At 40.4% G+C, this 52,890-nt stretch overlaps 3 protein-coding genes across 7 annotated transcripts; 2 read left to right on the forward strand and 1 right to left on the reverse strand.

The window, feature by feature from the left end:
- The first annotated feature begins 2,723 nt into the window (after positions 1-2,723).
- On the forward strand, positions 2,724-15,493 carry mapk14a (mitogen-activated protein kinase 14a). 2 transcript variants are annotated; one of them, XM_027288605.1, is made up of 12 exons: positions 2,724-3,182; positions 5,730-5,859; positions 6,014-6,072; positions 8,931-9,042; positions 9,516-9,545; positions 9,869-9,916; positions 10,022-10,136; positions 10,234-10,305; positions 11,034-11,113; positions 13,093-13,171; positions 13,968-14,141; positions 14,271-15,493. In XM_027288605.1, exons 1-12 carry the CDS (start codon positions 3,064-3,066, stop codon positions 14,333-14,335), a joined length of 1,083 nt encoding a protein of 360 aa, XP_027144406.1. In that variant the 5' UTR covers positions 2,724-3,063; the 3' UTR covers positions 14,336-15,493. The 2 variants fall into 2 exon arrangements, with proteins under 2 accessions (XP_027144406.1, XP_027144405.1); XM_027288604.1 differs by lacking the exon at positions 11,034-11,113 and adding an exon at positions 11,547-11,626 and having other exon boundaries at positions 2,725-3,182.
- Positions 15,494-16,828: 1,335 nt separating this feature from the next.
- Positions 16,829-28,837, forward strand: srpk1a (SRSF protein kinase 1a). 3 transcript variants are annotated; one of them, XM_027288631.1, is made up of 17 exons: positions 16,829-16,978; positions 17,593-17,647; positions 20,764-20,891; positions 21,114-21,222; positions 21,384-21,471; positions 21,768-21,855; positions 22,311-22,417; positions 22,821-22,986; positions 23,070-23,095; positions 23,199-23,424; positions 23,552-23,917; positions 24,105-24,205; positions 24,410-24,517; positions 24,667-24,736; positions 25,788-25,880; positions 27,053-27,145; positions 27,413-28,837. In XM_027288631.1, the coding sequence occupies exons 1-17, from the start codon at positions 16,966-16,968 to the stop codon at positions 27,595-27,597; spliced, it is 2,022 nt and encodes a 673-aa protein (XP_027144432.1). In that variant the 5' UTR covers positions 16,829-16,965; the 3' UTR covers positions 27,598-28,837. The 3 variants fall into 3 exon arrangements, with proteins under 3 accessions (XP_027144432.1, XP_010738818.3, XP_010738826.3); XM_010740516.3 differs by lacking the exon at positions 27,053-27,145 and having other exon boundaries at positions 16,830-16,978; XM_010740524.3 differs by lacking the exon at positions 25,788-25,880 and having other exon boundaries at positions 16,830-16,978.
- Positions 28,838-28,932: 95 nt separating this feature from the next.
- On the reverse strand, positions 28,933-31,975 carry lhfpl5b (LHFPL tetraspan subfamily member 5b). 2 transcript variants are annotated; one of them, XM_027288632.1, is made up of 3 exons: positions 31,468-31,975; positions 29,099-29,335; positions 28,933-29,012 (listed from the first exon to the last, which is right to left on the reverse strand). In XM_027288632.1, exons 1-3 carry the CDS (start codon positions 31,874-31,876, stop codon positions 29,005-29,007), a joined length of 654 nt encoding a protein of 217 aa, XP_027144433.1. In that variant the 5' UTR covers positions 31,877-31,975; the 3' UTR covers positions 28,933-29,004. The 2 variants fall into 2 exon arrangements, with proteins under 2 accessions (XP_027144433.1, XP_019114781.1); XM_019259236.2 differs by having other exon boundaries at positions 28,972-29,335.
- Between the last annotated feature and the right edge of the window lie 20,915 nt (positions 31,976-52,890).

A 52,890-nucleotide genomic window follows, 5' to 3' on the forward strand; every position in this document is an offset into this window, starting at 1 on the left:
TTGCTTTTAGATAATTGACCAGGCTCTTGATATAATGAACAGCCGCCAATCCCCATGCCAAAGGGTTAAAGCTCCCCTGGTTCTTGACTTGGGCAGAGAGAGTGTTGAGTTTCTTGGGAGAGGCAGGGGAATACTGATGAGTTTGGTGATGAAAGATTGCCACCCCCCTTCACCGATCAAAGAGGGGTGGTTTTTTAGGAAATACTGAAGCTTTTGTTTGCATAAAGAGTTCATAATTTTATGACATCAAGTTCATATGATGTTCGTTCTAGGCTGCCGGACAAATAATTCAATGTAATTTTGATCAATACCTCTATTGATATAGAGAGAATATTGAAGGGATGGGACTAGGGTTGCCTTAATTTGATCTTGATTATTATGGATATATTGCCCAGTCCTATTCTGTTCTCTTGTTCCATATGCTGCATCATAAGTTTATATTGATGCTTTTTCTCTGTTTCAAGTTTTTGCAGTCTCTGTTTTGTTTCTGTCTGCTTCCACCTTCGTGTTTTCATTTCTTACGTGGTGTTATAATGGTTACGTATATGCAAGGTTGTTCTCAAGCTTTCCCCATTTCTGTTAAATACTGTTTCTCGTTGCTTTAACATCATAAACTGAACAAAATCCCATAGTGCTATCTTGATGTTTTGGTTTGCCATGATTATACTGACAAGACATTTCCTTTTAAAGGTACTATTCTTCATGGGATTCATTCATCAACATGACCACCCTGATGTCATGATTCCGAAACAGCTTCAACGTCAGCGGTATGTCTGCACCTACCGCTTTTAGCCAGGATCACTTGGAGCTCCTATTTAATTCCATCGGGCACAGGTGGGATTTCAGAATTTTTTTTGCTTCGTGTTTGTTTCTATGTAGTATTATCTGGTGTAACTGCCTATGTAAATACAGTGTTTTCTATGTGTTTTTTAGGGGGCTGGACTTAACCCAATCCCTCAGCCAGCCAGTTTTCAGGCCATCTTCCGGACATCTGATTGTGCGGTGTTCGTTGTTGTGTCTCAAGCACATCAGGAAATGTGGCCGCAACAGATGAGACCATGGCCCTGTCTGCTTTTGAGTGTCCTCTCTCAGCAGCAGAAGAAAATGAAAGCTTCCATCCCCCTTTTGCCAACATTCCTGTCTTTCGTGTGTGACCATAGCTATCTACCAACCCCGCTTTGGTGGTGTCTTGTGGACAATGCACTGGTGTAATCTCAGGGTTTGTTGTTCGGCAAATTTTAACAAAGCGTCATGTGATTGTGTGCCGTGGTAGTTGGTTGACTATGCTGTTACCCACATCCTTTGACAGAGCTACCCCTTGCCACACTAAAAAAAAGGAGGGGCTGATGATTCCTTCTGAGGGCGCTGTAAAGGTCTGCGCAGCGTCAGCTGAGCGTTTATTCGCCCGTCCAGTCGGGCACAAAGCTGTTCAAAGTGGCTTGATCTGTCAGTTTTTTGTCCGGCTGAGATTGGGTTTCTGAGGATGTTGTTTTTTTCTGGGGGGGCCAATTCAAAGAAACACAGTTGGAAGGGATTGAACAACCACCATTTTGTGCTGAGTCATTATTTGTGTATGTCTTCCACTAAACTGGAGGGCTTGCCCACATTGCCAAACTGAACACCCTTGAGTTGCCAGAGTGGCAAACACACGGAAAAGGGTGTGCAAAAGGGTTCTTTTCCAAGGGTTTTAACTTTCGCACACCCACACACAACACGCTGCTATATCTATATCTATGCTATCTATATAATTATCGTATCTATCTATTATATAATATATATATATATATGCAGGTAGATGTAGATTATACATCATACCTATCTATATAAACATGGATTGTTAAAGTTGCAGTATGCATGCTTGAGAACGTTTTATTGACATCTCAGCAAAAGTCATCAACTTCTAAAAGTTACTGATGAACGCCGTGTGTTTAATCACTGCTTCTATAATGAAACTAACCACTTCATTTTATTTTAGATTAGATTCAACTTTATTCTTCATTGCCACAAGTAACACATCATAGACAATTAAAAAAATGCAGTTAGCATCTAACCAGAAGGCAGAGTGTGTACACATGACGGATCTATATAATATAGTGTGTGTATCTTAATTATATGTGTGTGTATACATATATACTATGTGTGTTATATATGTGTGTTGTTTGTATAATATATGTGGTGTGTGTATTATGTATGTATGTGTGTGTGTGTGTGTGTGTGTATACTATATGTATGTATATATGTTCATGTGTAATGTACACCTTAGTGCTCTTTATTCAGAAACCCTCATGTCACATCTACATTTCAGGATCTTCTTATTATAGACACATATTAAATGTTAAATATAAATATTTCAATATTTATCATCACAGTTATAGTGTTACACACATTAGTGGCTGTAAACACAAAAATACATACGTTGGTTTGGTGCTTACATAAGGAGTAAACATTTATAATCATCACTTTAAAAGTTACATACGTTGTTTTTGGTGCCTGTTTGTTTCCCAGATATATTAGTATGTGTGTGAATGGGTGTATAAGAGACATTAACTTGAAGAACTTTGTAGAAAGGCGCTTTATGAAGTTCAGTCCATTTCCTTGTATTAGTTTACGGGCAGCTCTGCCTTATCCAATATGGCGGCGACGTCGACGTACGATTCAGCGCTCAATGCGGCGTCTATGTATATATGTCTACGGTTATAAGGTTATAAGGTTTCAGTTTGTGTCGCTCGGCTGTCTCGTTCCTGTTCTCGCGAGACTTCATGACGTGTTGCAAGCGGGGTGAAATCTCGGGAGCTGCGAGCGAGCGCAGGGAGGAACAAACAGCTTCAAGACTTTAACAACGTGCATTAAGCTGACGGACTTTTTTTTTTTTTTAAACAACATTTCGCAAGGAGGCAGCCCTTCGAGATTATCTAAAGCTCAGGACGACAAATATTTAATCTAGCTTCCCCCTTTTCGTAACTTTTCTTGGGGGGAGAAAGTTGAACGCAGGCTGCACGGAGCTCGGAGGACCCACCTCGGAGCAGAAAGTCAAGTCGGTGGTCGGCTGTTGGTTCTGCAGGAATGTCGCAGAAAGAGAGACCCAAGTTTTACCGACAGGACGTCAACAAGACGATATGGGAAGTCCCGGAGAGGTATCAGAACCTGTCCCCGGTCGGCTCCGGCGCATACGGATCCGTGAGGTAAACTTTTACTTGAGGCGCTCGCTGACTTGTGAGAGTTTAGCCCAGTCACCTAACTTAACCTCCATTCATTTAGACGAGGCCTGCGCTGCACAGGCTAAAGTTAGGTTAGCTCGTCCTGATTGTGGGCTAGCAAGGTGGAGCCACGATGTGCCTTTCAAACAAGAAAACATGTTGCCTTGTTTGACTTATCTCGTTGTATCCGCCCGTAAAACTTAAAATAAACATATTTATGTAACTTTTATGTTCACACAGCAGGAAACGGTGCATAAAGGGCATGCTGCAGATACAGGAGCTAACTCACAAATCAGGTTTTCTAATTACTCGCACATTGTAGCTGCTGATCGTGTTTCCAGAGGTTACTTTAGTGTGTTTGGAAAAAGAGATTTAATTCACATTATGGATGCTCAGTGCCACCAAACACGTGATATAATCCAACTAGATTAGGTTAACAGAAATCGTTTGATTGTCTTCTACTGTCTCAGAGTAAAATAAATCTTAGTATTTATGAGAAGATGGCTTAGAGGTTACAGGGTTCACTCAAAAGGAATAGTTTAATAAATCAAAACGTATTCATTAACTCCATTAGCAAGGACACACATGGTCTTGTGTGTGAGTGATATATGATAATGAATTGCCTATAATTAAAAAATAGAGATATTTATGGAGTGTTTTTAATGATTAAAAGTTGCAGCCTTAATAAAGAGTTGCATGATTCAACTGTAAATGTCTGGTCATAAAAAATATCAATGTTCCTTCAATAAATCTTAATGAATACATCTTGATGCCTCCTCGTCTTATAGGTTCAGAAACACATTTGCAGGGGCTCATGTATCTTTATTTATTTTCTTTAAGACTTGACTTTCCCGGTAAGGTGGATTTCCTTAATGCTGCTTCGTGGCACAAACATAAGCTCTCTCAGAATTGACCTTCTGCTTTGGTCTGGTGGTGATGATGCTATCTAGGACACAACATTGTCGGCGGTACACTTTGTTTAGTGGGCAGATGTTTGTTTTGCAAATGGAAGTGGACAGCTGTGCTGTTGCTGGGCAATAGGATTATCTGTTGCTGGTCAGATTATGGTCCGCTCACCAGTGCACTGACAGTGATTGTTTTTTGTTTGTTTTTATTCAGACTGTACACTGCCTTATATTGTCAGTACTTACATAATGAACTCTATCCGATGAATCTCTGACCAGTTTATTTATACTGAAACCGCACAGATTTAATTGGTAGTCCAGCTGAACTACATTGTACAATGGAGACGGCACATACCTGAATGTACAGTATACTGAACATTAATAACAATTTAGTTCAATCAGAAATGGACTCATTCATCAGCATTATTTATAAATGGATTGATAAATGGACTGTATTTATATGGAGCTTTACATTTGGTGTCTTATAACACACACGTCGATGGCAACAAGGGACCATGCGAGCCACTGGCGTAACCATTGGGAGCAATATCAGTGTCAACATGTGGACAGAAGGAGCCTGGGATCAAATAGCTAACCCTGTGGTTAATGGATGACCCACTACATTATCTATATTTACTTATTAAAGTGGGAAAAGTTTGGATCAAAGCAGCTAATGTTGGTGTTGCTTCATGTTTTATTCAAATATAATTGCCAGAACCTTTAGGAAGTATATTTTTTTCTACTTTGCTCACTGATATTAACTGATATTTTTGAGCACTCTGCACCAACTTTCTGTCTTTCTCTCTTTTTCCTCCATGTTTATAATTTCATTGTGTGCATGTTTTAAAAGCTTAACACATTTGCACAAAAAGACACTTGTATTTGATGATATGGATGTAAAATATTGGCTATTCCAGCTTCAACAACTTGTGATATTGAGAGCTGCAGTTATTAGTCGATAAATTGATTAATTGCCAACAAGTTTGATAATCATTTAATGTCCAAAGACAAATGTCCAAATTCTCTGTTTTCAGCATTTTCTGGTTTCTCTAGTCATCTGTGACAGTAAACTGTATATATTATCTGGAAGTAAACAAAACAAGTCACCACTTTCTGACATCTTATCGACCGCAACTAAAAGATTACTTGAGAAAATAATTGACAGATTAATCGCTAATAAAAAATAATCGTTATTTACAGCTGTAATCTCAGCGGTTTCTCAGTTCCACAGGTAGCAGTATACTGACTGTGACTACAGTTAGGTGAGCTGAGCAGGAGAAGTGTTTGAGTTGGACACAATCCCCCTTTTAGAGTGCAGGCTGCAGGGCTGCTCCCAATCTGCTGAGAGATGACATTTTTTGCTGATGTTGCCCCTTTTTCTCGGCCAGGCAGCTCTTTCTGGACCTAATTTGGTTTTGAGTGCAAACTTGGCCTATTTTGAACTGAAACACTTTTTCCTCATCTGCCTTGAAATGACAAGCTTTCTGTGGTCTCAAGTTCATTTCTAGTTCAAAGTTTTCCATAGATTTTCAGCCTTTTGTAGGTTTTTATTCTTTAAAAACTTCACCCTGATTAAAAAGTTATTGTGTCATTTGAACTTACATGATTGTTCACTCCGTTTTAACAGCTCTGCATATGATATGAAGACTGGTTTGAAGGTAGCTGTGAAGAAGCTCTCGCGGCCATTTCAGTCCATCATCCATGCCAAGAGAACGTACAGAGAGCTGCGATTGCTTAAGCACATGAATCATGAAAATGTGAGTCAACTTGTTTCTCTTCCTTTTGCTCTGTGTGATGGTGCACGGCCACAAAGAACAAAGTTGTATGTGTCTTCTTATGTAATGCCTCATATGATTGCTGCAGTTTAATCAGTTTTTTATTCACAGCTCATTGATATTTTATTTTTTGCAGGTGATTGGCCTCCTAGATGTCTTCACCCCTGCTACTTCTCTGAAGGAATTCACTGATGTGTGAGTTGGATGTGCTTTTGTTTTAAAATAAATACTTTTACCCCAAGTTCCCCTCTTGCCTTTTGGCTTGTGATCACCTCAGCAACATGTGTGGACAATTGGAAAAAACTGTTTAACAAACTGCAGCCTTTAGTTTCTCAGAAGTAGACAATGCTAGCTGTGGCTGGGAAACACCTGGAGATGAGCCAGCTGACTAAACACACTGGAACATTTCTTAGACTGTCTGCTGTGTTAGTTATTCACTCTGTGGCTGGGAGTTATTTCACCAGCAGCTTCCTTCCTTTGCTCTCTGATTTCTGGCTTTGTGAAACATCTCTAGCCTAGCTGGAAAACAGGTAGTTATTGTTTGTTGATGTTGAAAGTTGTTAGAAATGGGAAGTGGAGCAGTTAGACAGTGAGTCAGTTGTCAGACGTATTGGCTCCCCCATCATGTGTGGAATGTCTCTTTTCTGCACACACTGAGCGGCTTGTATCAAGATCAAATCATGACGGAGAGTCCCGACAGAAAAATGTGTCTCAGTTGAATACTTGGAGTCGCTTCCTCCCTCTATTTTGAAGTCATTTCTAATACACCCCTGTATGGAAAGTTATTCCTCCAGATTTGACTCGTCCAAACCATTTTGGAGCAGGCGGAAACACCCAGGGATCCATCTCATGTCTGAGGCCTTGGTCAGCAGCATTGGCAGGATTATTTCTAATACCTAACATACATGTCATTTTGTGTGGGAGGAAGGCCACACAATTATGGGGAGAATATAACTCCCAAGACCGGAACCTATCGTGGGAAACTGCAGTGACTGCTTGAGCTTAGTTACTTTAGAATTTTAAAACAATTTCCTGATGCAAATCAACTTTGTTCACGAGAAAGTTGTTTGATTGTGCGAGTGTTCAGGGATGTATTTGCATTACAGGTTTTTCCGCACACACAAATGAATGTTTGCCATTTGCAGTGTGACGTAGTAGTTCCTCTGTTTTTCTTCTTCTCTGAAATTCATTCCTCGTGATGCACATGCATGTAAGGAAAATCCAAGTAATGCATACAGTCTCAGCCAGAATTTAAATGCCTAAAAGTGTGAGGCGGTCGACTTCTGCAAGAACACTCTGCATCCATGCTATACTATATGCGAGCTCCCTGACTGCTCTGACTGGGTTGTGTTTCAGGTGCTTTCACGCCTGTATTAAGAGCTGTCTGCTGTCAGAAGATTCAGACATTGACAGCTGGGACTAATGCACTGTAGTGTGCTGCAGTTTGCCTTTTTTCCTCAGTCATCTCCCAGAATAGCCTCTCTCTCTCTCTCTCTCTTTCTCTCTCTCGTGCAGTGTCTCTAATGACCTTTTCATATTTGACATTAAAATGGACTGTAGGAAGAGCTGATATCTTTGTTAATTTGTCTTTTTCTTTAAGACTAACACTGATTTTACACATTAAATTCTGTTTACCGTTTTCTGTCATGAGGAGAGTACTACTACATGTGTGGAAAATGTGGCTCCAGAGGGAGCTGTGTGAAATCTGATAACTGGCCTTAAGTGATGTCTCCTGAAAGATCTGGGGGTATGGAGTCACTTCAGGGTAGTAGCACATGGCTACCTTAGCAACAACTAGCATAATGCACTCAAATGTTTGACCTGAACATTGGGCAGTTGTGGGTAATGTAAAGCAGCAGGCTTTAATAATGAAGAACACTGGAATAAAAAGATATCATCTCTGGCTCTGTAGCATTGATTAGTTTTCAGATGTTCATCGTTAGTGCTACAGGAGTAGAAGTTAGAAACAAACTTTAACTTCTTCCTTCCACTTTGAGCAGTGTTTACAGTTGAAATGGAGAACAATCCTCCCAGATTAACATAATATTATGCAGGACTGGAGGCAATTCAAGGTCACAGATGTATGATGTTTGTGAGACTGGGCTCCAGAGAGAGAGAGAGAAAGGAAGAATGGAAAAAGAAATAGCTGGAGAGGGAATAGGTGGGTGGAGCGGAAAGAGAAACTGGTGCTATGAAGTTTATCTAACGCCGTGTTGAAGAATAAATGCTGAGTCAATGGTTGTCGCAAGGAAATGTCTCTTTATCTGCACATCTGCTGGTACATTGTAAATGTTCTGAATGCAGTATGACACCCAGGAAGAATCTCATAAATGCAGGTGCTGTAAGTGTGGTTCCCCTCTTGGCTCTAAAAATACAGACTGAGTCTGAGTCACAACGCGGTGGTAAAACTCCAGCCATGCTCCTGTTTCTATAGGAGAGAGGAAAACAGAGGTCACTATTTATATCCCTTTTTTTTTCTAAGGCGGGTGAACTTTGGAGAGTCTCTGTGTCCCTGTGTGCTGCTGAGAACAAGTTCAAGCATAACCAGGTGCTATTTTAAGGCCCAGCTCTCTGTGCTGTCTGTGAATAGAATAGTATTCATGAAATGGGTATTTGTTGAGCAGCAGACTGTCGAAGCAGCACATGGCTCTGTGTGTTTTGGCTTTCAAACTGCCACTGTAGCATCCTGCTCTCGCCTACTTCCATAAGTGCTGTTTGGGCATTTGACACAGCTCTGGGATTAGTTTTGAATTATCCACCGATGCAGTCCCATTAAGCCCATTTATCTGGGTTTGTTGTTAAATTACGTTCCATTTGTGAAGGGCTTGGCCTCTCTGTGCCTCTGGAGAGAAGTGAGAGTGAAAAGAAGTAGCAGCTAAACCGGTTTAAGCTCACAGCCATATGGGAAATTAGTTTCAGACTGCAAACAACTCTAGAAAAATGTGTTGGAAGTGCAAATATGTTCATTTGTATCCATCTGTCTTTTTATGAAAAGAGAAAACATTGACGTGTCTTCTGATATTTGAACTGTGACAATCTTTTATGATTGGCAGGTATCTCGTGACTCACCTAATGGGGGCAGATCTCAACAACATAGTGAAATGTCAGAAACTCACAGACGACCACGTGCAGTTCCTCATATACCAGATCCTCAGAGGGTTAAAGGTGAGTTTGTTTTAAAGGAGTAGTACGACTGTTTGTTCATCTGAGTTGTTTTCTTGCAAAGAGTGAGATGAGGAGGGTTAACACCACTTTCATATCTGCTTAACATAACAACAGACTGAAGACTGGTTGCCTGGCAACCTCACAGTGACGATAAGAGAAATAATTCTGCACATACTCTCCTGTAAAACAACAACTTCTAGTTTTTTCACGTTGGGTTTTGTGCAGATTAAACAAACATGATATAATGTGTTAGTTACTGAGCATTAGAGCTGCTGCTAGCCTGATTTTGTGTTCTGTTTCTAGTCTTTATGCTAAGCTAAGCTAACTGACCCCTGCCCATATTGAAAAGACAGATACGATCTTCTCATGTAACTTGCAAGGAAGCGATGAAGCACATTTCCCAAAATGTTAGATGATCCTCTTTAAACTGCTGATGTTATTTAACGCTCATGTTCTCCTCCATCTCTTTCCAGTATATCCACTCAGCAGACATCATTCATAGAGTAAGTGCCCACTTTGATCTGACAAATGTGACTTTGACCCTGTTTGGATTAAAAGCTTGTCAGGGTTTATGACATCTTCCACTTTGCAGAGTTGTGCCTTGTGAAAGGAAGCAAAGTCATAAACAGGACCTTTACTTTTGCATAGTGATAATGATGGTAATGCTTTTTATTTTAACGTTAACAAAGAAGGTATAGATTTGTTTCCACTCGGGAAAAGTAGGAATATTATACCAGAACACCAGAAGATTACAGACTGTTGGTCCAAAATGATGCTCATTACCTTAACTGAAGTTTACTCTTTATTCACAATTTCCTCCCTTCAGGATTTGAAACCTAGTAATCTGGCGGTAAATGAAGACTGTGAGCTGAAGGTCAGTGAACTGCTGCTCTCATTTAAAACTCCATGTCCACAAATGTGAATATTTTGTAAACAACTCTGCTTTTTTTTTTTTTTTTTGTACTTCAATTGCTCTCAGATTTTGGACTTTGGTTTGGCACGGCACACTGATGACGAGATGACCGGCTACGTGGCCACCCGCTGGTACCGTGCCCCAGAGATCATGTTGAACTGGATGCACTACAATATGACAGGTAGATCCCGTGATCTTCCCCAGTCACTTTCTGCACCAAAAACCTCATGATAAACAGAATTATTCTTTATATTTTGTCCTGCTTCTCTTTGTTTCAGTGGATATTTGGTCAGTGGGGTGTATAATGGCAGAACTGCTAACTGGAAGAACTCTGTTTCCTGGTACTGATCGTATCCTTTTCTTTTGAAAGTACAGTACGTACAGAGCTGGTGAGACTTTGACACACTATTTTGCATAACAAATCAAATAGGTTAAACCCACACGGACATGGTTGGGGAAATGATTTATGTTTTTGTTTTGTTTTGTACAGCACAGTAGTAGTAGCTGATCTGCAACGCTTCTTTTCTATTCCCTCCCATGAAAATCTGTTTTTCTGCTTCTTTGTTTCAACTTGACGCTGCCTGAGGCGTTTTCTTTTTATATTAAAAATGTAACACAGGTAGTACTTCCCTCTGGCTTGACATACCCATTGCTGTAATGTTTCCACTGGCGTGCTTTAACTCTTCCTACGCAGTCATTATGCATTGTTGGCTTAGGTCCACTTTCTGCCTGCACCGCTGCCAGTCTTTGTATGGGCCTATCAATCTGCAGGGTTTGTGCTCAAGATTTTGTTTATCTTTCTCTCCCCCTGCAAGTGTTTTCAGACTAGGAGCCAAGCTTGTAAATGAAGTGTACAACAGAGCCACCCACTTCCCTCCTTTTTTGCCAGCTTACGTTTCATCCACTCTGCCTTCTTTTCTCTGCAGACTTTTGTGTCTCGTGTGAAATATGAAGCAAATATAGTGATATTTAATATGACAGATGGTTTTTAAGTTTCAAAACAAGGCTGAAGACTAACAGTCAGATTACAAGTTCTCCCTTGTCCAGCATCTGGTCTTCCTTTACCGTGTGCCGGTAGACATTGATCAGTTGAAGCTAATCATGCTGCTCGTCGGAACACCAGGGCCCGAGCTCTTGATGAAAATATCTTCAGACTCTGTGAGTTCACAAAGTTACGCAAGGTTTTTTCTCTAACCAGTTTTCTGCTCCAAACCTGTAACTTTGCTGTGCAATAACTTGGTGTATCTCCTACCTGACTGACAGCATGTTTTCCCAAGCTTCAGCTTTGTGGGTTTGAAACTTGCTTTCTGCCTCTTAATTGTGTGAATTTGGTTTTGTTTGTCACAATGTGATTATGACACAGGGGACTGAGCTCTGACTTTCACTCATTGATCGTAATGCAAAGTATCATGTTGTGTCTTTCCTCTATATCTGCCAAAAAAGTGTCACATTTTGCTTCAAAGCTTGAAGTTTGCTTTTCAGCGTAACAGTGTAGTGCATCTAGAGTTTAGCTGCACAGTGTTAGACTGAGAAACAGCTTCTTAACCAACTCTGCTCTGTCGCTATACTCCCCTTGACACAAGCTTCATAGATATAAACCAGCTTCAGCAGATAATGCGTCTGACAGGAACGCCCCCAGCATCTCTAATAAGCAGGATGCCCAGCCATGAGGTGAGCAGGATCCACAGTTGCTTTCTTTAGATCAGACTGCAAACCAGGGCGGGAGGACAGTCAGATCTGCTGTAACTACTTTTCTTTGCTTTTAAAGTAACACAGCTCTTGGCTTAGTATCCTGTATTTACCCTCTGTGTTACCCCCAAAATGACAATATCCACATATAGCGGTAATAGTCTATGCCAAGAATGAACTATGTTATTCTATATTTAACTGTCTTAAGTTGATAAGGCACTGAAGGTGTTAACGGCCACACTACTGAGAGTGCTGGGCTCTGTTGACTCAAACTACTTTGGTCATGTGGGTTGTAAGGATCAGCACGGCCTCTAGGGACCACCAGATTTTAGTTTTCCATTTAAGTCGTTGTACGTGTGCGGTGTCTGAAATGCTTGCTGCATGGAATTGAACTTGTGCGGTAAAGGCATTTCTGTGCTTATCATTTCACACAGATAGTATTAAAACACCTCTACAACAACAAAACATGCCTGCTTAAACATAGGCTAGAGGTTGGTGATTAAAGTAGTTACTAACAGCATTTTCTGTGTGAAAGATGCTTCATTCTGTGTTTTTCTTTCTGTTTTTTGTTGCACATTTCTTGCTTCTCTCAACATGTTTTTATGTGTTTGGTTGTGTCGTGTTTTGTGTGTTACATATATTTCATTCCACGTGATGCAACCCAAGCTTTCCTCCTTTGTGAGGGACACCAATAACAACATTTTTGGAGTTGAGTCCCTCACAAAAGATCACATTCTACAGGATCTTTTTGACTCATCAGTTGCTGCATCAGTTTATTCAGTTTTCATCTCTTTTTGGCTTTCAAGGAAAAACATCTTTGCATTTATTGCATAGTTATTACTGCAATACAAATCCTGATAAATTGTATATTAAGTAATATTTGCAGCTGACCGCTTCAAAACAACACAGTGTTCTTCCTTGCAGCTCCAGGGCTATATATGCGATATATGTTTGCTGCAAACTACACATAGTCATCAACAGCAGCGGCGTGTGTGTTTTTGACACACTTTAGGCAGTTAAAATCTCTGTGGTAACAGACAAACAGACCTAAAAACCTACCTGAAAGGTCACCTGTCTCAGCAATTTCTCTAAAACTGGGGTTGTTTTGTTATAAAAAAAAATTTAAATGGTTGAAAATCTGTAGGCAATATGTAAGAAAGGCAAACAGTGAGCCTTTTGTACACTGCAGGGCTTGAGCTTGTAATGCCAACATAAAACGTTTTACACTCTTTGTAGTATTTATATAGATTAAGGATTATGTGATCCATACAGTCACTTCTGTAGATATAAATAATAAGTGAGCAGTAAAAATTGAACACGTGGCTACATTGAACAGAGTCAGTGGTATGCAAATTGATGCAAGCTTTATGAAAAAGGCAATAGTAGTGTGAGCTACATGTTGCTGCATGTGGGAGCTGATGTTTGATGTACTGTATCTATTTTTCCAGGCCAGGAACTACATTAGCTCCTTGCCACAAATGCCCAAGAGGAACTTTGCTGATGTGTTCATTGGTGCCAACCCACAAGGTAATACCAGAGAAATAGAAACAGGCCTTTCTCAACATCAGTTGTATTGTGTTGTAGTGCAATCCTTGCTAATTTGAATAAGTTATGTATTTCAAAATTCACATCAATGGTTTTAGGATTTCTTTGTGAGGAACGATGGATTGAAATTGAAACTTTGGCCTAAACTCTACATGAGATTTATGTTTTTCCTCATTCCTTCAATAGTGGCTACTTTTAACATAGATAAAAACAGCATAGACAGACAGACACAGATACTAAATGGTCATAGTTTTAGCCCTAAAAAAATAAAAGATTAAAACTTTTATTTAATTGATGTCCACAGTGACAAGGGAATATACTGTAATAACAGTTACTCCCGCAAATAACCCTTCAATTTTGAAAGTGTTTTCCAGTCCAGAAAAGTTCAAGTGACCCTCGATCATAATCTAACCACACAGTGGGGCTCTAATTGGGCTCTAAAGACTTTGGGAACTCGTTTGGACCCTCAGCAGTCGACTCAGTAGTTAGACTGAAAAGGTTTAAAATGTGTTTTCTCTTTCTAGCCTTTCAGTTGTGAGTCAGGTTGAACCAACGTTCAACCTACAAAACATAATTCTTGTTGCAAAACCCTTCATACAAAGTCACACGTATTTGTACAGAGGACTTTCTGCAACCTAAAAGCATAAAAGACAAAAATATATAAGCAAAATATAGAGCAGTCCTCTCAGCCATCTGACCGCACTGAATCAACCTTTTGTAGCAGGCGATTCCAAACTTTTGAACTGAATTGGTAATCCATGTTGATATATGTTTTAAGCTGTGGACCTTCTGGAGAAAATGCTGGTTTTGGACACAGACAAGAGGATAACAGCAGCCGAGGCACTGGCTCACCCTTACTTCGCTCAGTACCATGACCCGGACGACGAGCCCGAGGCCGGGCCATACGACCAGAGCTTTGAGAGCCGCGAGTTGGAGATCGAAGAGTGGAAACGTACGGCATTATTCTCCACAGAAACTCTTATATGAAAGAATATGTAGAAAAATATATAGACTCATTTGGGTATTAAATTATGTTATATAAACCTTGATATACATTTGAACATTTTCTCATTTCTTGCAGGATTAACCTACGAGGAGATGTGTAGTTTTGAGCCACCTATGTTTGACGAAGATGACATGGAGTAATCAGACGTGCTACCCGCATTGACCCCAGCCGCTGACAATTTGAAACAACCTTGAACACGTGTATTAGTGTTAAATGAACTCTCAGACACACTTGTATCAGAGTGCCTTCCAACCTTCGTCAGTCTTTATTAACCAAGAAAACATTGTCTTGATGATTAGCTCTTGTAAGGAGATCATTACCAGCACAGGAGAAATGAAGAGTTTGACTAGTTATCATTATTCTTATTTATGAACCACTAATGTTGATGGTCCGCCGCTGGGAAATGTCACTTCTTGCCAATAGCTGAAATAGTTTTATATTCAGATTTTTTAAAATTTAGACTTGGACGACTCATCACTGTGACACTGAGATGCTGAAATGTCTGGACCTATAGCTGTGCTATTTTGTGTTTTAAAAATTTTCTATCTAGTAACTTAAGAATAAGCTTTTCTTGTCTATCAATTGAAAAAAGGATTATGCTAACCTACCACTTACCCTGCCAAGCTGTCACATATAGCACTGGGTCCCATGTATTTTGTAAGATTCTTTTGGATTCATATATCTTCATGATTGTTCCTATATTTAAAAATGAGATCACTTTGAAGGTTTCATGTCTGTGCCGGTAGATTTTATGTTTTTAGGTATTTGACAATTTGAGAATGTGCCTATTCTGTGTAGTCACTGACTTTTTGTAGTGCTCACCAACCGAACTTCACACATTTTAATGTTTGTTTTGATAGTTTAGGCGCTCTGTGAGACTCTTGTGGCTACACAGAAAAATCTGAGCCTCAACAAGGCACCTAAACAGGAAAAAAAAAAAGAAACTCATACATACATGCTCTGCTCAAAAATATGTAAATATCTGTGCCATATTTTTTTAAATCTGACTTTTTGTCGTTATGTTATGAAACAATCACTTTTAGTATGTGCATAGTTAAAGACTTTGTGTGCGTTTGCGAGAGTGTGTTGTTGGTTTACTGGTTTTAAGTGTCATGCTAAAACCTTTAATAGAAATACTGCTTAAATGTGTAAAAGAGGGATTTCAGATGTATTTATACTTTGTGGAGGTGGTATTTATAAACAACAATCGATTGATCCCTTTAACTATTTTCAGTCCCGCAGAGTAACTACTATCTTCAGTCCTTTGTTTAACAAAATAAAGACTTATTTTTAAGAGACATGTGTCTTTTTCATCATGATATTTTATTTCCCATACTGTTTTTTTCAGCTGTGCCAATCCTGTGATTTCATGAGAGAATTAATGATGTGGTTGATAAACAGAAAATACTGAGTCATGAACATGAACATTATCCTGGTTTCAGGATAAGTGACTTTACTTTTGAGTCTTGAGTGCAATGCAAATTATTTTGTAGGAGGAGGGATGACTGCTGCATATTTGTCTGTGGTTCAGCAGCACTTTTTTTTTCCATATACACAATTTGTAATTTATACACTGCCCTGTTTTATTGATCAGAGTCTGTTATAATGACAGAGATTACAGAGCACAAAGGCCAAAGTTATGTTTTTATAGCCATTTAAAATTCCTGTACCCACTGTAGTTTGTGTTGAGTTTGTCTATTAAATGTAAAATGTCTTTCTCAACAAATATTATGGTTACAACTTTTACATTTGCATTTAGTCATTTAGCAGACGCTTTATACAAAAAAAGGGAATCACAGTAAAGTGCGACTCAGACATGTTAGTGCAGCTATGTGCTGTGACAGTTCTAGAGGGGCTAGATTTAGCTTGTCCAACTTTTTATTAAAGTTTGTGACCTTTGCCAAAATGTTTATGGGTTTATTTTAAAAGAATTATTAGACAAAAATCTGATAAAATATTTATTCACATCAGCCTCAAGAGTCCAATGTCACTCAGGCTGTAATATGATCATGTTGGTATTGATAGAGGCTTTTAGAGAATTGTGTTGCCCCATGCATACTCCCTTTTCTATGCATACCGTGGTCAGTTTCAAACTCTTTGATAACCATCCGACAGCCTCATGTGATGTCTTTGCAAGTTTTAAAATTTAACATACGGAGAGGAGGATGTTAGCAAAGCTGACATCCATCATAAACAACTCCTCTCACCTCCTGCATGAGACTGTGGGAGCCTTAAACAGCTCCTTCATCAACAGACTGAGTGCTACCACACCACCACATCTCTTAATTACCAGCCTGGTCCAATTGTCACATATAATCATTAATAATCCATCCATTCCTGATGGAGCAAAATAAATAGTACAATAATAGAAAGGCAATAGATAGTCTTAGGCAGTATCCTAGTAGTACTTTTTTGTGTGTACTCAAACATTTTATTCACCTCCCTCTCCATTATGCAGATCATTTGAGGCTGTGCAGCTACCTGCCTGACTCACTTTAAGTCAACATACTGTAGAAAAATAAACAAAAGGTTAAAAAAAAAGAAAAGACATTTGGATCAGTACTTTTACGTACACGACTTATTTAAAACAGGCTGCTCATTGTCTCTGCGGCCGTAAAAAAAAGAAAAAAAGAAAACATGGTGTGACTCCCAGGTGGAGGCATCGCTGGGAAAGCTCCCCTTGAGCAAAAACGAGCCCAGCGCGCATGCGTGGAACATTCGATCACTGGCGGTGCTGTAAGCTAACGGCTAGGCTACGAATCCAGCCGACATGGAGAGAAAAGGTAAATGTTCACACCGACACGCCGCACATTATGCCGCTTATGTTAGGCCGTGTGTGTGTGTCGACACTGCAGTTGACTGCAGTCCCCGCCGCGGTCACAGACGTGACGTTTAGCCGAGCTGCACATACATTGAGATGGTGGTTTTAATTGAACGCGTCTGTCACGCACTGTTGAGCTACGTTAGCTCCTCTCAGACGTTAGCCTTTAGCTTCAATGGGGCATGTCGGGATTATGTAGCTGCGTTCAGCTGTCTTAGCCTTTCTTTAAACAGCCGAGCCAAAGCACGGACAGCGTTAACATCAGCTAGATAACGTATTAACCGAGCAGCTACTCGTTAATGTGTCTGAAATCACTTGAGTGTCGTTACAGTCTTTTTTAAAAAAACGGTTGTCTAGGTGGTAGCTCGAGCGTTAGGTCTCCGTATCAAACGGACAGATGCGCTGCAGTTGTGATTCAGATATTTATCACATGATATAAATCACCACTGTAGGTAGGGTGAGGTATCCTTCCTCTCAGACAGTGTCATCCTTTTTTTATTGTCTCGAGTGTCAGACAACAAACGAGCACCCAGACAATGGCAAAATAATTCACTGCTCACTCCTTTCTTCTGACAGTTCTGGCACTCCAGGCGAGGAAGAAGAGGGCGAAAGCGAAGAAGACCAGCAAAAAGTGAGTTTCACGTTTACACATCAAGCACGCATTGTGTCAGTGGTACCCAGTGGTAGAGGTGGGTTGTTTGTTGCAGTCGTACACATGTGCTGTCTGTACGTTCAGATGTGAGCATGACATAAGGTCCTTGACTGCATGCCATGCGTTTATTTTAGTCTGTGCATGATCCAAAGATAAAGAAGACTTAAATAATCATGGGCTTGTACACTCTGAGTTTCCATAGCTTTTTGCATGTGGTTCGAGTAAGGTCAGCAGCATTATTCATTTGGTCAGACACTTTAATAGTATGTAAGTTGTAAGCTATCTGTTTAGAATGTGCAGCATGCAGTGCCTAAAATAAACTACCCCGACGGCCATCGCCTACTATCAGAATAGTTTATGAATGGCTGCATAAGGAGAATGCAACATTAAGGGATCAAAAATAGACCATGCAAGCGTTGACCCCAAATACTGATTGTTTTCCTGCACCTAACAATCCACTAATCATGCCATCAGTGGCATCCTCCAGTGTGTTACATAACCGCCTGTGCTATATTTAAAACCAGAGATGAAGAAGCCCACATCAGCCCACCGAAGCATGGTGTTTCACTGAAAACAGCACCATTGCAGATACTCACCTCTCCTGCGACTGCGTTGTCTTCATGGCTGAAACTGGCATGTCCATTTTATGCATATGAATCGTGTGACGCCATAAAACTAAATATAACCGGTACCGTTGCATGCCACAGTCATCCTTGCATGCTGAGCACCATATGTATAGAAGATCGGTAACAATCTCAGTCATCCCGAGTACGTAACTGAGGCTCTGAATCAGTGGTGAGGAGCAGAAAACAACAATTTGAGTATCAGACACACAGTTTTCTTCACGCCTAACATGAGAAGCACAAGCAAAACGTACGAGCACTTGCACAAAATCAGAGCAGCCATGTTTTTATTTTTATTTATTTTCATGACTATGAGGCTAATGAGAGTTGTGTCTGGCTCCACAGTTAAGTAATGATAATCCTGTGATTCATCTCTGTCTTCATTCGTCAATAGTGAATGCAGAGTCGTGACTCAGTGTATGAGAATTGAGACGATTAATTATTAGTATCAATGCTGAGTGCTTCCTACAATTGTGTGACAACAATTGCAGCAATTCAAGAGCGGTGAATGCGTTTCAAAGGGACCAATGTCATTAGGAAGATGAACTGTAGTTGAAATGAGTCCGTAATTAATTGCAGCTGTTTGTCCTGTCATTCGTGCATAAACATGCAGTAAAGCCTCTCCGCTTCAAATAACCGTGTCAAGCATGAATAAGTAGGTTGCAGATTATGTGGAAACCAGCGGCCTTTTTGTGACACGCTACAGACCAGTTTAGGAATTTATTTCAAAGTGATCGTAGCTCTCTTCGCTCCCATGGTGACGAGCAGCCTTAATCTCCTCAGCGGAGAAAGTAACATCAGGCTGTTTGGCTTTTAAATGGATATAAGCAGCCCACAGATTACAGGATGACACACACACACACACACACACACACACACACACACACACACACACATACATATATATATACTCACTCAGAGAAGTGCACATGCCAATGTGGTTGTTATTACTATATAAAATGACTTAATATGTTCTGTGATTTGAACTGTCCTGGGCTAAAGAGCCTGATCCACTTCAGATCCATACATAACCTGTCAGAAATGCCTCGTTGTGCTTTAATTTCACATCTAAAGATTCATATGATGAACCTCAAATGACCAAGCTTCAAATTAAAGATCGATATCACTCAAAATTTGAATAAAGCTGGTAAATCCTCTTATGAAGGATATTATTCTATTTGTACAATTATCCATAAACTGTCATTCCCTTACTTCGTGTGCTCAATGCCAAAAGTGAAATGTGTGCAGTCACTACCGCGTTACATTTTTAAATTAATTAAATTTTTGTCTGTAGCAGTCCACAAATCCTTGGGCCATATCTTTTCTTTTATGTTGCTTTCTGTTCATTCTTCTATGACTTGCTTTAGATGTACTTTGTCTCTTCCCTCTGGCAGTCTGGCATAATGACAAAATAATTGAGCTTTGTAATTGCGCGACACGAGTAGCACGCAGGCTTCTTCATCTTTTTTGTTAATTAAGATGCATTAATGCCGCTGCAGATTTCTTGACCCTGATCCTTGTAATTTATTACAGAGTATCTACCAACACAGAGTACTGATGTGCTGCTTCAGCAATGATTTACATTTTCCTAAATTAAACAGCTGCATGCTTAACGTATAACTGACTGTGTTAAAATTAATAAAGCCATTCTTGCTCAGTCCAGAGAAGCTGTGCATTAAGAAAGTATAACTTGCAGCACAGATTTCTTGTGTGAGAGTGTGAGATCTGTAGAAGGAGTCTCAGTGTGGATCTGTTGTGGCAGGAAGGTTTGGCCAAGAGTTTGACAGCCTCTCTTCATCACAAGCACGAACAAAATCTAGAGGTTTAATTAGTAGCACTGTACAGGTGTGGCCCACCTGAAACCTGTTTTTATAATTTGAGGTGTATTTGGTTTAATTACTCACTGTAAGTGTCTAAGCTCCTGTTTATCTGTTTCTCTTATTTGTTTATAGCAGATGTATGTCAATTAAAAATGGGCGTGATTGACTTTAACAGCACATTTGCAGGCTACCTCTGCACATCTCCACTATTTGTCTGAGCTAATGTCATTCAAATTATTACGGTAACATTCTGAATGTTAATATGAACTATGATTAAAATAAAAATTTGTCTTACGTTCAATTGGTTCGACTAGGACAGATACCTGCAATGTAATCACAATGTGATTCAGATTAGCCTGTCACAGGCTTAAAAGTCTGGCCAGTGTGGTTATCCTGTGAGAATAATGCCAACTGCTGCTCTATTGTTTTATCTTGGGAAGAGTTACCTGTAATGCATTAATTTATAAGGGTGGAGGGAATTGAAGGTTAACTGTTCAACATCTCTGCAGGAGAGGTAGAAATGTTTTATTGCTTCATGAAACCAATAAGAATGCATCTCAGTAATCAAAAGAGAGGTTATTGGTAAGAAAGATGTCAGACTTTGTTCCTTATGATGTCCATGATGATCGGTGTGCTTGTGTTTGGCCATCAGGCAGCCGGTCAATCCCAGAGCTCGACAGCAGCCCCAACAAGAAGTGTCGCCTCAGGAACCCGAGGAACCTGAGGAGATTCTCGGCTCTGACGATGAAGAGCAGGAGGACCCTAATGACTACTGCAAGGGTGAGTCCTGTGTTACTAATTTTGTGCACATTTGTGCACCCAGTTATTGTGAACAACCAGATTAAAGTGTTTGTATGGTTTGCACTAAACAAACTTCCCCAGTCAAAGAGTTCTGTGAATTTATCGCTTTAATTTAAATTAAGGTGTTTATATGACATTTACATTAACCAGAGTATTGTATGGCTGACTGTGTTTACATTGGTTCTTTTTCTTCTTATCTAGGTGGATACCACCATGTGAAAGTAGGTGACCTTTACAACGGAAAATACCATGTAATCCGGAAACTGGGCTGGGGACACTTCTCCACCGTGTGGCTGGCCTGGGACATCCAGTACGAGAAAAAAAAACTTAACTGCATATTCTTTTACTGCACTGTTTTTGTTTTTGAGGCCTGAAGTTGGATTCACTAGCAGCTGGTAACTGTGAGTCTGTTGTGGTAGGACCTTGTACGATGCTTCCTGTTAGCGAACGTTACTTGCTCTGTGGTTGCAGGGTGAAGAGGTTTGTTGCAATGAAGGTGGTGAAGAGTGCGGAGCACTACACAGAGACAGCAGTGGATGAGATCAAACTCCTCAGATCTGTAAGTAGCTGAGTGATTCGGAATGACGTAACAAAGTAAATGTACACAAACATGTCCTGATGACATGCAAACACATCGATCACAGACAGTGCACATCCTACCGGGACAACGTGACCTTGCTAACAGTGTAACCATTACAGACTTTACATAGTGACTACACGTACTGCGTGACAGGTTGCATGCCTTTGTGTTCGAGCAGTATTACATGACAACAAATCCTGTGTTGGCCTAGTCTAACATTAGTAACTGTAAATCTTGACTCATTTGGTCGCACTGTTCCTTTTCTTTGTACCCAGGTAAGAAACTCGGACCCCGATGATCCCAACCGGGAGATGGTAGTCCAGCTGCTAGACGACTTCAAGATCTCTGGTGTTAACGGGACTCGTATCCTTTACAGCCAAATATTCCTAATACCCCCTGGACTTTTATGAGACTCCGATTTGATCTGTGTGATTGCGTCCTGCTGTAAAGCCCGAAGCTTGTCAGGTCTTCGAAAATACTTTGTCATAGAAAGGGTAATTCTTTCCCCTAGTGTCAAATTTAGCTGGAAAAAAGTAGGCAACTAACAAAGTAAACAACAGGTGATGGGTGTACTAAATGGAACCTTCTGTGTCCACGTATCACGACACTTTGGCTGAGTAAGATCTCCTGAATGCCACAGGGATTGCTGTAGCTGTAATATGAAACTCCCTAACAACACGCTAGTGTTTGCACTCCTATGACCTGCCCTCTTTTTAGTATAAATAAGCTTACTCCCTGTGTAGGTAAATGACAGTTTTCTTGTAACTGTTTTTCAGTCTGGCTTTACTTGTTAATATCTTAACTGCTGTGGTCTTCAGATGTGTGCATGGTGTTCGAGGTGTTGGGACATCACTTATTAAAGTGGATAATAAAGTCCAATTACCAAGGGCTGCCCCTGCCGTGTGTGAAGAGCATCGTAAGACAGGTAACATAAGACCCTCAGTGTAAAACCTTTTGTTTGCTGGTGACTCGTGATCAAAGTTCAGTCGGAGCTTCCACTAACAAGTTAACAAAAGCAGGTAGCCTCCGGGCTGTGTGACAGGTAGAAACCAGTTAGGTCAACAGTAAGCAAGAAAAACATGGTTTCATGAGACTACATGACAGAGTGTGTTTTTTAACTCAGGGGACAAATAACTGACAGGTCTGTGATAAATTATACACCGACATGAAGTACTAACTGTTTATTTATGCTTGGATAATTGTTTTTAATTCAGATATCTTTACTAAAAAAAATCAATCTTTTATTCCATATACTTCAACTATGTATCAAAGTATTTATTTCAGTTCAAACAGACACTTTATAATCAGTACATATATTAATTTCCCAGGTACTCCAAGGTCTGGACTACCTCCACACGAAGTGTCAAATCATCCACACAGACATCAAGCCGGAGAATATTCTGATGAGTGTTGATGAGCCTTACGTCCGGAAGCTCGCAGCTGAAGCCACTGAGTGGCAGAGGGCTGGGGCACCTCCCCCCTCCGGTTCAGCAAGTATGAGGCACACACACATTTATGTGTACATTCATGAACACAGTTTGGTAATTATTTGTACTCATGTGATGTTCTCTTTTCAGTAAGCACAGCACCTGCTCCAAAACAGGTACAACCCTTTTAATATTAAATTGTTTACACAGGACACCAGCCTTAAAGTCGTCCCACAAATATGCAACTGAGAGCTGTTTTATTTCTTCTGTTCTCATCAGGCAGTAAAAATGTCCAAGAACAAGAAAAAGAAGTTAAAAAAGAAGCAGAAGCGTCAGGCGGAGCTGCTGGAAAAGTGCATCCTCGACCTGGAAGAGATGGAAAAGACCACAGACCCACGAGAGGAAGAAGACGATGAGGATGAGGACCCACAATCTCCAAAGGGACGGGCCTGTGCTCCTCTCAGACAGGTGTCTCTGCGGGAGCTAGAACCTGAAGAAATAGAGGGTAAGGAGCCAGCATCACATGAGGAGTATGTGCTTCTTACATTTTTTATTGTTGTGGGTTTGACAGTAATAAAACACCTAGTGTGAGTCATTTAAAAAGAATGTCTGTCTTTTCCGGACACTTTCAGAGAGCAGTTTAAATGCAGATCTCATGAGGGTGGGACCAGAAGGGCTGTCAGAGGTGAACTGTAATGGCCATGTGGAGGCGGACCAGAGGCAGTCGCAGTGGAGGGAAGAAGACCAACACAATGGCAACTCAGAGCCCACAGAGAAATGTGTCAGTCAGGAGGAACAACACAAGGAATCCCCTGTTCACCCCATCTGCAACGGCATGGATTCTGAGACTGAAGGCAGGGGTGCTCACAGCAGTGGAGTCACTGAGAGACACCTTCCTGCCGGGCTGGAGGAGGGAGAGCTGGAGCAAAGCATTTTGCAGGAGGAGGGAGAGGACGGGTCTGACTGTCAATATACAGCCGAGGAAAGACTGAGAAATGGTCAGTCAACTGAAGTCAGAACATCTACGAAGTGCAAAGAGGTTTTGTGGGAGCTGTTTGCTCTGTCTGGGCCTCTTTGGAAGTTTAATAAAGGCTCAGCCATGTGGACTACAAATTGATTAGGCTCTTCTTCTTTTATTAAATGTTTAGACCATTCATAACTTTCTCTTCCTCTGCTCTGATATAGGCAAGCTAACAGCAGGATCCCTGCTAGTTAACCCTCTTGAGCCAATCAATGCGGACCAGATCAAGGTCAAGATTGCAGACTTGGGAAATGCCTGCTGGGTGGTGAGTAGCCGACTAATGACATGAGGGATTTTGTGATTAGGTGTCATCAAGCGACAAAAATAGAAATACTTTAATCTTCCAGCTCTTTGTTTAATTTCTTCTATTGATCCAAGTTCTGAGATGAAATGGAGTCTTCACATATTTATAATTCCAGAGTAAATGTATCCCATTTTTTTAAGGGTTTATTTCTTTCCCCTCTCTCAGCACAAGCACTTTACAGAAGACATCCAGACACGGCAGTACCGGTCCTTAGAGGTGCTCATTGGTTCTGGATACAGCACACCGGCAGATATTTGGAGCACAGCTTGCATGGTGAGAAACTATCGCACTGTATCAGAACCTAAGAAAAAAACTCAAGAAGCCCTCAGTATGAGAGTGTAGCAAGCAGTGGGAGGGAGTAAATATGTCCCTCCACAGTGTCTCTTCCTGTGTTTATGATGATGATTGTGTTTTCTCTGCAGGCCTTTGAGCTTGCCACAGGGGACTACTTGTTTGAACCGCATTCTGGGGAAGATTATTCCAGGGATGAAGGTATTGCTGGGACTTCTTCCTCTTGTTCATTTTCTGTTTTATCCAGCTATAAATAGACAGAATTAACCGAAGTGCTGTATTTAGTAGTATTTTTGATATGTATGCTAACTTTTAACAATTTTGCTACTGTGAAAACTTTCATGATGTGTTTCTTCTTTCTTCCCTCATTGGTGTTTTATTGTTATTGTGAAGTATCATAAGAGTTTCACAGTAAGCATGGCAAATTGCCACTTTCACTTTGCCATTTGCATAAGTTGCAGGGCACTTTGCTTATGTTTTCACAGAGTTAACACTTAAATGAGGTACTCCATTACACTGATTTCAAATCTCTGGTTTAGACGAACTATAGATGTGAATCATGTGATGACGAGTACCAACATTCCTGTGTTTATTTCCTCTCTAACACCTCAAAACACATTTTTGTCGCACTGGATAAGGGGCCATCTCTTTTTTTCTTGCTCCTCTTTTCTTCATCTCCCTCACACTTGCGCTCCACATCTCCCTGTGCTCCTGCTTATGCTTTCTGTATGTTCGAGTTGGCTTGCTGCGTCGCTTCACATTTCTGCGCTGACATGATTTTGTTGCGGCATGTCAGGTATGTGCCGAGATTCAGCCTTCAGTTTATTGGCACATGCCCTGCAGGTGTGAATCAGCTTTTTCACCTCCAGTACATGTACTTGTGAGGCGTTGCTCAGTATTCTCCAACTACTTTCTCTGTTGTGTGACTGTCCTTTATTACTCATATTTACTAATCACTCATCCTTCATCACTTTGTTGGAAATGCTTGCAGCCCTATTTTCAGTCTCCATGGTTTGTTTTCCTAAATGAAAGTGAATGAATATTTTTAATAGCTTTTGATGTGAAGAAATAATATAGGCTGGCCATACTTGTCTGTCTTGTCATACGAGGCTGTCATCATCCATTGTTCCTAATACATTGTTCCACGACTGTTTGCCATCTCTCTCCCATCTCCACCTCCTCCTCTCTCCAAACTCCTGTACCCTCTGACTTTCTATCCTCCCTCTACTCTTCTGATGTGCCTCATTTCCAGACCATCTTGCTCTCATGATTGAGTTGCTTGGTAAAATCCCTCGTCACTATGCTCTGAGTGGGAAATACTCACAGGAATACTTCACCAAAAGAGGTACGCCACAACGCTGTCTGTGGCTCGCTCTGGGAGCAGTGGTGGATGGGAGGTAAAGGAGGAAGGTTACTTTCAGCACACTCAGGTCTACCAAAGTGGTTGTTGTTCATGCCAGTGGGCTAAAAGATGAATACAGACTGACAAACGTATGTATTTTTGAACAAAGCCATCAGACGTGGATTCAAGTGTCAGTAGTTCTGCCAAAGATTGCTTGGCAGAGGTACATTCAGTACCTCCTCAGAAGAAGACAGATGACTTGGCTCAAGTCTTGATACTGTATCGATCTCTGTAGGGAAAATCCTCACAACTTTGTGTACAGTCACTCACAGCAGTGCTCTGATTTAACTTTATTTTATTTTTCTTGATTTAATAGAATTAAAGAAAAGCCACCAGAGAAAATGAACTTTTGTAAAATGTAAATAAGTGTGTGAAGTTTGAGAATCTCTGGAGCTGGGAGGCATTCAGTGTTCAAGAGCACTTCTGCAGCAAGGCCAGCCTGCTGCCATTCTTTATGAGTGCTGATAACTTAATCTTTGTAATACTTTACAAAGGAAGGCAGAAAGCAGCCTTAATGTTCACACCCAATAATATTTCTGTGAAAAAGAGAACAAAGTTGTTGTATAAACGGCTTCAGGTATCAACAACAGGTGTATAAACATGAATACTTCTGATTTAAATATATCTGTGTGCCAAATATCAGTGATTTTAAGTTGAATTTAATAGTTGTAGGTTTTGAACTGTGATCACTACTTCACTTAATGTGAGATTGTAGTATATGAACAGACATATGAGTAAAGGGCTGATTGCAGAGCCTCTTCATAGGCAGCCTTAGTTCTTGTATGAATAACCATTTTGCTAGTATCACCATCCAGTGTGATTGGCTGAAATGGCAAATCTGAATATGATTCTTGACGTAGAGCTATAAAAAGTTTAAGAACCTTACAGCTCTCATCATGTCTGATGGCCTTGTTTGATCTAACAGGAGGTCTGTGCTTGCCAACCTCAACAATCCAACCCAATTGTTGTGTGCTGTCAGGCCGACCCCTCTATTCCTCAACCCTCCACCCACACACCCAGAGTGGGCCTGTGACTGGGACACTGTCTGATGAATCTGTTGTTTGTCTTGTCTGTCTTCCTCTCCCCCTCTCCTCTTGCAATTGTCTGCTGCGTAGACCATATAGCGCTGATCATTGAGCTGCTGGGGAGTGTCCCACGCAAACTCATAATGACCGGCAAATATTCCAAGGATTTTTTCACCAAGAAAGGTAAAAAAAGTGTTGGAGGATTTCTGTCTGTTAAGATTTTTCCTAGAGCTGCTGCTGATAGAAACTTTTCATTAACAATAACATTAGATATTACTATTTTAAAGAAATACCAGTTTTGGGAATACATAGACAGTTTTTTTCTGTGCATATTTGAATATGTTTCCACAGACACTTAACTACCCCATTGTTTATATTTACACATGAGAAATTGCTTTACTGTATTTCTGCGTGACTCTCTGACACTGTGCTCTGTCTGGTCGTCTGCAGGTGATTTGAAACACATCACCAAGCTGAAGCCGTGGGGCCTGCTGGAGGTGCTGATTGACAAGTACGAGTGGCCCCGAGAAGAAGCCGAGTGCTTCGCCGACTTCCTGATTCCCATGCTGGAGCTGATCCCGGAGAAGAGAGCCACGGCCGCAGAGTGCTTGCGCCACCCCTGGCTCTCCCTCTAGTGGAGACCTCCTTCCATTGCACCTCCCTTCCCTCCCACTCTCTACAGAGACTGCAACAGATCACTTTCCAATTTGGGCATATCAGATGAATATTTATTTCTCTCTATTTTTTTTTTCTTTCTTTCATTGTTTTGGATTTCTCATGTTCTTGTTCTCAAGCTAATGCTTCTGTGTATGTTTGCTTTGTATTTGTTGGTTCTTCTCTCGGTGCGACGATGTCGGGAATCCAGTGGATTATATTACTTTGTGGTCATGTTGGCTCCAACTGCTGTGCTCCGTTCACCCACCCGTTTAAGCAAACCTGTTCTTGTACTGCTAGTGACTCATCCTTGTTTGTTACACTCCTGCACTAAAACCCAAACAAGTCAAGGATATGTAGCCTTTATTGGTCATTTTTGTCCCCTTTAAAAAGGACTTGCTATCACTTCTTTTCTCGTACATTTTCATTAGTGCTGTGTTGTTGTTGTTTGTTTTGTTTTTTTGTTTTTTTTTAAGAATTATTTTATTCTTATTACACATGTAAGGTATATTTTATATTTGTAAAGTAGGGGTAGGAAGTTGCACACTGGGCTGACATTTACACTGACTGTGGTAATAGCATTTCTCTAGACAGACTAGTTTCTTACTGAGACAACCACTGTCTGATAACGTAGGTCATATTATTTAGCCATAACAAATCTGTTGTCACCTGGTATTTAGTGTGGTTAGTTAATTACAATAAATGAGATCGTTCATTCTCATGGGAGGCTGGTATTCTCATACACCTATTACAATTCAGGAATATCGTGTTTTAAAGGTTTCAACAAGACAACACGTTAAGAAGCCCAATTTAAAGGAAAAAAAGAAAATAAACTGTATATATCTGTACCAAAGAGTTTGCCTTTATGTATATTACAGTTATGTACAGTTTTTAATAAATCTTATATCTTAGCTAAAATTATTTAGCTGGGTAGCTGTGTTTTAATAAAGTGTATGGAAGATGAGTTCGAGCTCAGTTGTATGTATGGCCAACTGTTCAATAATGTCAATGTTTCTACCATAGGAATGGTGACATCTGATGTTATGTAACGGTGTCCCCAAAATGATCAAAGTAAACCCATGTGTCTGTTGAGGCCTCGGAAAAACAAAACAAAACAAAAACAAAATTTATATTAGTGTCCGATTCAAGATCATAAGACTTCATGTGAGCTGTCCGATTACAAAACACCATACAATAAAACAGATGTTCATACAACACAAATTGACTGTGTCAAGGTTGTCGGTCTGAGTTTATTATGTGTTTGACATGAATATTAAAAACTCTGCGTGTGGTTTGTAAAGCAGAAAAGAGGACAGCTGAATTTCAATTAACCAAAAATCTGACTGACAGCAGGAGAAAACGTCATTCTGGTTCTGAAGGTCTGTTCATCAGTTATCTGTAAAAGAATAAAGGATATGTTTTATTACATTTCCCTGTTTTGGTCAATACCCACAGCCTTCACCTGTTAGCATTAACTCTTACCTGCTCCCTCCACCTCAAAGTCATCCGGCAGCAGTTTGTCCTGCCGATTCCCGAGGGTGAAGGACAGAAGTGACAGGAGAAGGGCATCGAGAATACTGATGATTGCCAGGATGTACGCCCAGCGCACCGTGCAGTTCCCCAGGCTGTACTTATCTGTCCTCTCGCCACACATCCTCTTCACCTCCGGAGAGTCCCAGCCGTCTGGGTAGATCATGCAGCCCATCACCAGCAATGCAGCTGCGGGGGAAGAAGAACACTGAAATGCTGGAGCCTTGCAATAAATACCCCCTGTGTGCTCTTACTTTGAAAAATAATTATTTGTGAGATTCTTCAGAGCCTCTAGTGAAAGATACAACATGATGTTCCCCATAAAGTGCCAAAGGTTTAATTTATTTATGGTGCAGCAGGGCACGAGATGCTCAGTGGTGCTGTTTGCATGATGTACTGTTATGAAAGTTCTTAAATGTTAAATGCTCTTCATCTGGTAAAATTTCCTCTGGGTTTTTCACACAGCTACTCTACAAAACTAGTTTAAATCAGAAATGTGTATAATTTTAAGGAATGGTTAAGTAGTACTGAGTGGTGAAAAGTAACTAAGTAGATTTACTCAACTTTAGTAAATTTACTTTTTACTCTACTACACTTCCTTCCTTGAAAGATAAAGTTACTTGTTACTTCTAAAACAAAACATACGGTTAGATATTAAACCAGTGGTTCCCAACTTGTGACCTCATAATCTCTGGTTGGGACCCTTTGTCATGTCTCAGATGTCCACAAATTGTCAGCAGTTCAATCAAAGAAAAATATAAAGAAGTATGTTTTCTCTCCTGTTAACCATCTCATGACCTCTCACATTTATTTGGTGACCCTTTAGAGGGGTCCTACCTCTAGCTTTGAAACCGATACCTGTATCAATTAAGATCAATTAACTCCATCTTTACAAGCTGCAGCAGTAAAGTCCTGTCTACATATTGTAATGCCAGTTTCAAAGATCTAATCACATAGGCTAATATATAATAATACTTTTGACATATTTTTTTTAACTGAAATTACTTAATAGTAATACTTGTAATGAAGTATTTTTACATTATTGTACTTTGTACTTAAGTAAAGGATCTGAGTACTTCTTCTACCACTATTATTATAAAGACCTTTATCATATGACTAATTTCCTTGGCCCTGGAATGACTCAGGTGCAAGTTTACATCAGTTAACAACACAGCAACACCTGATCGTGTTACACGTAACCAATCCACCATCAGAGGTGTCAGACTCTGGGCTGAAACTGGATCCCCTATTGGCTTCCACTGTGAAGAACAACACATCCAGAACAAACACAGCCCACGCCTGAAACCAGAGAGGTGAGAAGGCGGTTTGTGACAGGACGAGTTTATCACCAGAGACAGTTCATAAGAGAGACACGGGTCTTCAGAACACAGCTTCATTTCAGAATTTTGATATGCAGGTGCCGAACCTTGGTACACACTTGAAAGGTGACTGAATGTAACAACGTGGTCTTTATTTGATTTATAACTAGACACTGATACTAAGGAACTACAAGATTAAAATACATGGTGGAGTCTGCTTAGTATTTCTCCACAGGCTGTGACCTTTGACCTTAAAATGAATAACAATAAACTCTCACAGCAAATGTCAACTACCACGGCACTTTTACATCATGCCTCAATATCAGTGTGAGGATACTCAAGGGTTTACTATTGGTGTAATGCAAGTGACATCTAGACTCATAGTAAATAATCTGTATCATATTATACTGTATATCTTGCAGCTTCACTCAGATGTAGGTTTCGTTTCAGTTCTCCATCAGACTGCAAAATAAGGTGTCACCAAAATGTAAATAATACAAAATGCATTACATTCATACATACATACATTAAAGGCCATCAGTTGTGGACAAAGTTTAAAATACTCCATTACAAGTAAATATTCTACATTCAAAAAGTATGTGCAGTACTTGCATACTGTACTTTAAATATCAAAATCCAAAGTACATATTATGCAGAATGGACGTAGTGTTATATTATTATTATATAATAATAATGCACTAACATTGAAGCAGTTTTTTAATGTAACTGGTGGTGCATGAGATCTTTTTAACTACTTTTTTATGCTATTGGATACTTTAATCATTATCTATGCATCATATTAATACATTATTATGATATTTGTGTGTAAAATCTTAATCTGAACAATAACTATAACTTTCAAATAAATGTAATGGAGAAACAAATACAGTATTAACCTGTGAGATGTGGTTGAGTGAAAGTATAAAGTAACTTGTGCTTGAATAAAGTACTATAAAGTACAGTACTACAGTAAATGGACTGAAGAACCACAGTCCTCCTCACCTGAGGCCAGCTGCATCCACGCACAGATCTTGTAGACGTTCCCCGCATTACAGAAGTAGAACAAGCTGAAACAGACCATAGTGGCCACGATCAGCAACATGGAGGTCCCCACGAAGAACATGGCTGTCCTGAAGGCAGGTGAGGGGATGGATCCGAAGTCCAGCACGCTGCCCTTGCAGACGAGCTCCGAGGTGAGCGCGTTGCCGATGCAGTAGTGGAAGAGGCCGAAGTAACCGGCCTGCGGGGTGTTGACACTGTCCCCGATCCAGAAGGGCTGGATGAAGACCACCATGGTGATGATGACAAAGCAGATGGTGAACACGGCCCACATGACGCCAATGGCTCGCGAGTTTCTCACATAGTTGGTGTGGTAGATTTTTGCAGCCTCCTGAGCTGGAAGCAGATTCATTTTTGTGAAGAGTGAAAACAACTTTTGGAAAACACTGCCAGCTTCTCTCGGATATTCTCCAACTTCTCTAACTAAACAAACTCCCCACTTTGTCCAGAGTCTTTAACCGCACTACAACACACACAAATCCACTCACACACACACACATACACACAACATACACCTGTTGCGGCTGCTTTGCTTTGAAAGACCAGGATCAGGATTCAGCACTCCGGACAGCACCCTCTCCTCTCTAATTAATGACGTTCCTCTGACGTCAGTCATTGACAGCTGTCTGATAATGTGAAGACACACTGACACGCCCTTACTACACAAACTAATTACTTTGTTTAGGACAAGTGATGTCTCTCTATCTCTTTTTTAAATATCATAATTTAAATATAATATATAGTATACATAAGTAGTATTTAGAATCAAAACACCTACATTTTATTAGAAGATTAAAGGTCAAGTGTGTAACATTTAAGGGGCTCTATTAGTAGAAATAGAATATAATAATCATAACTATGTTTTTATTAGTGTATAATCACCTGAAAATTAGAGTTGTTATGTTGTTACCATACAATGAACCTTTTATATCTACATCTTTGTCAAAAACAGTTTCTTACTTTTGGTTAAACCTAATTGATAACCAAGAAAACAACATACATTTATCATAAATATAAAGTATTTTAGGGGTTTACAATAGGGGTTTTTATATTATATTATATATAATGTATTATATGCACACTGCAGCTTTACTCCCTCTTCTTTCCAATATTTCTAAATGTCATATTGTGATATGTCATATTTAGTGAGCTTCTGCCCGACAGTTTGCTGAGCTTTATGGTGGATAAACAAGAAGCTTAAAACAAAGGGATGCTGATATCAAATTTAATATTGCTCCAGCTGAATCTTCTTATTGGAGTGCTGCTTATCTGAAAACTTACTGGCAGTGACAAGAACACAATAATGATTTTTGATAAATAAAAATAAAAACGGACTTGGACGGATTATGGCTTTTGATTGTTGTTGCTGGGAATTCAGCTGCATCCCGGTGCTCTGAACAACAGTGACATCTGAGCTTCAAATCAAACAGCACACTTGTGTTTGCCAAAAGCAGCTAGTCTGGGATGCTTGATACCAAAACAGCAACCTTTTAATGCTGGTCCAGCTTTTTTCTACTCTCTCAGTCACTGATGTTTTTTCCATTTTAACCCCTGGGCTGATAAGTTACCACATTCAACTGCAGAATAAAACAGTGCACATGTTTTCTATTTTTTCTGTCATATTCAGTTTGGGATGGCAAATATGTTTCGAGGCTGATGGGCAGCCGGACAGAGCATGCCACCATCTGTATACCCTTCATCCTCCAGTTGGTGTTCATAACAAGGAGTCTGAGGGCTTCCTACATGACACTATGCCATGTGTAGAGAAAAGTATTCAGGGATGAGTGGTTGCCCTGCATCCCCAGGGAATCCCTGATGACTCCCTACAGCTCAAGAAGGACAGTCAGCTGCCGGTGGGGGGTAGCAGAGAGGAAAACATCACCTCTGCTTGAGAGGGATGAGATAGAGAGGTGCCATCACAGTTTAGATGAAAAAGACTAATCAGTCTGTGATGGAAAAATGAGAGGGGAGCTGCTTTTGAGTGCTGCTCTAATGAGGCCTAATCCTTGATACATTTGACAACCTCTGAAGGGTCTGGCTGAGATTTCATCAAGCCTGCTGTTTCCTCAGAGATGCATTGAAGTGTGGCAGAAACATCTTGGTGTAAAACATTTTATTGAAGACAGATATGCACACACACACACATACCTTACACTTTTAGGAGGATTAAGCTTTTTATTTGTTTTCTGACACAGCACCTTGTTCCAATCTTGTCTTTAAAGTCAAAAATAATGAATGAGGGAATTAGTGAAATCTAAAATCAACTTATGTTGCATTCAGAACCCCTGGTTAGGAATTAAAAAATAAATTCATGACCATCTGTTTATGACCCAGAGCGGTGCTGCTGTGTTATGGCTCCCTCATGAAAATGAAATGTGATGTCTATCTTAAGGGTTGATGGGCTGGATAAACTGCAGATGTTAAAACATGGGTGGGTAATAAAACTTTTTAAAACCTGTTTAGATTTTATAACCTTCCCCCAGTCACATGCAGAATCTGACATTAGCAGAAGGATAAAGGTATTTAACTGTGTTTGCATTTTCTCATCTTATTACAAACTAAAGAATGCTCACAGCTTTGATTCCAAAGGGGCCACCATCTCCTGAATTTAAATAGGATTTCTTTTTGCCTTTTCTCAGGAGGAACGAGACATTGTTTGCTTTCTCTTCTCAGTCATCCCACCGTCTGTCACACGGCTACCTTTTTAGCTCTTTTTATGCTCTGAAGAGAGCCGAAGACAACTGTCTTCTTGTTATTTTCTTTTAAAGGAATTTGTCTTTGTGCCACAGAGGGATCCAGCAAATGTCAAAAAGAAATTGAAGTTGATGGTACACCATGTAAAAAAGACTTCCCCTGTCAGCAGGCCTAGGCTTGCTCTTGTGTCAGTTAGTTTTAGGTTATTTAATTAACTATTTAATTTGTGAATAAACACAATTTAAACTATATAACAATCAGAATGTTACATAACAGCATTTTGGCTGTACACATAAAAGCCCCTAGATAAAAGGAAGGAGCCTTAATTATCACAAACTGGCTGGACCTGAGGCTTTGGGCACCCCTGAGGGCCCTGAGGGGTCTTAGACAGTTGCTTTGCTTAGTTGAGAATCCATCCATCACTCATCCAGGCTTACCCAAAGGTGGATTTTTTGGAACCCACTGACAGAAAACTGTCAGTAAACCAACCCAGACTCCTCGGAAAGTCTGTTCAGACACGTTATCTGACACTTTTATCTGGCATTTTTTATTAAAAACTAAATAATAGAGATATGACAGGAAATGAAGGGAGAACGCGAGGTGGGGAGACATGCATCAAATTTTACCAGCTGAACTTGAAGCAGAGTTGTTGCTCATTGTCTTAGATCCCCAAGCCATGTGAAAATGAGGTAATTAAATGTATTTAATGTCTTGAGAGTGAACTAGAAATGATTAACTGATGCTAAAATAAGAAACCTTTAATTGCATTGCATCATGGACAGCCTCAGTATCTACTACCTAAGACATGCTGTATGAGAGCCACAGAGCTATTAACACATAAAGTGTTCAGCATATATTTGTGTACTTTCCGTCAGATGAGTGATTTTTCAAGCAAACCTGATATCTAAGCTCCTCTGCCTCGTCGTTCTCAGACCTCGGGGAGTCAGGTTTGTTTATCTGTTTGTTCAATAATTCTTGTGCCTCACTGCAGTTCAGAGAGGCTGCTAAAATGATTTGCCGGTTTGGTTTCCTGTGCAGTGATTTCACAAGCTAGAGAGGCAAGCAAGAGAAACGTGAAGGGGGGTACAAGTAAGTGAACGTTTTCCACCTGGGTTTTTTCGACAGCACACGAATAAAGTGATGGATAAACACACAGATGAACAAATGTGGGTTGCTGTACCTGCCTTTAGGATGGTAGTAAATAGATGGGCAACAAGGTGAAATGCTCCTGCTTCAAGATTAATGTACAAGGTGTTGGAAATTCTTACATGTTGTCTAAATCGTTGAATTTAACTGTCATTTTATTTTAAAAGTGACACAACTTTGCATCCTAGTTGTTATCTTGGCAACAACAACTCTCTCTGGGGTTCATATTTTAAAAAATTCAGTATAATCCACAAATATTTACACTATAGTCCAACTGACACTCATAACATATATCACATATCCGAAAGTGATACCACAGGGTGGATGGATAGACAGTCAAATTGCAGCACTCCTTAAAGCAACATTTCTACCATAAATTAGTTTAAAATCATGTTGATGCTACACCGACATGGTGTCATTCGTACACCTGTTCTCACACTATGTTACTTTGTGCTCCATTAAGTACATAATTACAGCACTCACACCACCAAATATTTGACTGATTTTGGTGAAACTGGATCATATTTCATGGAGAAAATGTTTTCCTCTGATGTCCTTTAGCTGCTCGCATCAACTCTCAGGGATTTACGTGAGTTAGCTAATGGCCAGTAACGTAAACTACTGCAAAATATAGCTGCTGTTAGCTAATGTTAGCTCAGTTTGTTAGCCAGGCTGAGTGAGCTTAGAGCACAGGGGGAGTGTCAGTGTTTATACCACAGGTGTTTTGGACCACCGGGAAGAGGAAGTGTTGTTGTGCTAGAACCAGAGCTGGGCAAGTGGGTAATTTAACTGGGCTGAGCAGCTTCTATAAACATAACATCAGAGGCAAAAAGAACAAAGGTGACATTGACGTTGCGTAAAAGGAGAGAGTGACCGAACAAGAAGTTACTGGACAAGAGTAAATCTTGGACTAACTTTTAGTCAAGAGCTTTGTAAAATAAAAGGCTGACAGACAGATGCCAATCTATATTTCTCGCTGTTGTACTAGTCTTATGCTATTGCACTTGCTTGAATTTTGGGTGTTAGCAAAGTTGTCAGTTCACTAGTTTTTGATTTCCTTGAGGGAGTCATCCCAAAGGGATCAATAAAGCGCAGTCTAAGTCTCTTAAAGTTTTCACCGAGCTGAGACAAACCACTGCAGATTGTCATTGCTATAGGAATTAATGTGTATGAATGGATTCAGTCACAAGCCATTAAACCTCCCCTGGTCCTTTGTAAATGGGCAAGTTCTTCTTCCTTGGTTCATCATATTTCTCTCCATAATCCAATATGAGGTGTGTGAGCTGTTGTAAAATGGCCTATGGCACTTGTAATAACCTTGGCAGCTTTATTACATTTATGGCCAACTTTCATCAAATGAGCGACATGCTTATTCCTTGATGTGATTAAGGCCTGCCGCTGAGACAGAGAGCGGAGTACATCATAATGTTTTCTGCGAATGTGACAGATAATTTATCATCATCATATGTTATCTTTGCTGTATTGTTGTTAAATGTTATGTGACTCATCCTCCTTCCCACCAAAGTGCCTGTCTTTTTAAAATATGTCTGTTTTCAGGCTGGGATTCAAACAAAAACAAACAAACAAACAAGCAGTTCTCACCACGCTCTGCTAGATTTAGATGCCAGTGCCAATTGGAGAGATGAAGAGGCATTTCATCAGAGAATAAACAGTTGTTTAAAGTCAGGATTTCTTTTCATATTGGTGCAGAGGAGGGTGCTACCCATTGATGTTGGTTTGAGTAGAATAATATGATTTAGTTAGTCTTCTCTATTTGGTATTCAGTTTAATAAACCACTCAAATCAGTATGCAGGGGAGTTGTTGCAGTATCCCTTCATTTCTATAGTTTTAAACTCACTGGCCTTGTGCGTATTATAATATCCTTCTAAACACCCCCATGTGTTCCATCAATAACCTTGACCCTCAGCTATGTTTCGCCTATGTTTCCCTGCAGCAATAATGTTTGCAAATAATGATCTCTGTGAGTTTAGTGCATGTATTATAATGTTTGCAGCAGCTCTGACCATGACAAGAGATTAACTCCTCTCTGTCCAACACCCTGTGTTCACGAAGCATCCCCAAACCTTATCCTCTACCCTAATGCGCCCACATCCATTATTATGGCACCACAGCTTCATAGATGCTTGTCCAGCCGTCTCCGAGGCCAATTTTCTTTCTCCCCATCTCTGTTAAAATCAGCGTAGTTTGGCAGCAGAAAGCAGGAACCGATCCAGACCACTGCCAGATGCATCTTGTTATTTCAGACAGAGAAAAGAGCACAATGGGCTTTCACACCCTCAGCGACCCAGCAGCACTGAGTTTGGGATAACTGGGCCATCCGTGATGGTTACATCTCATCATTGGAATGTGTTTGGTGTCACACTAATGAGATTTTCTTTCCGTCACAGATGCTCTGCTTTTCGGCAAAATAGAACAAATGAAAACGCAGAAAATACCTCAATGTGTGTCTCCGTGTTCGTGAACTCTCATGGTGTTTAGGGAAAAGAATACCTTTCATTATTAGCCAAGATTGTCCAAAAGGGGGCAGTATGCCATTAAGTGTATTGAGACAGGTCACTGACTGGACTGTATGCACAAAGTAGAGATTAACTACTCAAACAAACATTCAGACAAGGACCAGACTGTCCACATATACATATTTCCATATAGTGTTTACACAGCGTCACATGCAACAGACAGGAAAATCAATACCATTCTTGCAGGGTATGCCTGTGTTATTGTTTGATACTGAAAAAGACCCTGAGTGTATTTTACACAAATCCTTTGTGGTTTACTGTTCTTTGAAGAAACTTCTGAATCCTCCAGAGCGATGAAATAAAATCAAAATTGCATTAATTTTCATATTTAGACACTTCAAACGCTGTTGTAAAAGTAATTCCCTCACTGCCGCACTCTCTGCCTTCCTCTGTCATTTGAATTTGTGAATAATGAATTCATGTTTATTTCCTGGATGTATTTGTTTCCAGGATTTAAGCCCTGTGTGTGTGAACATGATATCAAGTCTGAGATATAGGGGGTCATCACTCAGTTCTCCCTGACAGTGGGAATTGCTTTGAAAACACCGCTGCAGCCTCTCCCAACACAGCTGCTATTGGTGCAACGACACTGGCTTGATCTCTGAGCTCACACACGCTGCATGAGATATCAAGCAGAGGTGCAGTTATGCAAGGACACGCGTGACAAGAAGACATATTTATCACAGGGGTGAATCTCATCGTTATTCTTTCCTTTCTAGCCTCCCCCCTGGTTGACTCACCGGTGTGAGGCTCTGAACTTTGATTGCGTGTGTGTATATTCTGGTTTGTATAATACCAGAGACCCTCAAATGTTTAAAGAAAACACACCTATAATTTCAATCATGATGTGTGTTGCCCTTTTGAAATGTCACCATCAGCATGTCCATCAAGTGCCCTGAACAGAGGTGAGGGCAGCCGCACACACAGCCATGCATGTTCTTTCTCTCTATTCTTGTAGGTGCTCATTTGGTTTTGATTTGTCATGGCCAATGTGTTCACTTTTAGACTGTTGCTGCATGTTTCTTTGTGAGTGTCTGTTTTCTGTCAGTGTATATGTAAATGATGCTCCAGCCGTTATATAACCTTGTAGCAGAAGTGATAGGAAGGAGGATTGTTCTACCCCCCGACAGTAAAATTTGGCGAGGCGGTGCTGCGAGAGCTGTGGGGAAATTCTTGCTGTTAATTGGACTGTGAAGGATTTCTCAGCCCACTCTGCTAGTTCACACCATGGATTGTAAAAGAGTATTCGTTTACAACATGTTGTCTATTTCCCTCTCTTTCTATGCCCCAGTTCTACGCTGTAATCATATTCAGCATGTGGTTTGCTGTTACCATACAAGAGATCAGTGTGGATTCACATTTTATAAGCTACTGATGGTAAATGACAATGGAAAGCTGCTGCAGCTTAAACTTATAGTTTTGGGGAAAATGCTTATTCTCTTTCTGTCTGTAAGTTCGATAAGAAGATCGATAGCCTGGCTCTGTATAAGTTAAAAAGAGAAGAGCACTCTAGTTATCACGGAGTATCTTCTTTGTTTGGTTTGTATAAAAACACAATTTAAACTGATTAGTTGTGTTTTTATGGGAGGTTATGTGCTGGGTTATTTCTTGGTGTCGAGGAAATTCCATTGAGAGACTGACAAATAAACAAAGTCTTTGTCTTTGATTTATGCAACAGAATAAATGAAGTTAAGAAGACAATCTGAGCATACAACTGTAATAAATCCATCCATCCATTTTCTGTAACCGCTAATCCTCATCAGGGTCGCAGGGGGCTGGAGTCAATCCCAGCTGATTTAGGACGAGAGGCGTGGTACACCCTGGACAAGTTGGCCAATTCATCACAGGGCACATACTGTAATGTATAAGAACATCAATACTTGAAGGTTATCACAAGAACTCCCCGTACAGTTTGCTACCCAACTCTCTGCGGGCCTTTGTAGCAAGTCACAGCTGTGAGATTGAGAAAGTGCAAACTGTAGTCACAAAATACACAGAGCACAGCTAAATACAAAATACAAAACAGTTAAAGGTTAACAGTTTAATGGATATATTTGCGCTCACCACACTTAGTGGGGCACAGTGAGGTTGCTGGAAACCAGTGGACACTCCAGCATGTGTTCCAGTAGAATTTACAGACGCTGGTAGGCAGATTTTTAACCTTTGAACGAGGCCAGGCAGCTGGTTTTCCATGCTAGAGTCGACAACTTTCATACATTAATTAATTTAGGATTTGATCATTTCCCCTGAATGAATAGTTAGGCAATATTTCATTGAATTGGCTCATCTTCTCCTCCAATTACTATTAATGAGATTTACAGAGTTCATAATGGTTGATGGATCCATGTCGTCACTTAAAGGTTTCTGAAGAGCCGTATGAGAAGCTCAGTGTCGTAGCTCTGCCTGTCGCCATCCTGGCTGGCGGTCCTGCCTCTGCTGCCTCCTGGCTAATCTAAACATCGGCAAAGACGTGGATTATGAGTGGACCTGAGATGGGCTGAATGACACCTGGATGCTCAAACAAGCCATCTGTAACAGCACCCACCTGTCAATCAAGGCAGCCGTGCTATTAATTATGCATAACTTTAAGCCTTAATATAATTTGAACAGGAGAATTAAAAAATTAAGACTCATGAATGGGAAAATTTGCTATAGAGACCAAAAGTGAAAACGAGATTGAGTCGTTCTGTAACCAGCCTCAAGTGGCTCTTTAAGGAACTGCAGTTTTTGGCACTTCTGCATTGGCTTCACTTCACAGCCACAGAGCTTTATTTTAGTTACAGAACATAACAGGAAAGTTCTCAGTATATGGATGAATAAACAAACAAACTGATCAGATAAAGAATTCGAAAGAAATTGGGCTACTAGTTATTAAATAAGACGTGTTTGAAGCTTTGAATGTGCTATGTGGTGTCAGATCAGCAGCCCTGCTCCCTGCTTCCAGTCTTCATGCTAACTTAAACTAACCAGCTGCTGGTTTCAGCTTCACATTTACTGATTTAATACTTTTTTGTGGTCTTGGAGGAGCAGTTTCATCACCCTCAGCAATTTGTTGTAATGTTCTGCAGCTGTGAGTCTCCGTGTCCTCTGTGTATTGCACTGTGGGACAGTGGTGCTCATCAACAGCACGCTGAAAAATGAAGTGAATTTAGAAAGCACACTGATAGTCTGAGAGTTTCAGTGTGAACACATACAGACACATTTCACTCTCTCTTCTTCACACATGCAAACACGCTTTCAAGAAGGCTGTTCAGACATGTACAAACAAACACTATCTGCGTCAAACACTGATGAAACAGTCACTGGCGATGATGCCAGTTCATGTAAACAAACTGTGAAGCGGGATCAGAGTGACTGGATCAAGCTTCAAAGGTAGTTTGATGGGAATGCAAAGATATTTCTAGTCTATCTTCTCAACATTTCAGAACGCTCCTATCTTTTCTTTTGTAGTGTATTTTGCCTCTGATAGAGAGTTCCCTACCTGGAATTTGTATTTGCTTTGTGAGTTGATTTATCACAGTAATGCAGCCACGGGCAGAAAGGAGCACAGAAAAAAACAGCTTCGTTTTAAATCTCTTTACACACTTCGCTGGACATTTAGCCATTAACTGCTTCTCTTTTACCCACAAAGTAAAGGAGTGGTGCTCCATCACATAAAGTCGTGGCTGTGGCTAAATACTGGACAGCATGAATGGGGATCTGAGAACTTTATTAGGCACTTAGTGACCCAGTAGAAGACTTCACTGTTCAGCTTGTCACAGAGAGACAGTCTTTAGGTATCTACAGCAAAGTGATTTATTAAGCAGAACAGCATGCAGGTTGTCTATCCTTTTGTCATTTGACCTAGATATGTTTGTTTTATCACATAGGACATTTGAAGGGAAAGTTATTGATTGTATAAGCTCTGCCTATATATGCCACAATCAATAGTCAAGAGGTGTAAAGACCAAACACTAAACATTGTGTGACTGCAAAAAGGTGTCCACAATAAGTACACTAATAATTTCAACTCCTCTCGCCTGGTTTGATTGTAGAAAATAATGGTGGTGAGCGAGTTGTCATTTCTATGGAAATTGCCAAGTGGCAGCTGCTGGTGGTTGGGTGGTAAAGAATAGCTCACGGGGTTAAAGACTGCTGGTGTTAACGACACCACAGCAAGCCCGTACTGCTCCCTGTATTTGCCACTGATGAGTTTTTTTTGTTTTTTTTGTCATAGACAGTGATGACTTCCCCGGGCCCCCGTGAGCATGCAAATGCCCATCAACTCCTAAAGTCATGCTGCTCCTGTAATGAGGAAAAACATAATGGCAAATCCTGCTCCGAGCATCCTCTGGCTGCACCGGAGGGCATGTGCACAGAGAGCGGGGGTGCTTCAGCTGGCGAGCTGGCTTTCCTCATTATCTAGATGTGAGCACCATGAGGGTCGAATAACGCAGAGGGTGTGGAGTCACATTAATCATGCTGTCACACACATACAGGTCCACTCCAGAGACGGGAGTTCACGCCCTCTCATGCTAATGCTCTGAGGATGACAACTAGTGTCCTCACTCACTCAGCCATAGTGGTATTTAAGCACATACCAAAGGACTATGACACTATATTTTTCCACTTTGCTGGCAGATCACCTCTGATAATATTTGGGGGATGTGTGCTGTAATGGTAGTCCTCCTTTGTAGAGTCAGCTCAGCAGTGCTCCCTTGCACCTGCATCTGATCTCTGTGTGGGAGGCATCCTGCTATTTCTCCTCAGTGAGCCATTGGTGGTGCACTGTGCCTGCTGTGAGGCTCACCATGGCAATTTTCACATCACTGGCTGTGTATTCATTTCCACCAATACTGCACACTGTGCACAGCGGATAAATGCAATGATTTGCATGGATATAGCTTTGAGAAAACACTGTGATGAAAGTCCCACCCACCCACGACAGAAAGCAAACTTTAATCAGGGGTAAGAGAGGAATGTCTTAATGCCTACTGGCGTCTCTGTAGCAGGAGGTTACAGGATGGTGTAGCATTTAAAAATGGCCCCACTGCTTGTTGAACAAACAGATGAGGGCAAAATCCTTAAGGAGGGGCTCACTTCTTCTTCTCTCCTTAAAAGCTGTGTCTGAGCCAGTGTGACGATGCCACTCACTGAAGTATTTTTTTTTTTCAAATTAAGCATCTAAATCATTCTTATTTCATTAACGATGAGCTGTGGAGCTTCAGTCAACACAAACTAAATTGCTTCAGTTAGCACTCTGAAGTGTAATGATGAGTGGGCGTATTGCTGTTGAATGTTGAAGCTGAAATGGAAAAATTTAGGTGACGGTGTGGTCTGGGATTCAGTGAATGATTCAGATGATATCTTTCTCTCAAGCTCCCTGCCTCTGAGGTAATTCAATTCCATTTCTTTTAATGATTGACACTGGACACCGTGACGTTTACGGTTCGTGCAAGCAGGCAACGATAATGAAGGAATTGCTTCCAATTCGGCTCCTAAGATAAATTGCAACTCTGTGGAAGCTTCCAAGAAGTCGAAAGTGTGTGTTTGTGTGTGTGTTTTATACACACATGTACTTCTAGCTTTGTGAAAACCATTATTAAAGTGACATGTTTGCAAATAGAAGAAACTGTAACCAGTGCTCACTATTTTTAATGCATGTCTGAGGGATGGTTTGGCGTTAAGGTTTGTGATGCTTCACTGATACAAACATGTATGTGTGTATATTGTCCATTTGAGAGGTGCAATTTACGCTTTAAACCTTGACAGAAGGAGACATTTTAGCAACATTTGCAAACATTTCTTCACTTACTGAAAAGGCTATTTGAGGTTTAATGATTAAATTGCTATTTCGCAGATTAAAATGAGCAATTACGGATTTTTTTTTGTCCACACGGGGGGCACAACATATTGTCATAGTGACATATTATCACAGTGGATAGAGCAAACTTGTTAGGAAGCACTTTCTTATTCACACATTCAGCAGGTGGATTTAGGTCCAATATTGACTCTCCTCCTCTTTCCACCAACTCCTCAGGAAAATATCTGGCTCTTAAGCTGCTTAATTCTCCACATGGTTCACCATCTTGGGGCACGTGGTGCAGTGGTTATCCCTATTGCCTCACAGCAAAAAGTTTCTGGGTTCAAGTTTGCATGTTCTCTCTGTGTCTGTGTGGGTTCCCTCCGGGTACTTCGCCTTCCCGATAGTCCAAAGACATGCACTTAATAGGTTAATTGGCGACTCTAAATTGGCCTCAGGTGTGTATGTGAGTGTGAATGCTTGTTTGTCTTTATGTGTCAGCCCTGTGATGCACTGCCAACTTGTTCAGGATGACCCTGCCTCCCCAATTACCATTGCCAGCTAGAATTGGCTCCAAGCCCTCACCGTCACCCTGATAAGGAAAAGTGGTTATGGAAAATAGATGTCTAACTGCTTTTTGCTGCTGTGCTGCCATACAGTGGGATTTAGAGATTTTTTTGCAGGAAACAGCTGCTTAATGTGACAAACAATACTGATGAAAGTAAAAAAAAAAACAGTAAAGCTGCCAGCCATGAAACCAAAACAAATGAGCCGAAAGACTCCACAGAGCTGAGGAGTCGAGGGATAGTTCTCTGAGTTCATCATGATGAGCGTCCTCACACATATAGAAGTTGAAAGTGAAGTGAAAAATGTGTGTGTGTGTGTGTGTGTGTGTGTGTGTGTGTGTGTGAACAATTTCCTTGAATTGTTTTTGAAGAACAGAAGGAACCTGTCAGCCGTGTGCTGTGTGTTTGTTTTCCTGACATGTTTACTTTTTGCAGCCATTGAAGATTTCAGGACTTTTTTTCATCAAACCCTCCAAAATGTCTGTTCCTGTCAAGATCGAAAGAACAGCTCTCTTTTTTTTTTATTTTGCATCTAATCTGGCAGAAGAAAATTTGTCTCTTTCTAGGTTTGCAGATTGTTCCTGAGGGTTTCTGACTGTCGTACATAATCATATATTTAGGGAAAGTGTCTGCTGCCTCTCCACAGCTGTCAAACCACTGAAGGTGCCTGAACTTTATAACTCATGAAGTCTGGCCTCAGTTGCTTAAAGCTTACTGGGGAAGGATTTTATACTTGTGAATTAATTTCATATTGAAGAGAAGACTGCTTGACCTCAATAGCTGCTCAAAATAGCCTGCAATTTAAAGGGGGAACTGACAAGTTTTACATGTCAAAGCCAATTCACCACTCATGGGTGCACTCAACCTCAAGAATATAGATATTAGTCGGTCCTGCGAAACCCCTAATTATATTCAATGTCAATGTCTTCATCAACTTTTTTTTTCTATACATGGCACCTTTAAATGTCAAGATTAGGACATTGTATTTTTTTGGAGTTGAACAGTTATAAAATGTCTTCTGTGACCTTGAGTTTTGTGAAAATAACTCAATTGGTTTCTCAACTTTGGCTCGAGACTACAAACTCTTAAAAGATTTCTTGCTTTATAAAGTAGATGTGGCATTTTAAAGATGTGGGTGTTTACCAGACAGAAATGGTCCAACAGGGGACGTGTAGGATTCAGTGTTTTTTGGAGCTTGACCCATTCTGATGACTCTTTGTTTGATCTAAAAGGTCCATTTTGATTCAGATGCAGTAGCAGTGTGACTCAGTGTTTGTTGACTGAAATTCTGTTTTTTTAATTATCATTTAATTTGTTGCATAGTCAAATGTATTTTTTTTTTCCAACACCACAAAATGTGTTATTATGGGCTTTATGAAACCACGCACAAACAATGGGTTGAAATTTTTGTGCAATTAGCAATTCTAATTCTAATTCACTATTTCTGTTTAATTGCCCCAATATGAGCTGCCAATCAGATCACAACTGACACTGCAATCAGTCATTTTGTGAATGAGGGGAGAGTGCCTGTTATTAATTTTGGTTTTGGTTTGGTTTGGCCTGAGATGAAAGAGCAGTAAGTGTCTGGACTGAGAGGATAACGGTAACACAACCTGAGGAAAGCAGGTATTTATTTCTTTGAGAGTAAACAGCCACAAACTTCAGTCCCTCATGCTCTTGTGGTGTGATTTCTGAACTACTTAACAGACAGCTTCAACAATGCATCATATGTTTAGCTTACCCAACATAATGTGGCAGAATGAGCATGACAGGAACCCATTGCGCCCCTTATTTGACAAGTGACCACAGATATGGCAGATAACAGCCAACCTTGATCCTGCATAAAAACGACTGCAACAGTACATAGGCACAAAAAATGTGGCAGGCAAGACAAACACAGCCAAAAGAGGTGCCATCGGATGATAGCAACTAATTAGAGAGTTTTTTCTTCTGCTCAAGGGGCTGTCTTATAATTAAGAGAGCCCAATGAATATGTATACGATGTGAGCACAGGGATGGCTGGATCTAGGTCAGGCTGCTGGTGGATGATGGGTTGCCTGCGAAGTGAAGCGAGGAGACGTGCAGCAACATCGCATTATTCAGAGAAACCTTCAAGAGGTACGAAGATGTGAGGGACCTTAACTTGCCCGCATTATGTCTCTAACAAGTTTATAGGCTCTTGGCATTCAGAGGGAGGCAGCTCATCCAGCTGAGGAGGTCTAAATGACTTCTCTGGGGATCATTTCTGTCTGTTACAGCTTGGCATTTAAACGGTGCAACTCGATGCATTGATTGGTGCATCTACTCAGCCTGCAAACAGAATGTGAAACATATGCACATGTATGTGTACGAAGATGGTGAAGTGGTCTTATGATAGAGCCCAGAAATAGTGTTATGTTTGTTGTAGTTTGTAAAGAGAATATATGCAAACCATTCAGAGTCTGTAACAACAAATGAGTGGAAATAGTCAGAAATTAGGAAAATAATTCAGCCATCTTGGTTTAGGCATCAAAATGACCCTTCCATAGTCTCTCAGCCAAAGCGAGTGTGCAATCCAGAATTTTTAATGATGCTTCCAGTTGCTGTGCGATCATTTTCCTCGCCAGGATAATTACAACAGAAATTACAACAGCTGACAAACTTCACAGCTCATGGTTTTACTACCAACAAATTACTTTGGCTTACATTATCAGCATTAATAATCCAACGCTAAGTTAAAGTTTGCTTTGGATGTGACGTGGAGGAGAAAAGACAGGCAACCTGCCACACAGCTGAGACCTCTATACTGTCACAGACGCCTAACCAACAGATCTGTCAGAGGATATGAGAAAAGCCTGCAGTATTATTTTCTTTTATTAAAATGTGCAAGTTTTTTTTTCCGTCTATCACTTCCAATCATACTTGGGAATTGTGGAAGGTTATATAATTCCTGTGTGCATGACAGCTCTCGATAAAAGCAATGATTTCTTTCTGGGGTTTTTTTTTGTTTTTTTTTGAGGGAAGATGATGTGATTGAATTATCCCGTGTCACGTGTGCAACATTTCAAAGAAACCCAAACCTGTGATCTTGAGCTTTTCAAAGCACACATACATAACTGCAACTGTACCTGTGACTGTAATTCTCAGCCTATCATCACGAGATATTCACACCAAAAAGGGATTTTATGTTTAAATTCTGCAGCAGTTTTCAGCCCAAACATACAAGTGACAGTCTGAAATATCTCCACTGTATAAGACATGCCTCCACTTTAGGGGAATGTGAATCTCTTTCTCAACATAATGAACTCCCTGACAGGGTAGTGGCAGTGCTTCAGCACAGTAAAACATGGCTGTTTGCTGTCACCACCACTGAAAACAGCCACGCTCCAGTGTTTTAGTGATGGTGGAAGAGCGGCTGCCGACATCACATTTCCTGGTGCTCAATCAGTGTAACGGATGAGCCTGTGCTTCAGACAGCGATGCTGATACACACACACACACATACGTGTCATGCATATACACATATTCCTACATAAAGAAGCCCTGTCCTGTGACGACCTCTGTAGTGGTTACACCTCGCCATTTCTCTGTCACGTACAAGATGAATGAGCTAAAATCTCACACTCTTTCTCCATGCATGCTTGGTGAAGCTCCATCCACCTTGCATCAGTGCAGCTCAGTTGGACAGTGCAATGGAGCAGTAATGGACTGAACACCACTTCTCAGATGAGTTCAACTGTCCATTTGTTCTATGTGCTGTTATGTATGACTGAAGATCCACACAGCGCTCCCCTCATTATGAGGTGAACATCATCACACCGGAGGGATTTAATGCTTCCTGGTTCATTCTCTTCAGAGATACCACAGTGCTGACAGAGTGACTGGATCATCTGAAATGGAGAATGACAACTGTGCTTCCAGCAAAACACAGGGGCATTGTTGATTTATGTCACGGAAGAAGGAGAGTTTTTGAATATGGCTATTGTATTTTGCTTGTTTTGTTTGTTTGTACATTTCCTTGCTGCTGTACATTATTGTTTTCTGTTTTCTTTTTTTGTGAATTAAGCAAGTTACAGCGGTGTAGTGGTGTCTATAGAAGTGGGTATACTTTTGATTTATGCCCCCATGTTTTTTTAAAGTGGCCCATCCAGCAAAGGAAAAATGTCCTGTGTTATAAACAGTAATATGTAAGACTACTCTTACACATTTAAATCAACAAAAACATTTAGCTCATCATTACTGCTGCTTGACTTCAGGAAGTAAGGATCATTATCAACATTAACCACAGAAGAGATACAGATTTTGCAATAAATACTGACCCACAGAGGGGTGGGCAACTACATAATTATGCATTTTGAGTTCTTATTCCATCCACACACATGATAGTAACTTCAGAGGAAATTTAGAAGTTGCTTTCCCCAATGCAGATGGAAAAATAAGTGGGTATACTTTGTGTACCCACATATACTTGCTGCAGAGTGTTTTACCAATGAGTGGTAATTTAGTTTCTGAACTATGAGAAAGTACCACTCGTGGAACAGGGACTTTTTTCTCACTTGAAATTATCGTAGAGGAACTTCAGTCTTTTGTTTGCGAAGTTGAAATACAGGTACAATTCCAAAGATCCTCAAAGGGTTCTTGGCTTATCAACTTTTTATAGTTACAACAACAAAATTCAACAACCAAGTTACATAGTTAGCTAAAGAGGAAGAAAAATAAACGTGGAGTTATAGAACCATCTCTAAAAGTTGCAAGTTCAAAAACTAGTCAAGTCAAGACGCTGAAATAGCCAACAGAGGAAATGTGCAAACTCAGTTGAAAAACATCAGTAGTATAGGGTCCGCAATAAAGATACAAAACAGTATGCATCAACACATTTTAGCCCAAACAGAGCTAAATGGATCTTAGTGACTGCAAGAAGTTCCACTGTCAGTATTTTCCTTGATCTTGTACTGCTGTTGTCTGATGCCAGCAGGCTGCAAATGTGTGCCTTCAACCCCTAAACTCTGTCTGGGCATTATAACACTATTTATTCTCAGTGGGAAAGGAGAGGCATGCTGAAATTAAGCCCATTCATTCAGGAGTCAGTGATTTTGTGTTTGGAAAACAACAAACTTAGCCACAGATGGCACACACGTCCTTGAACAGTGTCCGCTTTCAAACTAAAACTGAAACAAAACATTAAACTAAAGCAAACATGATTCCACTTTTAGCAATAATCATTGAGAGGATTCATACGCAATATTTCTTCCACGCAACATTTACAGTATGTTGCTTCACAGATGTTCATTTCAAAGTAGACACATGGATGTTTTCAGATTGCACAGAAAATAGATATTAGACTTTCTAGTGTGTTTGGTCTTTATTGTATGCCTTTTCATGAAAACAGGAAGAGCTAGCAGCATGCAGATGCACATATGTTTTCTCTCACAAGATGCTTTCCTATTCATTATAACCCTCAATGGTAGAAGGAGTATTCACATCATGACTTAAGTAAACATTAGATGCACTGCATTCAAAATTGTGCTCAAAGCTGCATCTCTTGTAATAGTAAACCCACAGCTATCACCCAACTCTACAACCACATTCTTTAAGCTCGTTGTTTACTATGTTCTGTCCAAAAAGTTCTGATAAACCCACTGAACATTACCTTCCCCTGTCACCCTGAAGTTGGTGGAGACAGTGCTAGAGGCAGGGTAAATATTTGACTTTAATTTGCCAGGTGGCCAGAAACACAACTCCAAATAAATGTTAATGTTGGTTTGTGGCTACTGGATCTTTATAAGCAGACAAAAAACAACAGCGGGTGTGCTGCTTCAGGTGCAGGTGAGACATTGAGTCTAGTTCCAGTAAAACTGCTTCCATTTGTAACCTGAGCACTTAACGTTAACTAGTAGTATGTTAACAAATGTTGCTCATGTTTCGGTCTCATAAACTTAGACCCTCCCTCCCTCGCCTCACCTTAGAGGAAAAGTCAAAACACTGTTTCTACCTGTTATCCAGAATGGGGTTGTCTGGTCTGGCCAGGGAGAAAGCAACGTGTGAGTGGGATTTTTTATAGCTGAAGCTGAACAGAAGAAGAAAGGAGCAAGAACAGCACAATACACCTTTTTCGCAGCAGCCATTTTGACATGAAATAGGGTCAGCACAGGTGTTTCCAATAATACTAATTAGTTCTTTTCCATTTCAGTAGAGCCTTTCCAGTGAACCAACGTGCAGCACACAGCAGCACCCTGACTCTGTTTGACCTGAATCAAACAGAACCTTAATTAGTATCACTGACAACACCTATGTTTACCTACTACTTCATGTCAAAATGGCTGCTGTGAAAAAAGGTCTGCTGTAGAAATATTGGACTGGATTGCTTGGATCTCAAAACAAACATTTTATCATTCCAGCTGGATAACAAACACCAGTGAGATGAACAAAATACTTAGATACAAAGATCCAACCAAAAACTGCTTTATTGATCATCATGATGTGGCTAACAGCTAACAATAACACTGCACAGCGGTCTGAAACTGTATTATTATCTCTGACCCCAAGTCTTAGTAATATTAACATACTTGCTCTAATGTAAAACGGTTCTAATGCAACAAATGAGGTTGCTTCTTAGGCTACCTTTTCTATCATGTAAGCTTTGTTGCTTAATGTATTGTTTACTTGTAGTAGCTGATAAGGTGATTATTTTGTTGATATGCAAGGTGCTATACTGCTGTACAAAGAGAGAGAGAGGGAGGTAAGCCAACCTAACATAACTAGCACTACAGTAACTAACATCAGTGATATTAAAGTCTTCAGGCTGGATGGAAAACTGTAAAACAAAAAGGTTTAGATGAACTGCAGTATCTGTCAACAAAATGTGTGTTTTTTGCTTTTTTAAAATTAATTTCAACTAGTATAATTAAGAAACAGTAATCAATTTAATTCTTTAATCTACTATGTATTACATTTGAGTCTGTGATTTTAAGGTGGCTTAACTACAGCAAATCACATGAAATTCACTAGATTCAAAAACAAGTACAAGTACAAGTAGAGCCCCATGTATTGGTCCACTAATTTTATCCCAGATATATTGGCATTAGTGTATATGTTGTGCATAATTTAGATCTATTGATTGTTCGCTTTGTGTTTTTATTTGTTATAGTTATTGATAATCATTAAATTCCCAGTGAAGTTTACTCTTTCAGTGCACTGATGACATTCTGGAGAATCGATTTCTTGTTATACTGTAAAATATTCTGCCTCTATGACAGATAGTTTGATATCATGGTGGTTATCTTAGCAGGGTTTTTGTTGGCTGGGCATAGTGATTGGCAAATACCCGTTGCCTTAATTTGGAATATCAGTCAAAGCCATTCAGTTGCAGTGACTGGCGTGTCAGGATTTTGTCGTCCTGGGTAAGAAAAAATGGTGTCTGTATTCCTCTGTGAAATAGCCATAGTTCAGTGAATAATAAATGTCTTTTTCAAGATAAAACTGCACATTTTAGTGGACTTTTATTGTGACCAGTCCAAGGCACACCTGCATCATTGTCATGATTTTATCAGCATTTTATCAGCATTTTAATATGCTACTCCTATCAGGTGGATAGATTATCTTGGCCAAAGGAGAAGCCCACACCAACACTGATTTGATTTCAACTCCTGTAGAATCAGACCAAAAACAAAAGTGTTTATATTTCTGTTGCGTGTATACATATACCAATATTTGTATCATAAATGTAATCTTAACCTGAAAAGTAACAGCTGACTGACAGATGCAGAAGAGTTGTTTCATATATTCACCTACAAAGTTACACCAAATAAACTTTATGATCATACAGTACTCAATAAATATACTTTCAGACTCTGTTCTTGTTGCTGCAGAACACCAGTGAGGCTGCCTGATGCTGATGCTGAGCAGGTCTGGGTGGTAACAGCCACACACACACACACACACACACACACACACACACACACACACACACAATCACACACCCCGCAGAGAGGGTTCATACAGCCGTAATTACAGTCCTGCCACGGCTATAGGAAGTGGGCCGGCTCTCTCACAGCAGGCAGCAAGCAGCAGCGCACTGAAGGGAGTTCAAAATCAACCAACCAAGGGCCACCACGAGGCCTAATTACCGAGTGAACACGACTAATGATGAAGCTGCGCTCTGCTGGCGCCTTGTCCGAAATGTTCAGACCCTCATCGCCTTATCAGCCCAGCTCTCACTCCCAGGTGTAGCCAGCAGTGCGTTACTGCTGTGCATAGACCTCCCACAATGCCCGCTGCTCTAAAAAGACTCCTGGAGTGATGCATAGGCTGTAGCATGGCGCTCACACAGTTTATGTGTGTAAATCGGAACATATGTAGGCGTTGGTAGCATATAGATTCCCATTTCTCATAAATGGAGGGAGCTTCTTATACTTTTATTTAAATTGATGATTTGGATGTTGTATTTGCAGGGAGCAGGTATCCCATTTAGCTCTGATAAGTGTGAATGGTTTCAGGGGACACGGGGAGTGATTTAGACTGATTTCTTAAAAAGCGTTTTGCAAGAGCGAAACAATCACTCTGCGCAGTGATCCCCTGGGAGATTTCCCAGTAGTTGGTCGCTGTGACTGATGGGAGTAACCCCCCACTACACACACACACACACACACACGTATATCCACG

The sequence above is a fragment of the Larimichthys crocea genome, chromosome XV (assembly GCF_000972845.2).
Source record: "Larimichthys crocea isolate SSNF chromosome XV, L_crocea_2.0, whole genome shotgun sequence".
Lineage (NCBI taxonomy): Eukaryota > Metazoa > Chordata > Actinopteri > Sciaenidae > Larimichthys > Larimichthys crocea.

Excerpts from the sequence above, each read along its gene's own strand:
- mapk14a (XM_027288605.1), top strand. The coding sequence starts at position 3,064 with ATGTCGCAGAAAGAGAGACCCAAGTTTTACCGACAGGACGTCAACAAG. Across the intron at positions 6,073-8,930 it reads CTGAAGGAATTCACTGATGT|GTATCTCGTGACTCACCTAA; the intron begins GTGAGTTGGATG and ends TATGATTGGCAG. Across the intron at positions 9,917-10,021 it reads ATGAAGACTGTGAGCTGAAG|ATTTTGGACTTTGGTTTGGC; the intron begins GTCAGTGAACTG and ends AATTGCTCTCAG.
- srpk1a (XM_027288631.1), top strand. Across the intron at positions 23,425-23,551 it reads AGAACCTGAAGAAATAGAGG|AGAGCAGTTTAAATGCAGAT; the intron begins GTAAGGAGCCAG and ends GGACACTTTCAG. Across the intron at positions 27,146-27,412 it reads GGATTTTTTCACCAAGAAAG|GTGATTTGAAACACATCACC; the intron begins GTAAAAAAAGTG and ends GGTCGTCTGCAG.
- lhfpl5b (XM_019259236.2), bottom strand. The coding sequence starts at position 31,876 with ATGAATCTGCTTCCAGCTCAGGAGGCTGCAAAAATCTACCACACCAAC. Across the intron at positions 29,336-31,467 it reads GTGGATGCAGCTGGCCTCAG|CTGCATTGCTGGTGATGGGC; the intron begins GTGAGGAGGACT and ends CTTCCCCCGCAG.